We start from the raw sequence: 60,948 nt of genomic DNA on the forward strand, positions 1-60,948 counted from the left end.
TAGTTTTGTTTTCCGTTTTCATGATGTTGGAAAGAAAAAGTGATGCATGTGCAATGAATGAATGTAGGACATTGCCCAAACTCATGCATCAATTCATTTCGGAGACAAAGGGAAAAGGGGTCGGTGCCCCTTTGAAGTCCATTTTCATCTTTCAAGAAACTTTGAATAGGGAAACTTTTGATGAAAATTTCTTAATGATTTCCTAAATTAATGCTTTAAAGAAAAACCCTCTTTTTCTCACTAAATACCATTTATGTTGTTACTATACTCTACTTATACACAATAATATTTTTTTATAAAACTCATTTTTGGACAACACATGAAACTCAAGAAAAAAATAAATAAATAAACTCTCAGAATATTTCTGAAATTTAATAAAAAAAAATATTCTCTTTCAAAAGGAACAAAGAAAAACATTGAGGGTGTGTTTGTTTCCAAGTGGGAGGAGGGAGGGAGTGTTTTTTTGTGTTTGTTTCCATGGTTTTGAGAGTGGGGGAGAGGATGGAGGCAGAGGGTGGAGGATTTTTTTCTTTCTTCACAAAATGAAGAGATTTGTGGGGATTTAGTAGGATTATTACATTTTACCAAAATACCCTTGTGCATGCATTTTATTTTAATATATAAAATTAAATATTCCATAAATTTATTTATTATTTATAATTTAAAAAATATTTAATTATACTATTAATAACAACATATAATTATAAATAATAAAATAAAATTATAATATCAACAATATATATAGTTATATAAATTAACAAATGAATATTATTTTCATAAATTTTAATGTATTTAATAAATTTATTTCAATTTAACACCAAAATATTTTATATTATATTTTTTAATTTTTTATTAAAAATTGTTCCCGCCGGTTGATCTGGGTCGTCTTTATGCGTGGCTTGTCCTCACGAGCTAGGGCACCTCCGTTCTGCTCCGTTTGTGAGTACCTGAAAAGAAGTGAACAAAGGGGCGCCCTCGCGGCCATTTGCACTCCGACGATCAAGTCAGCTAGCGAGAAACATCAAAGGTGACGCACCTCCGTATCGAACACCGTGACTGAATGCTCTGAAGGTGGTCGAAAATACTGAGTAACTAATGTTGTGTTGCCCTAATTGTCTGTGCGCACAGTGGGTGCGCCGTGAAACAACTAGGGTTTTGTGTGACTCTGTGTAACTGTCAGAATTAGGTTAAAACTTTGATTCCTTTTCAAACGTTCCAAGACTCCTTTTTATACACCTCTCGCATTTAAAGCGCGTTAAAGCGCATTGAAAGCGTATAAAAATATCCCTTGAAACGTTCGAATCTTAACTGAATTAACGCGTACCTTAGCGAACTTTTAGGAAAGCCTTGATGTTTTCAGTGCTTATTGCCACGTGTTCTTCTGACTTGATCGTTACGTTTCGTGGAGGGCCTTACAACGTCGTAACCCAACTTAGGGATAATCCATCGTGTAAGTCCCCCCTTCTTGTAGTGCATTTGCGCAGGGGGGTGATTTTCTGGGTGCCAACTCATGCACCCCAGCCTCTAATCAGTTGTCCTGGGAGCGTATATACCTTTCTCTCGTACCATGCACGTGGTTCTCCCCTAGGCGTGACCCTCTCATGGGTCGTATCTGTCCCAGGGTCTCCCAGCGGTGGCGTGGGTGCTTCGTGAGTCAGGTTACCCCCTACTAGTACTAGAACTATGGCCTTGAGGCCACCTTTCTCTTCTCTTTATTACTGTCCAGAGGTACTGAGGTTTCTCGCGGTGTCGCCCCCTCCACGGTCTTTCCTACCCATGGGTATCGGGGGGTGATACCGTCGATGCCTTAACTTGGCGACGCCTCGTCTTGGCGACGCCTACACTTGGCGATGCCTTTATCTGGCGATGCCTACACCTTGGCAACGCCCTACCTTGGCGACGCCTCAAGTGGTCAATTCGTTGACTTTCTTCCTTGGGTCACTTGAGGGGGTCCACCATATGTTGACTTTTGACTTTGACTTTGGTCAACGTCCGAGGACTGGACGGTACAAAAATATAAATAATTATGGATATTATATATTAAAAATATTTAATTAATTCAAACCTACAAAAAAAAATCATAATTCATTATTTAAATATTTTTTAATAAGAAAGATAATTTTGTTAACTTACAATAAACCATCTTCACAAATTCACTCCATCATCCCTCAATCCAAACAACCTCACATATCCTCACACATCTTCTTCAATCCTCACTAATCCACTCCCTCCCCTCCTCACAAATCCCTTCCTCAATCCAAACAAAGCCTGAATGCTAATAATCCAACCTTATTGACCCAGCGTAACAAAAAATTAGAGATAATCACGCACCATTAATTTTTTAACTACTTTGAAGGTTTTTTCATTTATCTTTACTCAAACTTTAAGAAGTCGTCTGATCTCCTGAAAATTTAGACATGTTATTTTTCTTCACTTGAAGATTCTTTACAAGAAAATCATCAAATAGAAACTAATATTTAGATACCAAAATAATTAGTTGTAATAGTAACTAAATTAGAGACCATTTTAGAAACTAAAAGAAATATTGGTTTCTAAATTAGTTTCTATTATTGTAAAATAGTTTATAAATTGGTATCTAATTAGCTACCAATGTTTTAACTACCAATTATTTGGATTCTAAATTAGATACCAATTTAGAAATCATTTAACAATAATAAAAATTAATTTAGAAATCAAAATTTATTTAGTCCCTAAAATTGTCTCTAATTTAGTCACTATAACAACTAATTATTTTTAGTCTTTAAAATTGATTTCTATTTCATGATTTTCTTGTAGTGATTTATCTTTATCCATTTTTTTAACCCAAAACTTAACATCAAATTGATTTCTTTTAAGAAAATATAATCGGTTGTAAAGATGATTCGGATATGACTTTTTAAGGTTCATTAAAAACTAAAAAAAAAATATTTTAAATAGTTATTTATTATAATTTTTCAATTATTATTTTTTATTTAATATTAAAATAATTTTAATGTATAATAAAAAATAAAAATATAAAGGAAATATATCGAAGACTAGTTGACGAAAACAAAAAAACTAAAAGACTACTGTGTTGTCAAATTCATTGTAAATGCATGCACTATTGGAGGAAAAACAATCTGTAGACTTATTCTTTGAGTGGGATCCACCAATTTTAGGATCAGTGTTCCAATGTATTTATTTGAGATGAGGTAAGCTATTTAGGATAGCCTTTTACATAAAAAATTATATATGTGAAATGTTAAATAGTCAATGATAATACAAGTCTTTAATATATTATTATTCAATTATAAATTAATATATGCATTAATTTTGTTAATTTTTATAAAAACATTTATGTTTTATTTGTAGTAGTTAGTGTAATAGTCAGATGACTAAGTTAATGTTAAACCTTTAGTCACAACATTATTGTGCTATTAGTTATTAATTAGTTATGAAGGAGACTTGTACATTCAACTTTGACTCACTCCAAATAATATAAATAAGTAAAATATAAAGATATACATTATTAATTTATTAAGCAACACATGGATCAATGAAATAAAATGGATGTATATTAATAGATAAAGACTTATCCATATCACTAAAAAAAGTTAACAGTATAATTTTTTGAGCTATAATATTTTCACAATCAACCTATTATATACCATTAGTTTAAAATTTAAATAATATTTAGTGTTGATTGCTATACTTGTTAACTTATGATATTTTATTATTAAAGTGAAATTCTCATAATATTGTTTATAAAAACTTGGTAGTTAAAAGATAATTTTTCTTTTTTTTATATTGATAGACAATTGAGTTTAATATACAATTAAGTTTGTTTTTTTTATGAGTTTTCATTATTATATATTACATACAATTTATCTAAATTAAGGATCATCAAAATAGACTTAACTAAGAAATTGATCAGAGTAATGTATAAACAAAATTTATTACATCTTTAAAAAAGACAACCTAAATAATATAAATAATTTTTTAGCTGATCTATTTAACTTGATAACCCGTTCAAACTTAAATATATATTATAAATATTTCAATTATATCAAAAATAGAAACTCTCGTTTCTAATTTCATTTTTCTCTTTTCTTCTTAAGTTGCACATGCACAAAGAGTTTCTTCTTCTCCATACCACTTCTCTTTTTTCTTAATTATCTTTTTTTACTAAGATATTAATGAAATCTCATTATCATCCCTACTACATTACCTCCTCCATCCAAATCCTTATCATGAATCGCAATCTCACTTGGTGTGTGGTCAAGTAATTTATCTTAGCAACCTTGTCATTATGTCCTCTTTGATGTCTTCAAGTCAAACACCCTTTAATATGACTCTCCTTGTACTCATATTTTAAATACATGTTATGAGTTTATATATAAGTGTTTATTTTGTTGTGTGTTGATTTTCTTAGTTGTTTGACTTTGATATATACTATTGAAATCAAACATGTTTATAATCTTAAAGCACAAGCTACATAAGCCATTAGAATTCTATTATGTATTACTAACACAAAAGTTACCCACCACACATTTGTTAATTGTGTAGTTTTGTTATGCCTAGTAATAGTAATCTGGATGAAAAAAAATGTTGAGGTTAAGAAAACCAAGACCATTACTTCTCAAATGTGGAATTATGCATTTTGAAAATATCTGTCTAACTAAGGGGTGGAGATGTGTAAATGTAATGATTATGAAAATTTGTGTACATGTATATGAACTTTAGGGTCAATCATTTAAGACAACATATTTCTAAATGTAGTGTATTTTATAATATTAAGGTATAAATTATTTGATACATGGATAGACCATCAATCATGAATCGTCTAGTCTCCATCAATCAATATGGTTTTGTCAAAAGAATACCAATGATGATGGTAATATAATACTTGATTTTTATCTTAAGGGATATAAAGAGCATAGCTAGGAATGATTTTGTATACTTAGTGTAAGCTAGGAATGATAATAATTTTAATCGAGATTTAATTAGTTGTACCTTTTACAAGTTGTGAAGGAGAATCAAACACAAATCAATGTTAGGGTCAACCAATATAAAATTCTAGGTGTTGCATTGTCTCGTCTATTTCTCTTATACTTGTCATCGACTATCTTTTTCAAACTTTTTGCAAAAATCCTTTTGAAACATTTCTAACCATTAAATGATAATTCCAATTTCATATGATCATCATCGTATTGTGAAGAGTTTTTAAAGCATTTTAAAAAGCTCTACTCAAGATCTCTTTTCTAGAGTTTAGTATTTCAACTAAGTACCATGATGTGGGAGTTATGTTGGATAATAAATATAACTTGAGGAAGCAATGGAAAGTTAACTCCTAAGTTTACAAGATGCACATACTAGATGTATTATTAAGCATGACATTTTATTTAGCTATATAGAGTATGGGAGATTCCAAAGATAATTGAAGTTTTAATCATAATTTTAAACCAACTACTAGAATCATTTTAACTATTTACGTCGTGTATCTAAGTGAAAAAATAAAGCTAAAAGGATGTGTATCTAACTTGTGAAAAAATATGTTTAACTTGTAATATATATATATATATATATATATATATATATATATATATATATATAAAATTGTAACTACTTGCTAGTGAATGCTCATTTTGTTTATCATAATTGGAAATTAAATAGTAAGTTACTTTCAACATATGTCACTTGTATAATTTACCCATTGGGTTAAAACTATTAGAAAAGTTGTCATAAATACTTAAGAATTAAGAATAGAAAAGAATAATATTTTCTCTTACATTGGATTATGTCTCTTCTAATGATAACATGGATTATGTCTCTTCTAATGATAACATGGTGAAAATTTTCAAAGAAATTTTTAGTTTGTATAATGTTTTGTTATGTAGAAGTTAATATTTTCATGAGGTTTTATGCACATATCTTGAATCTTATAGTTCAAGAAGGGTAAGGGTTGGAGGTATTGAGTGATGATATTTGTCGTAAAATTAGAGAAAGTGTTAAGTATGTGAAGATATTGAAAAGGGAGAGGTTAAGAGAAAGAATTACATAAATGCTTCTTTTTGAGTTCCAATGCCGGAGAGCACCCTTGTCTGCAACCAAAATAATTCAGCTCTTGTAAAGACTCCATAACCCATATGGCATCGTATCCTATATCATTCTTCTTCTCCCATTTTCCTACAAACTTCGGGGAGTATGAGATGTGGAAAAATTTTCGTAGATGGGGCAAAGTGCAGGAGGTCTTTATACCTCGAAGAACAAATAAATATGGGCACAGATTTGGGTTTGTAAGATTTATTGGAATCTCTGATTCAGATAAGCTTGAATATCAACTGGATAACATATGGATCGGAAACATGAAACTACATGTGAGCAAACCAAAATATAGAAGAAGCTATAAAGGGGGTAGAGTGGAAATTGATAGAGGCCAGCAAAAACGCAGGGATGAAAATGGATCAAAGAAGGTGGAACCGAGAGTGAGGAAAGTATGGAGGAGAAAAGGAGAAATATCATACGCTCAGGCCGTAAAAAATGGTATACACACAAGAATCTCCTCTGAAAAGTGGATGGGGCAAATTATGCAAGTAAAGGTTGAAGACAAAGAATGGATGAAGAGAAGCTGTGTTGGATATCTAAATGAAACAGCAGATATTGAAGATATTAAAAACAGTTTTTTCATGAATGGTGCAAACTTTATTCGCCTAAGATATCTGGGTGATAACGCTATGCTACTCACACCGGAAGGAGATACTAGTGTGGAAGATTTGATTAAGGAAAACAAGGAATGGCTAGAGGAGATCTTTGATGAAATTACACCATGGGACAATTCAGTTCGGGTTGCACAGCGGAGGGTTTGGGTTAGAGTTTGGGGGTTACCGTTTCATCTTTGGGAATGGTCAGTTTTCGTAAACGTAGTAATCAATATTGGAAATCTCCTTGCAGTAGATAAAACCACTGAGAATTTTGATGAACTGCAGTACGCACGCGTCCTCGTATCCATCCCCTTCGTTGCCGAAGCTCGCACCTCAAAACGAATGATGATTAACGAAACGATTTATCAAATACACATTGAAGAAGATTTAACTTGTTGTGATAAATCTAATGAAAGGAAGGAGAATGAAGTATCTTGGTCTGAATCATTCGTTGGTGATGAGGAATGCGAATCAAATTATGATAATGCAAGTGAGAGTGAAAAGTTGATGCCTACGAATCAAAATATGAAGTCGGAGTTCAACCACATCGGAATCTCGTCGGAGATAATGTCGGAGGATAGGTACGATTCACCCGTTCTTCGAGACGTTCTGAAAAGCTGCTTTTCTGACACTGTGGTCCCTGACTCTCTGTCTCATGGTAACGGCTACATAAGGCGCTCTCAATCGAACATGCTCCAAGTCAGCCCTAGTGCGGCCCAAGAATGTGGGCTAAGTGAGTCACGAGCCCAGTTTGGGGAACAGGTAGATGGGAAAAATTTGCAAAATGGGCTAGATGCTTGGCCCAGGTGCACCCTTCAGAATGATGCCCTCCACGTCATACCTAACGTGCACGGCTCATCCACGACTCAGGGTGATAGCAGACAAATGCGCAATGGGCCTCAAGGAGCGAATTCAGTCCAAATGTTGGAGGAAGGGGGCGAAGGTGACAACCCACTCGTTCAATCTGGCTGCCCAGAATGGCCTAAGTAGAAATGCGTTGCTCATCAGTGTGAAGGAGAAGCAAAAAATATTGACTTTAATCCTCATGTTATACAGCCCTTGTACGAGACCATCAACCCTAGCGGCGGAAGGCATGAGAGGGAAGACGAAGCACTCATGATTGGTGGGGCAGCGACGCGCACACAAACGGGGGAGGCAAAGGAAGATAATGTGCTAAAAGGAAAGGACGCTAAAGAATTTCAGGGAAGCATGGATGTGATATCCACCCCCAATTCCGGCTTCATGCGGAATCATATGTCCCTCATCAAGCAAACCAACATCAACCCCAACTCTATGCTTCAACGGTCAAATATACTCATTGGGGAATCCAGTAAAATACAGAAACAATCGTCTCAAGCATCGCGGATAGGGGTGAGGAGAAAATCCAAGAGGTTAGTAAATAAACACGCATCTAATCGTATCTCTGATTCTGGAATTAGAAATTGCAATAGGATGTTTTGGTTGAAAAATAGTCCTATGGATGCGGTAAATTTATGGGATCTTGCAAAGAAAATGGGGTTTTCTTATTCTGGGGATGAGGAGGATGTTATAAACAGTTAAATTATATGGAAAATAGAGATCAACAGAGTAATCTGAACAAAAAAGATGGGAATGAAAATGGTGTCTAATGAGAATGCTATGTTTTAATTGTAGAGGATTAGGCTCACAACAAAAGCGTACATATATAAAAAATATTATAGCAAAGGAATCTATACAATTTGCATGCTTGCAAGAAACTAAAATGGAAAATATAAAATCTGAGGTATGCCAAAATATGTGGGGGAGATTAGATGTAAGCTGGATACATAAAAATGCAGAAAATAGTGCAGGGGGAATTCTTACAATTTGGGATGATAGTGCTTTTAAATTAGAACACCACTTTTTAGGAAATGGCTTTGTTTATGTTCAAGGAATAATGCTTGATAAAAATCAATTAGTCGTTGTGGTAAATGTGTATTCTGCGTGTAGTCAAAGTGAAAAAAGAATTATGTGGGAGGATCTCTTAAGAATTAAAGAACAGAGTAATATTACAATGTGGTGTATGCTTGGTGACTTTAATGCTGTGAGAAAACAAGACGAAAGAATAGGATGTCAACCTTTAGGATCATATAAAAAAGATATGAAGGAGTTTAATGAGTTCATTGAAAATATGGAATTATTTGATATACCTATGATAGGTAGGAGATACACTTGGTATAGAACAAAAGGGGAGGCTAAATCAAGATTGGATAGAACATTAATGTCTCTGGAATGAATGGATGTCTGGCAACAGTGTAAACAATATGCTTTAAATAGAACGGTCTCTGATCATTGTGCTTTAATTGTAAAACAATCTCAACATGATTGGGGACCAAAACCTTTTAGATATTTAAATGTGTGGCAAACAGATAGGAGTTTTAAAGATTGTGTTAAGAATGGCTGGGAAAATCAAGCTTTAGAAGGAAATGAAATATGGAAAATGAAGGAAAAACTGAAATCTTTAAAAAAGAATATTAACATCTGGAATAAGGAGGTGTTTGGTTCACTGCATACAAAATCAATTGATATTGAACAATCAATCAGTAGACTAGATATAAAAGATGAACAAGATGGTCTAAATGAGGATGAAAGGAAAAGAAGGAAATCTCAAATTGCTGATCTGAAAAATCTTTCCTTAAAAATTGAAATGCTTAATAGGCAGAAATCAAGAATTAAATGGCTGCAAGAAGGGGATTTGAATACACAATTTTTTCATAAGATTGTAAAGTGGAGATCAAATAAAAACAGATTGAATTGGGTGCTTATAGGGAATGAGTGGTGCGAGGAACCATCAAGGGTAAAGGTGGAAGTTCTAAGATTTTACAAGGAAAGATTTACGGGTTCAAGAGATGTCCATGTGTTGTTAGATAATGTTTCCTTTCCGATCATAAGTAGTGAGGATAATGAGGCTTTGGTAAAGACAATTTCTATGGAAGAAATGAAACAAGCTGTATGGGATTGTGATAGTAACAAATGTCCTGGACCAGATGGTTTTAATTTCAGTTTCTTTAAAGAATTCTGGGAGACTATAAGTATGGAATTATATAAAGTTGTATGTTGTTTTCATAAATGGGGGAGATGGCCAAAAGGATGTAATGCCTCTTTCATCACAATTATTCCTAAAATTGCCAACCCTGTTAGATTAGAGGATTACAGACCAATCTCCCTAGCCGGCAGCCTTTACAAAATCATAGCAAAAATTCTAGCTAGAAGGCTGCAGAAAATCATGCATATCATTATTGATCATAAACAATCGGCCTTCATACAAGGAAGGGGCATCCTTGATGGTATAATTGTAGCGAATGAAGTTATTGAGGAGGTAAGAAAGAAGAAGAGTAAGTGTATCGTGGTTAAAGCTGATTTTGAGAAAGCTTACGACTCTGTGGAATGGAGTTTTCTTTTTTATATGCTACAAAGGATGGGTTTTGGTAATACATGGATTAAATGGATCAGGGGCTGCTTAGAGTCATCATCTATATCCATACTTGTTAATGGCAGCCCTACTGAGCAATTCCATCCTACAAAGGGTCTACGACAGGGTGATCCTTTAGCACCATTATTATTTCTTATTGTGGCTGAAGGATTGGCAGGAGTTATGAGAGAGGCCCAACAAAAAAGACTCTATGATGGGATTAAAGTGGGAAAGGATCAGATTGAGGTTAGTATGTTACAGTTTGCGGATGATACTATATTTTTCTGTGAGGATAATGTGAAGAACATCACAACAATTAAATGTGCTCTGAGATGCTTTGAACTTGTATCTGGGTTGAAGGTGAATTTTAGAAAGAGTAAAATTGCAGGTATAGGTGTACAAAACACTGAAATTCTAAGATATTCTGCAATTTTAAATTGTAATCAAATGGATGTGCCCTTTAAATATCTCGGGGTTCCTGTGGGTGATAATCATAGGAAGAAAGTGTTTTGGAAAGACATGATTTTAAAAATAAAAAGCAAGCTTACATCTTGGAAAGGAAAACATTTATCTTTTGCTGGAAGAGTTGTTCTGCTAAAATCTGTAATTTCTGCTGTTCCCCTATATTACTTGTCTCTCTTCAGAATACCCAAAGTAGTTGCGAAGGAAATCACAAAGATACAAAGAGATTTTTTATGGGGATGGGGAAGTGACAAAAGGAAAATAGCTTGGGCCAAATGGGATCTCCTATGCCAATCCAAATCAGATGGAGGACTAGGAATTAAGGATATAAATTTATTTAATTTGGCTCTTCTTGGAAAATGGAAGTGGAGACTTGGGTGTGAAAAATCAGGACTTTGGAAACAGGTACTGGAATCTAAATATGGATCTTGGAGAGGGTTGGATGTCAGTGCTGTGAAAAAAACTGAATCTTGGTGGTGGAGAGATATCAAGAAGTTCTGTGGAGGTAATTCAGACTCCTGGTTTGATAATCATAGAAAGTGGAAGGTAGGTGCAGGGAGTAATATTTTGTTTTGGACAGATTGTTGGGTAGGGAATGATACCCTTAAAAACAGATATCCCAGACTGTATTCAAACTCTGTACTTAAAGATAGATCTGTTGATAAATTTGGGATATGGCATGTGAACCAGTGGGTATGGCAAATAGAATGGAGAAGAGAGTGGTTCTCCTGGGAATATGAAATTATAAATACCTTTATGGATGAATTGAAAACTGTTAAAATAGATGCCTATAGAAATGATGAGTGGTTGTGGCTAGGTGATAACTCAAATTCATTCACTGTTAACTCTGCTTATAATGTTCTTTTGTGCCAAAATACCTTGTTGCCTCAACTCTCTCCTTCCTTTAATTTTGATTTCTTTTGGAGGTTAAAAGCTCTCCCATCAGCACACTATTTTGCTTGGCGTGTTCTAACTGGGAAAATTGCAACCTATGATAATTTATTACATAGAGGAATTCAGACTGGTGGGGGAATGTGTGTCATGTGTGGAATTGAGCTAGAAACAGTAAATCATCTTTTCTTTACATGCAAAGTAGCTTCTAAAGTGTGGTGTATGACTGATGTGTGGGTTGGTAGAGCTTTTGTACATTGTGATAATGCTACTCAACATTTTGAACAGTTTGGCTTTATGGACCTAAGTTATGTGGGTAATTGTGTTTGGAAATGTATGTGGATATCCATTATTTGGGGAATCTGGAATCATAGAAATAGGATTATTTTTAATAGTGCTGTGGTAGATCCTATTGAAATTTTTGCTATGGCACAAGTAAAGGGGTGGGCATGGGTAACTTATAAATTCCCAAAATCAAACTTCTCTTATTCTGATTGGTGTTTTGATGTATATGAATGTTTGAAATCAATGCATTGACGGTTAACAATCTCCCTTCTCTTTTATGGTGGATTCTATTTTGGATTAGAGCACATGTTGCTGAGTGTGATTCAACCTCAGATGTTGGTGGGGAGGAGCAAGGAACCAACATACCTTTGTGGAGATGTCGTGCCTTATATAATTGACATGGGTTATGTTGTTGCTTTATTTTTTGTATTGTTGTTTATGTACAAACTTTGGCTAAGAACTAGGCTTTTTGTACATGGGTTGGAATACCCCAAGTATTCCCATTTATATTATTCTTTATTGCTGATTAAAAAAAAAAAAAAAAAAAAAAAAAAAAAAAAGAATTACATAAATGTATTGAAGAAATGGGCCTAAGTGACATTAATGGGGGTTTCTTAAGGCTAGTTGTGACAACTAAATGGAATGCTACTGATTCAAAATGCTACTAATTATTGTTATGCAATTACTATGTTTTTTTGGGATCTAATGATAGAAGTAACATGATTTGTCTTACTTATAAAGAGTGAGAGAAAATGAGAAAGGAATGTGAAGATTTTTTTATGATATAACTAAGTAACTTGATGTTTATATTGTAATTTGGAATAATTTCTTGCTACATAATTTAAAAGAATATATTGTTAAAAAAGTTAACTTTAATATATATATAGGGAAAAGTTGTTATTTATATTTATTTTGTTATTATTTAGTTCATTTTAATAGCATAAAATAATATCTATTTTTTATTTAATGATAATGCAAAACAAAAATTACACGTAAATGTGAAATTGTAATTTGACTGTCCTCTATTTTTTTTTCATCAAGGATCTGTTTATTAGTTTTTTTCTCTCATGACTTTAGTGTTTAAATAGTATAAATTTTATAATTTTGATCTAATTTTCAAATTTGCATACATTGTTTTACAACATAATATATTTATTTAAGGTGTCACCAATAAATAATTTACTAATTAAAATATAAAAATTAAATTTATGAATTTTTAACATATGAAAAGTAATCATAAAAAATGAAAGTAAGAAATAGTGAATCAAATATTAAAACAAAATTATAATTTAGCCAAAACAAAAATTATTATAAATTATCTTATTAGAATAATCTATCTCACTTGCGGAAAACTTAACAAAAGAAAAAATCTTAAGATGGAAAATAATTAAAATTTTCTATCATCATTTAAATTGAAAATTTTATAATTGTTAATGTAAATAAATAAGAAGAGCTCGCAACCTTATTTTTTTATTGAATTAAATTTATAAAACTAATTCTTTTTTTAATTTTAATAAGTTAATTAAAATATTTTATACATATAATGTAAAAATAAAATATAGATCAGTTTGTTCTCTCTTATAACTTGATTAAACATATGTAAATAAAATAGGATAAAAAAATTAGAAACTAAATAGGTTATTACTTTACCAATATATAATATGTTAAAAATTCCATTTAAACATGCAATGGAATCATAATTCCATTTTACTCATCAATTATATTTTTATTATTACAATATAATTATTAAGTGGTGGTTTTTGTTATGAAACTATTTTTTTTCAACCTTTTACCCCACAAAATAATTACATGCAAGAGATGGAGAAGAGAATTGACACGAAATGATTGAATCTGTATGAACGCTTCGAATGAATCACGTAATACACGCAATTTTGCTTCATTTTACATTTGAAATATATCCCACCATCAATGCAATCAAGTCAAATAATTTTGATGCCAAAGGCAAAAATATCTTTAAAATATAAACACCAAGCTGCAGCAGAAAAGAAAAGGAGCATAGTTTCATACTAAGTGCCATTCTTTTGTTTGAAAAAAAAAACTTAAATTCAATTTATAGTTATTCAAATTTAAATTTATTTTAATAAAATATATCTAAAATTTATATCTATATTTCTGAAATTTAAGTTTGATTTATTTAATGTTGAATTGTACAATATATTTTAAATTTTAAAAATTCAAAATCAAAATAAATTCGATTCTATTCAAATTATAAAATATTAAGTTGATGCATCCAAGTAAAATAGGACGAAGTTGAATTGAGTCATTTCATAATAGTTAGAGTCGTCTTATACTCGTGTTATGAAATGTTGGGTTGGATTGGACCCAAAACAATCAAATCAAATCACACCAAAGTCAAATTATCTTAGGTTAAACTCAGGTTAATTTGGATCAAGCCAAACCCAAGTTAGGTTAGACTAGACTGAGACAAATTTTAATTCAAGTCAAGTTGAATTAAGTTAGAACTATATCAATTTTAACTAGGTAGAGCTCAAATAAAATTAGATCTCTCAGAGATCATGTGAAGCTCATTTGGTTGAACTCATGTCAAGTTACATTGTTTTACAACAACGTATTAAAAAATAAAAATAAAAACACAATTAATTATTAGTTGGATTATATTTCAAAACATGATGATTATCTTACTTCATGAATGAAACTTTATCATCACCTTATAGCATCGAGATATTTTGATCTTTCTCTTTATTTCCTTTCGAGCCATTTCTTTAAATTCGTGTTTCACAAATACATGTATCAAAGAGAGTGTCTCTCTCAAATCCATTTGAGTGAATAATACTTAGGCAATTGCTTCCTGCACCATATAACTGCACCCGATTCCAGTGAAAAAGACGAAACTATCCTAAAAAAATTCCAAAATATGTGTTCTGGATTTTTTTTTTTCGGAACAAAATTTTGTATTACGGATTTTTTTATCCAGAATGGGTTTTTCATTTTTGTTTCTGGATTTTCATTTCAGAAACACAATAATTTCTTTTCCAGATTTTTTTTTCCAGAATGTATTATTTTTCAATTCCAGATTTTTTTGTCCGAAATAGAATTTTAAGTTTTTTTTCCAGAATTTTATTTCCGAAACTCAATAATCACTTTCGGATTTATTTTTCTGGAATATATTATTTTCAATTCCAGATTTTTATTTTCGGAATTAAGGGTATTTTTAGAAATTAAAAAAATATGTTGGGTGGAGGTTAAAAATGATTGGGTGTAGGAAGCATTTGCCTAATACTTATCTTAAAACAAACATACCATAAAGCATTTCCACCCAAATGGTAATTTTGGAAGAGGCCAAAAATTCGACGATGAAATGAAAATAACATGCAAATAACAATGTTTTTATTTGATTCAAGAAAAAAATTTAAAAAGACAGAGCACAATATGAATTATATATATATATATATATATATATAATATCTTTTTATATTCTTCATTCTATCTTCAATTTAAATGTAATTTTTTTTTCTTTTAACCATCATTTGTACTAATGTATAATCAAGATACAGAATTTTGGTATATTTTTTTCACAATATCCAAAGTCTCGCATTTTTACAACTTCTTTTATAAAAAAAGTTGTCTCAACACTTATTTCTATTCTAGTAACTACGACAAAAAAATATAAACTCACACAAACACGAGAATAAATTTCCGCTACATGAATATAAAAAAATTATGTCAAAAAAAACTTTACAGCCATCACATTTTGGCTATACTTTTGAAGTTTTTTTTTATTTGGATATAAGTCAGAATTATTAAAACCCGTAAAATTACATTTAATTTTTGAAGATGTAAATGATTAATTGTTTTAGTTTTAATATGAAATTGGATTTAACCTTAAAAGAATTGAATTTAATCAATCTGCATGTAATAGACTAAAAAAGACTGATGAACTAACAATGAGTTTAAAGATATAGTTTGATAGATAGTTGTTTTTTTTTTAACTGAGAGACAATCAATTCTATACAACTATTATACGATGCATCTAAATTTCAAATAACATTTTTTTATTTGCTGGCTGACTTACTTTAATATTTTATTATTAAAGTAAAGTTGATGGTTTGTGTAAACTTGTTTATCAAAGAAAAACTTTCTTTTTTAATCATGTGCATCGCAGGTTCAAGTTTGTAATGTTATTATGAAAAATATTGTTAAGAGGTAAGATCTATCTGGGTATTCTTAACCAGTGAATATAAAGTTTATTACATATTATGGAAATATAATATTTTCTAAAAAGGAAAAAGAAAGTAAAATGGATGACGATAATAATGAAAATATGTCTTCAACAAATCAGCCAAGCTCATTAATATATATATATATATGATTAATTATTTAAATATTAAAAATTAAACAAAAAGTTAAATATTACTAATTAATAAAGAAGTAATATCATAATATATTTACTTTGAAGTAAATAGTTACTTACAAAATTAAAATTACTTATGTAAATTAATCAGTAAATAAAAAAAACATGAAACTTAATAATAAAAACGTAACATTGAAAAGTTTATGATAATCATTCGTAAATTGCCGAACAATCAAAAGACAAATCCCAAAATATATTAGTATATAATAGAAAAGAAGTATGTTTTAATCTCCAAAATTAATATCACTTTTATAAATATACATTAAATCGAATTAATTAATTAATTAACATAAAAAATTAAACAATGAGTAATTGAAAAGTGAAAGCATAATATTAAAAAGTCAATGATGAATACTTAATCACCACTAGACAACGAATAAAAAAGAAAGTCTAAAGTAAATAATGTAAATATATAATAAATAAATATATTTGTATTTTATAATTTAAACATTGAATGCTTAATTAGTTATATATCTTAATTTTACGACTTTTTTTATAAATATAGAATAGATAATTTAAATAGAAAACAGTATATAATCTGTAGATGACGATAGAATTCTCAAAATTGTAGTTATGATGAAAATATTTTATTGGATGGAATTATTTTTCAATAAAATAACTGAATATATTTTAGAAAATAAACTAGATATTCATAAATATTAGATATCATATGATAGATTTAGGGCTTAGATAAACTTAGTAAACAATTAGAAAAGAAAATAAGATAAAATACAGAGTGGCCAGACTGTGACCACATTTGAGATTTCTACTGAAGATTATGGTACTAGAAGTATAACCCTTCACCACTCCTGGTTGGGGAAAAAAGAGACCGAATGAAAGATAATGGAAGACAAGAAAATTGAGGAATTACAATAATGATCGTGGCGATGCACATTGAAGAGTACCAATTGCTGCTAAAAACAAGAAAGCCAACTTTATGAAAGCTACTAGCTTTTAGCATACATTGCAAAAACCTCTCCATGAGTCTCTGCAAATTTGTCTTTTAGTTTATAAAAGTGAGTTGGGTAATAGCAGTCCTTTATAACAAAAAGCTACACTTTTAGAATACAACTGGAGAAGGAAACTCTGTCTTTCACAGAGCAATTCTTTCACAACAGAGAGATTGAAGGATCATAGTCCAAGAATACTCTAAAGACTAATACAGCACTATTTCACAGAGGGGGGAAAATGACCAACATAGCACTAAGAATATGTACAAGCTGCATCCAAAGAATAAAGAAGAACGTATTTGGAAGCATTTATCCCCTCTCTCTCAACTAAAATATATAAAAATAATTAAATACCCTTCATTTTATACCGTCACGCAATAACCCTCCAGCTCCAGCCAATCTCGCTAAAACCAAACACCAAAACCAACAAGTAAAAACACTCTTCACCCCACCTTTCTCATTTGGTTGAAAAGACAAGATGCGTGTCAGAGGTGACTCGAGGAAGTTTAAGCCTAAACAAGAATAAAACCATACGAATTGTAATTAAATCGATCCACATGTTTACTCCTGCTATATCACGAAGTTATTTTCAATACTGCTATGTCAATAAGTTCATTAAAGCAATAACACGACACTTTAAATAACCAAGTTGGTAGTTTACGCTGACCAAACCGCTAAAGAAATCATACGCAAATGGAACGCGGGCTAGAATCAGATACCTGTGAATATTAATTTCTATCGATTTCAGAAGATGGTTGTTGCGGTGAGCTGCGCCCACCATGTCTATGCACTTCAGCAATACTCTGAGAAGCTAGGTATTCCAGTGCAACAACAATATCACCAATAAGTGGACGGAATTTTGGTTGCTCCTGGAGACACATAGCAGTTATTGCAATTGCCTGATGCAAACAGCGCAAGGGGAAGTTGCCTTGTAAAAGAGGGTCTACCATATGTACAAACTTTCTCCGATCACTAAAATATGGGCGAGACTGGAGAAAAAAAAACCAAGTATAAGAAGCAATCCTATATGTGAAGTCATCCACAAAAATAAAAAGAAATTTGACATGTCAGTTAATTCCAATGATTTATCATAGTTAATGGAGAAACATCTAATGATCACACGTTGTAGGTTTCACAATGAGACATGATCTACTTTCTAGTTTTTCCACACTTTTCCATATAATGTGAGGATTCTCAATAGTAGTGAAAATATGAAAATCTTAAAGGAACCACTTACATGCAAAGCCAAGACAAACTAACACGCTTAACTTAAAGGGGAGTCTCTTTTAAAAGAAACTGTACAAATTAAACACTAACCCATGAAACCAAGTTTTGCTCTCCTGGTTTTCTACTGGCATCTATTGCTCTACGTCCAGTGATCAACTCCAACAAAACCACACCAAAGCTGTATATATCAGATTTAAGAGTTAATTTGCCACTCATGGCATACTCGGGCGCACAGTAGCCATATGTTCCCATTACTCTGGTTGAAACATGGGTATTGTCTCCAACAGGTCCAAGTTTAGCAAGCCCAAAATCTGACAGTTTTGGGTTGAATTCATTATCTAACAAGATGTTAGCAGATTTCAAGTCTCTGTAGATAACAGGTGGATCTGCTTTACAATGGAGATACTCGAGGCCACGAGCAGCTCCAACAGCAATCTTCATTCGAGAACTCCAACTTAGGGGTTCTTTGTCTTGGGTAGGATCTGAAAGGAGAGATAAAGTGGTAACCTGATTAGTAATGGTATATTTAATCATTAAAGGTAGGAGGTAAAAATCACACAAAGGAGAAACTGATTTACGGATATATTCCAAGAGGATTTCATAACAATTCAACCTAATAAAAACTACACTAATCTTGTCATAACTTCACATTTAGGCCAACATATCTATTATCTTAAATTTACCACATATTGACCTACACAAAAATAACCGTGATCTATTTTTAGTAAATACAGAATAATTCAAGCACAAAACTACCCTTGCTTAAAACCAGGTGTGTGACTGCAGATTGCAGAAAACCAATAATATGCTATAGAGCAAATACCAGTTGAAATATAAAAATGTAAGTTGTGTGCAAATAAAAATAAAATGCATACCATTATCATGATATTAACTAAAAAGTTCAAAATTTTACGTAGTCAACCCTGGATAGCAGCACACAACGGCCAACTCCAAGATTTCTAAAGCAGGACCCCAGGAAGTAAGATGACCACTATTGCAAAGTCTAGAAAAAAATAACATAATTTATATCATACACATATATACTAAAAGTAAGCAAAATTGAAGACATGGTCATAATTAATAAACAAAATCCGTTGTCATTGTCACTAGCATTCAAATCCAATACTAATCAGAGACTCGCTTTTGACTATTTGTTCAAATGGGAGAAGGGTCAACCTAATAAAGCTAAAAGGAGTGCCGAAAAGACAGAAAAATATAAAACCCAAAAAAAGGGGTAAAGTTTGGTTTTCAACGCTGCTTCAAAATCACAGACTCTAAAGCACACGACCTCTGTCATTTGCAGTGAAATAGCAGCTGCATTCCACTTCTTCAAACCTGCAACACTATATCTATATATATATATATACCTTTTTGCATCAAATAGAAGTCAAATTCGCTACTGCTCTTTCCTATTTGCTGCAGTAACAGTGTGTTTGCCAACATAGGATCAATTGGTTGGTGACTCGCCAGAGATGACAAGAGGATGTAGGACACTTGCCACAACCACGACAACCATTGTGGACGGAGCTGTTATCAAAAGCATGAAGAATTTCACACCACCATATATAGCAGCTATTTTGGAGTTATCAAAGGCATGAAGAATTTCATACCACCATATATATTTAACGACACTCTCCAGAAGCTGCTTGTGACCCCTACTCTAAAATAGTTAAATCCCAGAACAAGAAAACAACTAACACCCTTATTTAGAGGGAGCAAAAACCTTTTCTTCATAAGGCCTATGCTCATTCATATATTTGCATAAATACTAGTGAATCGGGGACACCGTTGTGATGTTGTCAATGACAAAACTTAGAACGCAAAGAATGCAATTTTCCCTCCATAGTGGACTAATTTGATTGGTATAACTCTCCTTAAACCAGATCCAGTCAGTTTCATAGTCAATTTACATTCAGTAATTGAGAATCTTTTCATGAAGAAGGAAGTGGACAAAACTAGAAATACTAGAAAAACTAAAAAAATCAACAGAAAACAAATGAAATATACCTAAGGTTAAAATAATCTAGTACTGCTAACACAAATGAACAACCCTTATCTCATAAGAACAGGATGTGCAATGTGCATAGTTGCATAGACTCTTGATTAACAAATACTGGGAAGACAACTTATCCAGAAAATTTAACAGCGTGTTTGGTGTTGCGTTTTGAATACGTACGTATGAGTTGACATGTTAGCATCAAATTATTAAAAGGCCAAAGAAACAGCTTTGTTATGCTTCAGAAAGACATGCGTGCAAAGGTGGAAAACACGAATCCAGACACATTAAGTTTGTATTACTTCCCGCAGTCAAACTTGTAATGTAGGTTACATACAATACAAAATAATGAACTAGAAAACATGATATAAGAAATCAACTTCTAAATGCTGAAAGTACACCACTCGTGGTTACTAAAAATAAGTTTACCAAAAAGATGATCCTCCAGTGAACCCATGGGCATGTACTCATAAACCAAAAGCCTTTGATCTCCATCAGTGCAGTAGCCAATTAACTTCACAAGATTAGAATGGTGCAGCAGGCTCAACATAAGAACCTCCGTAACAAATTCCTGAAAACCTTGCCGACCATCATGACTCAATTGTTTCACGGCAACAAGCTGCGCAAAAAAAATTTAATTAAAAAAAATAATCACAACCACGAGACAACAACCGAAATATTCAAATGCCCGAAATCCAACAGTCAGAAACTAACATTCCAAAAAAATAAAAAATAAAAACAGTCAAAATAAAACTTGCCTCGCCCGTTGAAAGTCGACCCTTGTAAACCCTTCCAAAACCACCTTCCCCGATTAAATTCACTTCCTTGAAACCCCTCGTTGCCGCAGCAAGTTCGCGAAAACCAAAACTAGCCGCTGCAGTACTTCCTTTACTACTGCTAACACTCTTCCCCTTTGCCTCTGAGGATTCTCTCTTCCTTTCACCCTCTGCAGTTAAAATTAAACACAGCATTAACAAATTAAACTAAAAACAAAACAAAAAATTAGTCTCGTAACGAACCTGAGGAGGCAGCAGTAGCAGCAGATCGAGCGCCATTGTCAATTTCAACCCTCCTGACATCTTTCCGGCGAGAAACAAAGCAGGAAAAACAACTCATAGCTACAGAGAACTGAATTTGGTTTAAAGTAAATAAATAATAATAGAAATTAAGAAGAAATAAGATCCGAATGAGTGAATCGGAGAGAGAATGTTTTGCATTTCTGATACCCCTCTCTAGGGATCACTGAGGGCAGTCCCCAAAATGATGATAATAATAATAATGGAAAGTGTAATAATATTAAATAATAAGAATAATAATAATAATAATAATGAAGATGTGCAGAATTGAAAGAGAAGGGAAATGGCGTTTGTGGAAGATAAAATTTAAGACGCGTTGGAAACAATATGAATCTGGTTTTATTTTGTCTGTTAGTTGAGGGTTGTTTCTGGAACTAGATGGAACACTGTATCTAAATTACTGGATAACTTTTTTTCATTTTTATTATTATTATTATTATTATTATTAATTTTGAAATTGTCTAAGTATGAAGGTGTTTTGGCCTTTTGTTTGGGTTTTGAATTATTCGAGTTCCACTTTGGTTGCATTTATTTCGCTGCGTGATTGCTGGCGGTCGCTCTCAAGCCTTCTCTTTCAATCTAGTGCGCATTTATAAACGTTACGGTCCCAGTCATCATCGTTTCCTTTCTGTTTTGACATTTCCACCCTCACTCTTCCACTCCTTTCCCCAATCACCATCCAACCGTTGCCAACACTTCTTCCATCTTAAAAGTGTGGTGTTGGATACGAGAATCAGACACCGACACTCATATAATACTTATAAGATAAGTATCTATAAAATGTCTAATTTAAAAAATATTTATTAAATTTTTGACCATTTTAGTATAGTTCTAACATAATTTTAAAAGAGAAAAATACATTAATCTTTTAAAAAAATCAAATTTTATTGTATAAATTGTTATTATGATTATAAAAATAATAAACAAACCCTTGTGAACCAGTCATTGAAAATATTTTTTTGCTGCAAAAAAAAATTTGAAACATACTTCTGCACATGAATCTTTATTGTCAATTTATATAATTCATAATTATATAATATATAAATTTGTGTCCCATGTCCTACATTTTAGAAATTTTATGTATCTTTGTGTCCGTATCGTATCCGTATCTGTGTGAGTATTTGTGCTACATAACTCATATATGCATAAACGAGAGAGTAAATTTAGAGTTTTCATCAGCTACTCAAAATGTAGAGAAAAATTGTTAATGTCATTTAAATTTTAATTGATTAAAAAGTAATATTATAATTTTTTTCTTTAATTATTTTAAAATAATTAAAATTAAAGCATTGTTCTCATTAATGTGTAAAAACTGACATTGGAAAAACATAAATTATGTGAAATTGTGAGAAAATTTATTTGTTTTAATTAAAAATACAAATTTTAATTGTGCGATTCTAAAATATGTTTAAGGAAATTTGGAAATGCGGTAGTATTATGTAAGAGCTTACTTTGAAAAAATATTTAAAAATTATGAGAAATTATCAAAAACATAAAAGAATTTAAAAAATTGATTTGTTTTAATTAAAAAATACAATTTTAATGTGTGATCATTAAAAATATTTGTGAAATAAAAAAAATAGCAATCAATTCAATAATTGTTTCAATTAAAAATACAATTTTAATTGTGTGATTGTAAGAGATGTTCACGGAAATTTGGAAATACAGTAGTATTGTGTAAGAGCTTACTTTGAAAAAAATAGGAATCATGCAAAATTATCAAAACATAAAAATTTGTTTAAAAATTGTTTTATTTCAATTAAAAAATACAATTTTAATGTGTGATCAAAAAAGATGTCTGTAAAAAAAAATAAAAAAATAAACTCAATAATTGATTGTCTATACACACAACATAGACAATCTTCTAAATAATCAAACATAATTATTCTGAATAACGTATAATTGATTACTTATAAAAATTACATAATCAATTATATAAAGATAATTAATTATTCATACAAAAATAAATTCTATATATTTGACAATGTGACATTACACATAATCGATTATCTGGTTGAATTAGATTTATTGATTCTTTTATATTTTTAATCATTAAACTTGACCTTCATATATGAAAACGAAAATTCCACCATCAACAAATCACAACTTAAACACACAAAAACCAACCACCATAGTACGCACAAAATCAAAAGTAATTGAACTCCACCATCTAGTCAACAAACTTGTGAACCAAACACAAAACTCAACCATTACCAAATCTCAAACTCAAGACACGAGAACAAATAACAAAGATGAGACTTTGTGTGCATTAACTCAGTTTTTAACTCACAGAAACGTTCAACTCCTATTCAAAATTCAAAATGGTCAACAGATTTTTTTGGCACATTCAAGAATCTCCAGTGCATGCATGCATGATGTAGTATCTTAGCTGAAAAGAACACAATTACACTGAACATGCATGGAGAAGCTAATAAAATCAAAATCCAAACAACTTAGTTTCTCACCTTTTCATTAAGGAAATGAGCATATTTCCTGTGTTAAAGAAAATTTAAAAAAATAGATACTAAAAGACAAATTATGAGAGAATTGTAAAGAAATTACTTTATATATATATATATATATATATTATAATTATTTAAGTTTCTCTTTATTATAAATTTAAATTATTATTATTTTTATTTAAAATAGAATTATAATTCAAACATATAAAATATAATTAAAATTATAAAAAAAATTATAAAATAATATAATTAATCATATTATCTAGAGTAAATTATAAATATAAATAACAATAAATATATTTTTTTAATAATAAAAAATAAATTTATATAATAATTATAAAAAATAAAGATAAATATAATAATATTATTTAATTTATAAATAAATCAATTCAATTAATTTTTAATAATTTTTAAATTTAAAAAAAAAATTATATTTTTATATCTTTATATTTTTATCAATTAGAAAAATATAATTTCAATCACATTTATCACATCCTTCACAAATTTTCATAAACTTTCTCACACTTTCTACTTTATTTATCTTAATCCAAACAATTTTACTTTCTTCGCTCAAATCATTTCAAATACATCATTTTGAGCCTAAGGTAAATAATACTCGTTCGAATCGAAACGGAACTGTAACTTCACATCCACTACTACTACACGGTTACTCCATAAAAACCATTTCAAATAACTCCTTTCACTTTCCACCTTTTTTAAATTCATATAAAGATTTCAAATTAGGTATATTTTAGTTCAGTTTTTTAAGGTCAGAATTTTTACAATCGTTATAAAGTATAACTTACCTTTTTCTATTTGTTTTACGCCGTAATAATCTAATTCTGTAAATGCATATATTTTTCAGTTTAGAAATTTAATTAAAGAAACAAAGGTCTATTTAAAAATTCACAACACAGATTACAGACCTATTTTTTTATTAAAATTATTTGATATTTTACGATAATGAATATAATAATAATTCACATAATAATTGTTATGTTGGGAACCCACAGCTGGGTGGTTGAACTGTTACCTTAAAAAGTCTTCCAAAAAGTCTTACATTTCAAGTACTGTGTCCAGAAAAAAATATTGAAAGTAGATAATTTTATTATATTATAAAAATTTCAACTTAAATAATATTGGTAAGAGATATTTAAATCGATAATGTAATTAAATTGAATGAAACTTTAATGGAACTCTAAAATGGCCCAATAACTAAATTGTATATTAGTTCAAATAAATTGAATCACGTTATATTTTAATTTGAGTTAATGAAACAAAATTAAATTATTTTGAAACACTTTTGAACGGTTTAAATTATCATTAATGGACATATTATTTAAAAACATATATTTTTTTAATTTTTAAAATTATAATTTGAGTAGTTTTATTATAAATAATTGATTTTTTAAAATTAAACTAAAATAATTATTTAGTTTAACTTTTCTCAAATAATTGACTTTATGAAATTAACTTCGATTCATTATATTTTGTTTCATTTAAACAGTCTAACATCCATTCTAACAAGATGAAATAAAATAAATAAATTTTTGAAATTTTTTATTCAATAAAATTATCTTAAAAAAATGTATATTTAAAAAATAAAATTAAACTTGAAAATACGATCATGCCATTGAATATATTGATAATAATATATATATATATATATATATATATATATATATTATCTCATGTACTCATTGTACCTGAGTTCAATTCCTTCTTCAAAAAAAAATAAATAAATAAATAAATAAAAAATATATATATATACTTGAAAAGTTCAAATACAAAAAGATGAAGATATATAGAAAAAAATATAACAAGGTTTTTTACTTATTTCCAATATATTCAATAAAAGATGTAAGGGCATTTCCCTAACAAAAGATATTCTGAGGTTTTAATTCATTGTGCCACATCACTTTTAATTCAATTTTACAATTTATTCCAATACAAAAGTCGTAATCTTGTTAATGTTTTATTTGATTGTTTATATAAATATATATTTTCAAAATAATTTTTTTTTTATTCTTATGATTCAGTGTCTTATAGATTTACTAATTTTATATTTAATTATTTATGCAATTCTATATTTTACCTTGTTAGTATATGTGTTACACGAGTATAGATATAAACGCTAAGAAAATGAAAATAACAAAGTGAGAAATTTATAAATTAATATTATTTTATTAAGTGTTAAATATGTTTTTTTTTTAAATACAATCCTAAATTTATTTTTCTCTTTAATCTAAATTTTAAACTTTTAAATACTGATAATAAAAAAGTTATTGAAAAGAATTTTTAACAATATTTTTTTTTACTTATAACAAACGATTTTTTGGGTGGATTGGATTATAATATTATAATATTTAAGATAAGTTAACCTAAAATATTCTAACATCTTAACTTATATTAAATATCTGATATTTTACATTAAAGATCTGTCAGGTAAAAAAATAAATTAAAAATAACTAATTATAATCATTTTATTAATATAAATAGTTAAAAAATTTAAAATTTATATTATAAATGAAAATCAATTTAACATTGAAAATAGATAACTAAAAACATATTTAACCCTTTTATTAACTAATTTTAACATATAAATAAATTGTTCATATTCTTTTAAAAATGTTTAGGAAAAAAAGATTCAACTATATTTATGATTTGTTCAGCTCTAGTTTCGCGTGATTAACATATTTATTTTTATGAAACATTGTAGATATTTATACAGAACATAAATTTATTAAAGTTGAATAAAAAATCATAATTATAAAATTTAATACTAATTATGGTCAATATCTTTCAATATTTGAAGAGGGTCAAAATAGAAAAGAGTATTGTCGCGAATTCCATGTGCAAGAAGTCCGCAACGTGAAGAAACAAAAAACTTGAGTTTACTATTACCCTTGTGGTTGGCCATTTTGACCTCCACGTGTCATGGCTAGAACGGCATTGTGCCCTAGACCAAGACCAAGACCAAGACACAACCACAACATTTGTGTCCCTTTCCTTTCTTTACTTGACCTCTTTCTTCCTCTTTCTGTTTCTTCCACAACTCAACACAACACAACACAGCATGCACACCTTCTTCTATCACTTCTTCACCATCTTATAACGCTCCTTCTTTCCTTCATCCCTTCAGTTAGCTCTGCATAGTTTCTCTCTCTCTCTATATATATATATATATATGAAAGGTGCTGTGTATAATCAAACTTATGCACCTCAACTATTTATAACAAACACGGTTCCCTCAACGCTTGTCACCTTATAGAATAACATGATTCTTAATAAAGACAATGGAAAACCTTTTCCATCTTCACTACCATTCACCCACCTCAAACTATTCTTACTTTTTCCACCACAGAATTTCCGTCCCTTCCATTTCGATCCCAATATTAACAAACCAACAATACCCAACAACTTGTCCTCGTTGTTATCTTTCCTCAGGGAAACCATGCGACGGAGACCACGCGCCACCTTCATTGTCTCCGTGCTCTGCATTATCACCTTCGCTTCGTTTTCTCTTTACCTCTCTCGCAATGCCATTTCCACTTGGCAACCTTACTCTGACCTCCCAAACGCCCACCATCACTTCCTTCTTCACACCACCAACAGCAACAACAAGAATGTCATCGACGATAACAGCGAACTCGGCCTTCAAAGACGGCGTGTATCCTCCCTCAAGGACTCCTTATCCACCGTTTCCGTTCTCATCCCCGATTGGGAGATTCTTGTCATCGTTGTCACAAACACACCTTTCTCCTCCTCCGACCAATATCATTGCCTCTTCCCCAACAATGCCAATTCTCTGGCCAGATTCTCCGGTGTCTTACCTTTCACCAACCGCCTCGCCTTCAAGTGTGACTTGCCGGAATCTGTCCGGCGACATCGCATGTTCTCCCAGCCCACGCTTGTGAGAGGAGGAGCATCGGTGACGGAGCTCCTGAAACCAATGCCTCAACTCATGAAGTGGAACTTTCTCGTGTACGAGTCCTTCTCCACGGACAACGATGTTGTTGTGTTCGCCAAAGGGGTCAACCATCGTAGTGGATACGACAGGTCTCCGAAGGAACTCCGCTGCGTGTTTGATTTCGGAAACGGAGTTCGTACCGCCGTCACGAGCTCCGTTCAAGAAGTGTTTCGTTGCCCCCACCCAGACTTCGAGCCAGGTTTAGATTCTTATTATGGGTTGCCCCAGAGGATCGGAATCTCCCTTGAGGTTGTTGCAGAAAACATGATTGTCCCCTCAGTGGCGTACTACATTCCCAGGCCTAAGCCCAAGCTCGACGTGGAATCACAACCCAAACATGTCTTATGTGCGTGCACTATGGTCTACAACGTGGCGAAATTCTTACGGGAATGGGTTATGTATCATTCGAAAGTTGGAGTGGATAATTTCATCTTGTACGACAATGCAAGCGACGATGATTTGCACAGTGTGGTCGGGGAGCTCCGAAAAGCAGGGTACAACATTAGCACACTGTTTTGGATTTGGCCAAAGACTCAAGAAGCCGGGTTTTCTCACAGTGTGGTGTACTCCAAATCAAAGGGACTGTGTAGTTGGATTCTGTACGTGGATATTGACGAGTTCGCGTTCTCTCCCTCTTGGGGAAACGAAAGCGATCCTTCGTTGAAATCGTTGCTGCCACGCGAACAGCCATTAGAAGGAGGAATGAAGAGTAGGGTGGGGCAAGTGTCGATGAAATGTTTGGAATTTGGGCCTTCGAATCAACGAAGACACCCGGAGGAAGGTGTGACGCAGGGGTACACGTGTCGGATGAGGGCGGAGCAGCGGCACAAGTCGATGGTGCTGGTGGATGCGGTGGAGCCCAGTTTGTGGAACGTGATACATCATTTTCAGATGAATGAAAAGGAAGGGTTCGTGTCGAAGCAAGTTGGCGTGGAGGAGGGGTTGGTGAATCACTACAAGTACCAAGCATGGGATGAGTTCAAGAACAAGTTTCGAAGGAGGGTTTCTGCGTATGTTGTGGATTGGAAACAAGAGTTGAACCCAACCTCTAAGGATAGAACTCCTGGGTTGGGATTCCAACCCGTAGAACCCAATGATTGGAAACACAGATTTTGTGAAGTCAGCGACAAGAGGTTGAAATTCTTAACCCTCCAATGGTTTCGGTTGCTCACTCCCAACGGCTACACAATGGCATGGCAAAACCATTGATTCCTCTTTGTTTCCAGCCAAATTACATCATGTACAAAAACTAGAAGGTTTGAGGTATTTCGTCTGACACTTTCATTCCACCTTGTTTTTCTATGCCTCATTTTTATCACAGATGAGAAAATGGAATTTTTAGAGGACCTGTCATTTCTTTCACTTTCTTCTATTTTCACATGCATGCTTTCTCTCCCTCTCATTTGGTCTGTGGGTTCATTTTGTTTCCTTTTCTTCATTGCAAATTAACAAATGGTTGTCATTTTATGATGTGAAACACAGATCAAACATATAAATCAGAAACTGACAATCCACAAACCAAAACATCAGTATATAGCATAGTCCAGTTTACCTTAGCTGTTGCGTGTTTTAAACCACATTTATCAAACATATATATGTACCTAGTTCTTTCTATTTGTCTGTTGATTGTTTTGGATAACACATGGTTTCAATTTAAATTGAAGAACACTCTCACTAAAATAAGAATTCTGATAAAAAGAAATAATTGTGACAGGAAAATTCGAATGAGTTATCCACATAGCTTGATTTTACGTTTAGTTACATTGAATGACAACATGAAAACAAAGTTTACCTTCAATGTGTCTCAAAAAGTTTACATAAAATCTCTTTTCTTTTATTTCTTTTATTGATTGTTGGACTTTTTTTTTCTCTTATCATAAAAATCTATCATCTTCTTGTCGATGTACTTAATAATATATTTTTTCAATTAAATTAATAGACAGATATTTATCTTCAACTACACTTACTTAAACGAATAATTCCAGTAAATAAATGTTGTGTGATGAATCATATCGCACTGGCAGGCATGAACGTATCTTTGAAATTGACACTAACAAGAAATATTTTCCTCACTGATCAAACTTAGTACATGGAAATCCACTTAGCCCAAATTAACCAAAGGTGTGTAGGATTAATTAGTGCATATAGCAATCACCAGAATACTGCAAACTTTACCAAAAGTTGACATATCAGTGAATCCAAATTGGCAGCAAACTCATGGCAATAGTAATGTTACAAATTATCAGTTTTTGCATTTACGTTTTTGGAAACTCATCCTCAAAAGTTAGCCATTAAAAGAAGAAAAAACCATAACCTTAAATATACACTTATAAACTATTGTATGAGAGTTTTAGATACCTCGTAATACCAAGTTCCTATCAGTTTCACACAAGACATTTTTAATCTCTCAATAGATAATATATATATATATATATGCCAAGCCTGCATTAACAAAAATTCAAAAGCATTATGCTATAGTTACATTCCAGGTGTCCCATTATGTTCATCAAATAAATATGTATGTTTCTTTAGAATGAAGCCATGTCACTCGACTTCAATTCAGAAGCAAATCGCAAATTCTATATGGATACAAAGCTACAAAAGCTTTCGAGATCATCTTGTTAGGAATTCAAATGAGATGAAATTCTCATATTTAATAGAGATCTAAGATGATCAATGAGAAAGACTGACAAACTTATTGTTTTAAAATTTTAAATTAAATGTGATGTTTTAATCTTTTATATATTATTGATGCAAATACATTGTTCTTATAACATTTTACTAGGACTTAAACAAGGGAGTATTCGAGACTAAATTAAAGTAGTTAATATGTTGTAATGCTATACAAATCTATAATTTAATTAGTAAAATATCTTCGTCTATAAATTAGTTAATCAAATATTTTCATCTCAACATTCCCACTCAAGTTGGTAATTAAATTAAATGTCATACATTTTCAACTTGTCAATTAATCTCCCAAAAATCTAACTTGTTATAGCTTTGGTAAGAATATTTGTTAATTAATCTTTAAATCAAATGTTTGGAAATTTCATAATAATTTTTCATGATGAATAAATTATCAACTTTCACATGCTTCATACACAAATCTTCACATAGTCCAAGAACTATTGCTTGATTTGGAATTGCTTGATTTGGGGATGTAATAACGATATCTTTTTTTTGAACATAGTCGAGTAACACACATATTTCAACTCTATAAGACAACTTAACAATTTTCAATGTGCATCTCCATTAATTATAACCATATGTCAATAAAATTATTTAAAAAGATGTCTATGTTAAAGACATCTTCACATTGAACCACCATTAGAATTGGTTTCTTTATCATCTCTTCATATCTCCAAAACAAATTCTAAGCTCCTATACTAAATAAAAAAAATAGAATTCATTCTATCATCATATATTTTTGTTATACAAATACAATGTTCTTATAACATTTAACTCAAGCTAAACAAGGGAAACATACAATTTAATTAATCAAGTATCTTCACTTTAACTATTTTCTCAATTAAAATCATTTAAGGTTTTTGTTTTATTTTGATTACAATTACTTTTGTCTCAATTATATATATTTTTCCCTTTACCGATGAATATTTTTCAAATAGACAAACATTTATATATAAAAGCTGAATATCATTGTATTAATTAATTGCTTAACATATATTTTTTTTCTTTTTCCATTCTTTGTTAAATTATCACTACTATTTATTTCCTTTTCGTATTGTGTTTGTGTTTATCTTACTACTATTTATGAGAGTTTATTGTATTTTAAGTTTCAAGTGCAAGAATTGAAATATGTATATATAAACCTTCAAAAAAGGTAAATTACATATCTTATTATAAAGAAGTTTTTTTTTGCAATAAAAAATTACCTTTAGAGTATTAGTGTTTGAAGTAACAATATCATGTTAGTCTTTGTAACTAAAATGCTTTTAAAGGGATAAACTAAAATTAAATCTTACATTACATTCGAGCGTGGATTGCGACGATTCAAATTGGAACATTGAAATAATTGATTTGAACGATTTAAACTATAATGTATGTAAAAGCAATCTATAGTATGATTTTTATAATCTTTTTAAAATAATTATCAATTTTCGTATTTAATATTTTTTTTTCTTAATTTAAAGTAATTACATAATTTATTTACTCAAAATAGTTACATAATTTCTTCACTTAAATGTGTATATATATATATATATTATTGCTGATAAACATAGATATTATTAAAACCATTTTTGTAAAATTATTTATTCTTAAAATTACATTATTCTAATATCATAAAGATAACACAACCAAAATACGTATTCCTGTCCGTTTTAAAATAGAAAAAAAAATGAGTTTATTTAAATTTAAATTGTTGAATGTTTGATCAAATAATATTTTTATTTTTTTTTAAACTTTAAAAACCTGTACAAAAAAATATATTATTATTATCATAATCAAATCATAAATAAGAATTTTTATATTTTTATAATTTAACATATCATAATACTGTTTGGAGCATTATAACTATTTAATTTTCATTATCAAACTTTTTTTAGAATTTTTTACTGAAAATAGCATATACACTAATTATGTCAAATCACAACAATAGTTATTTCTATGAGCTTTTAACAGTATACTTTTTTTTTACTTTAACGTTACAGAGAAATTATTACTTTTTACTTTATATAATCTTCTTTTTTACAATACTTAATATAATATTTTAACATACAATTTATTAAATTCTTTTGAAACATCTTCAAGAAAATGTTACGAATAATACATCTGAACTAAAACTTTATATCAATAAATAAATTGAATTTCAGTTTTAAATTTTGTATGTTTAAGTAATAGAGCATTCAATTGAAACTATAACATTGAAGAATTATTAACACTTAAAAAAATTTATTATTTTATTATAAATATTTTATTTCAAAAAACGAGTTGTTGTGTTGTTGTTTTTACTGTGTAAAAAAAAACTATAAAAACTTCATTCTATTTACATGCAGTATCTCTAACCGATCCAGGGTAAAATAAAATAAAGAAAAGAACAAAAATTCTTCCTATACACACATGGATATGGAATTTCTCAAAGACAATTTTAATGTAGAGAATTGCAGTGTTTGATCTACCATTAAAAGTTATAAAAATGTTATCTACCAAAAAAATTTATTATAATTTATATTTTAATAATTCAGATTTCATACCGACTGTAGAAAGCTGCAGAAAAAAGCGGCAGTTTCAGGAATTGGATGGGAGTGGCTTACATTAATTATAGTTATAATTAATGAATTATTAGTAGACACATAGAAAATGCAATAAGAGGATTGTTATCCAAAACAGCATAGTGAAAATGAGGAGAATAATTAAACATTTCATGTCTCAATCGCACGTATGTCATTAAGACTTGGCCGATACCAATTCAACTGTATACTTACTGGAGTGGCCAACCTCTATCATAAGGTCAAAAAAACAAAAAAAAAATGAGAAGACTGTTTTTAAATGTCTGTGATTTTAAAAGGAAAGGTCCATTAAATTGGGTCTTTTCTTTCCTATAACATGACAATATCATGTTAGTAAGCAATATGAGAGGATTCAATCCCAAAAAATATATATATATCATCAGAGCTGTAATGCCAAATTGGGCTGCAACTGAGAACCAGCCTCCACGTTGGAACTACTTGGTGAATTTGTAGTTCCAATCCTTCCATTCAAGTCATTAGAATGTGCAAAAGAATTCTGTTTAGTGGGAACTTCCAAACCCGGCCAAGATGATTTCCCAGCAATCCCTTGAGACCAACTTCGTGGCTCAAACCCAGATTCCCGGGCCAATAAATTACCGGATTCTAATTGACTTGATTTGCTCCCGTATTGTCCCATAAGAGAAGGATTCATATTTGTCTGCGCAATGCGGCTGCTTGTGGGATCCATGTCAAACATTTGAGGAGCAACCCCAGCACTCGGAGACCCAGTTAGGTCAGCAAGTCTTACCATCTTCATTTGTGGTGAAAAATTAGAACCTAACCAATCATGTGAACCAAAATCATCAGAGTGCGCCACGGATTCCTGCTGAATCCTCACAGGAGTTATGGACTCAGATCCGCCACCAATGTTGGTTGCCGGATTCAACTCTTTCTGGTAATTATTTATAACCATGTCTCCACTTTGGAAGCAGGGTCTATTTGCAAGGGGAAGTGATCCAGATGGAGAAGAAAATCTACTTCTACAATCCTCTACCACGGGAGGGTCTGAAGTTCTACCCTCGTCACAAACTGGGAAGTGTTGCTTCTGTGACCCGTCATCTTCACTTACCCATCCAGGACCAAATTCATGTCCTGTAGGCAAAACACTGCTTATTTTACTTGCAGCAATCTTCCAAACAACAGGACCAAGATCTGCAGCAAAATGGGCTAGACTTCTTGCATAACTGTGCTTCATGTGTATACCAACCTGATTTATACAAAAGAGGCGGACGTGAATTCTTTGGCCAACTAAAAACCCTTTTGAATTTGACTTTGCATGAGATGTTAACAAGATAGAGACAATCAAAGATTTTTAAGTATCATGATTCAAAAACGAGGAAAGAGTAAAAAAGGAAAGAAAAAAAAAACAGAAGTTCGTACAGCAAGAAGTTGCTTGACTTCATCTTCAACTGTAGTCAACAGCGGTCCTTCATTTCCTAAAGTCACTGGTATTTTGTAAGAATCGCGCCTGGTCTCATCAACTGTATACTGCTTCTTTCCATATCTTAACACAGCTTTTACAACAGAAGCTGCAAACAAAGACATAATTAATTGATGATTTCCAATAAAATGGGGCATTTGTTTGTCCCTAGTTTAATAGAGAAGTATGGGACGATGGGAAAGTGTAGATATAGACCTGGAAATTCATTCTCCCATTCGGACCAACCCGTATACCCTCCATTGTTAAAAGTGCTGTTGTAGGCCCTAGCAGATGAATCTGTAGGCTGAAATTTGCTTGGTACTTTCCTAAGATTATAACCGTTGGAGCCACTAGCAATATCCCCGCCAGAAGCAAGAGTTGCATCAGAAGAAGATTCAGGACCAACGCGCTCAGCAGAAGGCATACCCAGTGACTTTCTTGAGAGCTTGCCTGGTGGCCTTCCTCTCTGCACAACTTTGGGCTGTGGTTCACTATCATCACTATCTTGTCTCAGATTCTCAAAGTCCTTCCTTGCGATCTCTTGCATGGCTCGGGCCTAAGAAAAAGTAAAATATTTACCTTTAATAGACACTAAACAAATAATACAAAGGGATGGAAACAATATAGTTTGGTTAAAAACTTCACCAAACCTGTCGGTGGTAAATGGTATCTGATGAATTATATTGCATTGCATTAGAGCAAATCAAGAACACATCTTTCTGCAAGAATGAAGCAACAGTATTTCAAAATTGTATCAGAGTAACAAGAAATATTCTCCTAAACGATCAAAGTAGTACATGGAACCCAAACCATCCACTCAACAACCCACCCAAACTAACACAACAGTGTGTTGCATAATTGGGGAAGATCTGCTACAATGACCAGAAATTTAAAAGTTTACCCAAATCAGACATATCGGTGAATCTAAAACAGGCAGCATGTTAAGAAACAGCCATCGGTCATATGAATGCATGGGTTTAATAGATAACAAACAATGACAGACCAAGAATTACATGCTGCACTGCACATGACATATTAGGAATAACTGTCCTTAATAAAATTTGATGTTAGAAATCATCAGTTTGTCATATATGTTGGTTTCCCACAAGAAAGTTCTTTAAATCTTACATTCAGCACTAGTTTCAAAAACTCCTAATAACTACATTAACCTTCTGTAACTGTGAAGCATGCATTAACCATAATTCAGAAGCATTAGTCTATAGTTACATTTCAAGTGTCCTATCATGGTAATCAAATAAATAAATGACTAAAGATTTTTGGGAAGAACAATAAAAAAGGGGAGGTAGATACAGATGTTCAATTGGCTGATGAAAGATGGCAATTGTTCATAAACGCTCGAAACAGAAAATGTAGTAGCATTAATTACTTAGCAAGAACCAAGAAATCAGCACAGTAAGCAACATTATCTGAAAGTTATACTTCTTTTGTTTCAAGGACTTTTTGATTAATAGGCAAACATTACAAAAAAAACGAAAATTACATAATAGAATGCCATGGGAGTTCTGACCCAGAAGCAAATCACATAGAGTCTGCTCAGATAGAAAGTTAAAAGAGCTTTTGAGAGTTGCTACAAAAAATAGTAGCACCAACCTCAAAATGTTCCAAATCGGTATATAGTTCCCCATCCAATTTCTTTCTCACAGTTCCAAAATCCATCGGGTTTTTGATGATGTCATGATAATCAGGAAGCTGCAGCAACAAAGTAAGGTGTTGAGCATTCAAACAGTGAGAAATCAATTGCAAGTACTCTTTTATCATATAAAAAATTGAACCTCTTCTGGATCCACAGGCTCAGAGAACACCCCGTGCGTGTCCTTCCTGCAAGAAGGTTGAGCAGTAAAGAAACATCAAATACCCTACTTGAAAAAAACAAACAAGGGGGAAAAAAGAAAAAGAAAAGAAAGAAAGAAACAAATAAGACTACAAGAGACACACTTTTGAAGTCTGTCAAGGATAAACAGCAAGAGCTTTTTGTCTGGCAAAGGTGTAGTGGGACCGGACTCCCCCTGCGAACCTGTCAACACATAATATAAAAATCGCCATTAATATTCCCCCACTATACTATATACTATGTATGCCCCCCTGCCATTGCACCTCCATTGAGAAATCATTTCACAAAACTCTTCGTTTTATACATACCATGTTTACTGTCAGTCGCTTTCGGAACCTTCCCATCCTGCAAGCAAAATCACCCCATCATCAAATACCATAAAAAGACATGTGCGTGTGATTTTGTAACACACAACCATCCACTTTTTATCCATAGTCCTCCAAAAGAGAATCGAAAATCAACCCCCCAAAAAACAATTATTTTTTTTGAAAAAAAAAGGGCGCAACTCACGAGCAAGCTACTAAGCTATAGAGTCTTGCGCTGAAGGGCAAGGAATAAAGAGAAAATTAAAAAATGAATAGCCCCAACAATACTGGGAGAAAAGACAAATTGAAGCTTTTATGCATATCCGTGCATAAACGAAGGCTCGATCTGGCGTACAGCCAATAATGAAAGATTAAAACTAGGGCCAAAAAGAAAGAAGAAGCACCCACCAGTGCCAGTGCCCCACATAAATTTTCCCCCAAATAAATTAAATTAAATAACACCAAAATTGAAAACCTAAACGGTCAAACCAACAAACACATCCACCGGTTCCGAGTCCAGCGAGTTCACCGCGAATTAAAATAAAAACAAAAAGGAAACAATATTGCGCGCGAATTCCCAAAATATAATAAAACAAATAGCGAAAATCGGCGTTCTAACATGAAGAGCCCGCAAATCGGAAGAGCGGAACAGAGAGATTGTAATAATGGGTGAGATGAATGGTGAAACGCACCGTTTGGTGGTGTTGGAGAGGGTCAATCTTGCGCCTCTTGGGATCGGAATTGAATGGCTGGGAATTGGGGAATAATGTTGGGTTGTGGAGATGGGAATTGAGCCCGACGAGGAGCTTGTGCTTCTTCTCCTTGCGCTCGTCGTCGTCGTCGTCGTGGGTAGCAACGTTGGTGTTTTTGGGGTGTGAATTGGTGGAATTGGGGTTGTTCTGTCGCTGGTTGTGGTGTTGGCCCTGTTGCTGTTCCTTCTTGAGAGATCGCTTTTGAAGATCCAAAAGAGAGGGGCGTCCCTTCTTCTTCTTCTTCGTCATCGTTTCAGATACCTCGCCCATTGTTTCCTCCTCTTTTCTCGCTCTCCCCAAACAACACACACAAACAAACACGTCCAACACCTTCTCTCTATTCTCCCCTTTTTTAACAAAAACAAATTTATTAAATTCTTATAATTATAATATTATTTCAATTACAAATAAATTAATACGTGTATATATATAAAACAAAATATCTATATTCTGCTCCACCCGTGCACCTCACGTGACAATCGCCTTTTTCCTACTTCCACTTCTTCTTCACCTCACACTCACTTTCTTCTTCCTCTTCCTACAATAACCCTTTTTAACTTATTCTTACCACATCCTTAAAAATACAAACTCAACATATGCTTCTAAAAACTTTTTTTAAGGTTGCACTTCTAATAAAAAACAACTCATCAAAACTAAATCTACTTTTTCTATGCCATCAAATAAATATATACACTTCTTGTTAATAAATTCATATTTTTACTTTTATGGGAAGCTTTTTATTTATGTAAATAATTAAATATTTTCTTAAAAAAAATTGTATGCTTTTTATATTGATTTAAAATATTTCTCTCGTCTCTTTCTTTTACAGTTTTTTTCTATTTCCTGGGGTGTTACATGATCCAAACATTTATCTAATAATTCCTCGGGTGTAGTAAATGTTTATTTAATTCTTTTTTAGATCAATATTTTTTTTCTAGGATGAATAAGTGTTTGTGCTTCTATTTTAAATATCTTTAAAATTAATAAAATTTACAAATATTATTTATTTATAGTTTTATTATTAAAAAAATTTGTCTTATTATATATATAATTTATGTGGATGAAATGGGATATATAACACTGTGTACAAAATATAATTATTAGTGTTCCTACTAGGGAGATGAGATCTAGAAAACTATTGAATTTTTCTCATTTCTTCGGTCGGGCAGGTGACTGGGTGATGAGCTGAGATTCTTTTCGTCCTCCTGCTTCTCCTTCGGCACTCGGTCTCGGGAGGACACCGGATGGTGGGGTACTTACGAAGGCACTCCGACGCTCAAGTCAGTAAAGTGGGTGGTCAGCTCTCAGGTAGGTGAACAGTAATAAATAACGTACATTTACTCCTTGATGCGTGCTATTTATATTGTTCTAATGGGCCTACCTTGTTGGGCCTACCTTGTTGGGCCTGTTTGTCGAGGTGGATACCTCTTAGGGTTGCATTACCTAATTCTTAACGATGGATTAGTTTCGCTGACCTTGGTTTGAGCGTTAAAGATAATTAAGACTGGCCGTCGGCCTTAGGCATGAGCCGGCCATCAGCCAGATTTGCTCGCTCTTGGTCGTCTCGACCGAGTCTTCGAAGGTCTCGGCCACTAGATCGTCGACCAAGTCTCTCAGATTTTGGACAAGGTCTCTGGCAGGAATAAACTCTAAACCCTTACCGGTACAATTAGCATTTTACTACTTAATTATAATTATACATTATCTCAATATACAGGTCAAACTTTAACAAACAAACATAGTTTAATTTTTAATATATTATTATAGGATCAGACACTTATTACTGGTTAAAATTATAACTTTTAGTCAAAGTACAACTTTTTTATTTATTTAGAATAACCATTCAAAGTTATCATTCAATTAAAACTGAATCCACGTAACTTTGATCTATAATAACTTATATCACATGTAACAATTATATCAATTTAAATATATGTAAATGAAATGTTAAATAATTTTAAATATATAGAATTTATTGCATATATTGATTAAGTGATAGAAACTTTAAATAAAGTTATGTTTACGAATAATATAACGAGTGAGTTATAATATAAAATAATGGTTGATATAGAATAATAATACTACTATTTTAATGTCATTTTTTTTATAAATTTTGTATGTTAGCCATTATTACGAAACTTGAGTTAGACACCCAAAGTAACAAAAATTATTTTTCGACTCAATTATTCATATAGTATTATTTACACTTTTATTTCCTCATATAGCACCATTTTGTTTTTATTTTTCCAAACATAATTAATGACAAGAAGTTGACAACTCAGTAATGTTAGGACACGTTTTTTTTTTGTGTCATGGTGTTTGACAGTGTGAACATTTTTTTGTTCAATCATGTTGTTCTCTTATGTCCATATCAGTCCTAATTTGACTTGACTTAGGCCTCCCATTTGAGACTATTTTCCTGTTAAGACTTGGGTACAGTATTTGACCAGTGTATACAGGTCAATACTTTTCATTTATGAGTTCACCAAATAGTCTTTCGTAAACATGAAATACCTGTTGCAATGTGTACACAAGTGAGATGTACCTAGCAAAATCGTGGTGTGAGCATATTTGCATGCACCAAGCACATGGAACATGGTAGGTGTAGTTTTTGGAATTTTCCACAGTCACACCATAATTCATCCAAGCGAACTGCATATAAGCCTGGTGGTCGTACTTCTCTTGGATTTTGTCTTTCATCTACAAAATGTTGGGTGTGTAATACAAAAGGAAAGATGGAGAAATCAAAGATGTTAGGTTTGATATACTTATTTAATATCGCTTTATATCTCTTATTTTTATCTTGTTTAGATTTGTTTTTTTTTTATCTTTTATCTTCATCTTATTTTGTTTTGCCTTTATTTTACATATTTTATGTTTTAGGTTATTATTATTATTTTTTCTGCCATTCTTTTTTTTTTGTTTCTGTTTTTATTATTATGTCTACTACTAATTAATACTAATTGAATTTATTTTTTTATAATTATTGCCTGTATTTTTTACTTAAAATTAACATAATTACATCATCAATAATAATAAAATTAAATACTAATTTATGTTTATAAATTAAACTTTTATGTTGTTGTAGGGTTTATTTTTTTATTTTCTTCATTCTTACAAAAATAATTTTAAACTAAACATTTTTAATTTATTACTTTTTTTTATTTTGTAAAAACTCATTTCTTTATTTTAAACATTACAAAAAAAATTTAATGCATTCAAAATTAAAATTATCATTTTTTTTTTATTTTTTACTTTTGAAATTGTGCTAGATAGGGAAAATAAAACATAAAACAATGCCCTATATAGAAAAATAAAAACAAATGGGTGCTAGATGGGAAAATAAAAGTTTAAATAGTGTTATATGAGAAATTGAGTCATCATCTCTCATCACATGAAAACAAAATATTATTAAAAGAAAAAGGAAAGTATTTTAATGTCAATTTGTTTTAATTACAAAAAAATATATGTGGTGGTAAACTTGTAATTATGAGAAGGTTTTATAGATCGTTTCATTAACACACGACGTGAAGTCACAAGTAACATTTCACGTCAAAAGTTGGAGAATCAATGTAGAAAATTAGTTCATATCACATCCAACTCAAGTTATAATCATTTTTTGACAAACTCTCTTTTATATTAGTTCACAAGTCTAATTTGTTCATTTTATTCATCGTCATCTTACCTATATTTGTCTTCATACTTGTCGTCCATGAAACTCTCTCCTATTTCTCTCACATCATACTAATTTCATGATGTATAAAAAGATTTAGTGGTAAACTTGTAATTATGGACAAGTTTTCTAGGTCGGATCTTTAATACCTAACGTGAAGTGAAAAATGACATTTCACACTGAAAGTTAGGAAATTGATACAAAAAGTTAATTCATATGACATCCAATCCATTTTACAAGCATTTTTCATGAATCAATGAAATGGGGTAAAAAGAAAAATCCGGATAAACCGAAATGAATAAGAACATACTAATGAATAAGAACATACTATGGATATTAGTATTGGTTGACACTGATATATCATTCATGTTATACTGTTGAATAACAAGTCCTCAAATTTTCGCAGTATAGATAATTTTGTGCTTGGGATTCCATAGTGATTAAATGAACTAGAATTTTACCATGACTGCAATTTTAGAGAGACGTGAGATTGAAAGCCTACGGGGTCGCTTTTATAACTGGATAACCAGCATCGAAAATCTTCTTTACATATGATTGTTTGGTGTTTTGATGATTCCTATTGTGTTAACCACAACTTTTGTATTTATTATCGCTTTTATCGTTGCCCCTCCAGTGGATAATGATGGTATTCACGAGCCTGTTTTTGGATCCCTACTTTATGGAAACAATATCATTTCTGGTGCGACTATTCATACTTTTGCGGCTATAGATTTGCATTTTTATCCTATATGGGAAGTGACTTTTGTTGATGAATGCCTATACAACGACGGTCCTTATGAACTAATTGTTCTACATTTCTTACTTAGTGTAGCTTGCTACATGGGTCGTGAATGGGAACTTAACTTTCGTTTGGGTATGCATCATTGGATTGCTGTTGCATATTCAACTCCTGATGCAGCTGTTATTGTTGTTTTCTTGATCTATCCTATTGGTCAAGGAAGCTTTTCGGATGGAATGCCTTTAGGAATTTATGGTACTTTCAATTTTATGATTGTATTTCAGATTGAGCATAATATTCTTATGCATCAATTTCACGTGTTAAGTGTGACTGGTGTATTTGGCAACTCCCTATTCAGTGCTATAAATGATTCCTTAGTAACTTTCTACCTTAATGAATCTGCTAATGAAGGTTACAAATTTGGTCAAAAGGACAAAATCTATGATATTATAGCTGCTCATGATTATTTTGTCGGATTGATCTTTCAATATGCAAGTTTCAATAATTCTCGTTTTTTAATTTTTTCCTAGTTGTTTGGCTGTAATAGGTATTTGGTTTTTATTGTTTTATGTATCAACACTATGACTTTCAACTACCGACTTTCAACTACCGAGACAAACCTAATGGTTCCCCAAGTTCTCCTTTAACTTTTCTTTTTAAGATTTATTTCTACTCTACAGCTTATAGTTTTTCTATTCTCATGAATCTTAGGAATAAAATGAATTGTTTTTTTCAATTCTAAAACTTCTCTTGTAGAAATTGTATTGAAATTTGTTCCACCAAAGTACCATTACTTTCATAAAAAACTTGGAAAAGGAAAGACTATAAATGATAATGTTAAAGTACATATTTGCATGCGAGTAAAAACTGAATAATGTTCAAATGGAAGGACAATAAATTTCACGTATGACCAAAAGAATGGAACTTGTACGTGTCATCTTATATTAAATAAGAGAGAAATATTTTGTTTATTAAATCAAGATGTATTCTTTACACATAAAACAATAAAATAACTAATTATACATGATTTTAATACTCTAAACTTACTACTGAATATACCTTATGGGATGACCAAGGAATATACTATAATGTCTAATATTAATAAGACTTTGAAGCAGTCAAAGTTACTTACAGGCACCCCTCCCCAATTGAATAATCTGTTCCTCCAATGCTAGAATGAAATAAAGTAGTTTGTGAAGAAAAAACAATTAAGATGCATTAGTAAAAGCAATAAATTACTATATAGAAATATTTTTAAAGTGCAGTATTAGTAAAAAAATAAATAATATAATTTAAAAAATTAGATTATATTTAGTATAATGGAAAACTAAAAAATATTGTTTTAACGAGATAAAATGTTAAATCTAGATAAAAGGGTGTGATTTTAGTTATTTATAGTTTCGTAGACCAAAATAAGTGCTTAAAAACTTAAGTTTTAAAGGATTTACACGTGATAACTTATATATACATGTTGTTGTCTTCCTTTTTTTTTTTTTCTATAACATAATATTTGATCATATATAACTTTAATTTCATCCTGATCAAGATTGGGTTATGGAATATTGTTATAAAGTTAGTCAACTTTAATGATTAGTTGGTAAATATCTTTGTCAAATTTATTCATGGAATAAACACTGACTACATACTTAGTAAATTTGGTATATATAATTTATATAGTGAAAGTTTGGAAATGTATTAAAATCAAAATAATATATTTAAGTGTAATTAATTTATATAATAAAATCACAACCATATTCTATCTTTACTTCAACCTTTTCCCTCTTTTTATTTTAACAATTTTGTAATCATGACCACCGTAATAATGATTCACAATTGGTTTATATATGAAAATGGTTTCTTATAAAAAAAATGTAAAAAAAGGTGTAAAGAAAGAAACTATTTTTTAATTCAAAATTTAGTAATCAATTTTATAATTATATTCTCAATATGAATATTTTAATCGATATTATTATTTAAAATTAATTTAATTAATTTATTATTATGCTTTTAAAATTTTCTTATAATTAATATGTTTTTTAACACATAAGTAACAACAATCCTATAATTAATGTTGAGCAAACATCCATTCACAAAATTTCGCAATGAAATATTTTACTATCATATTCATTTGATTTAAGAAAATTAAGTAAATATAAATTATTTTTTAATGAAATAAAGAAAGTTAAATTTAACAAATTAAGTTAAAATGGAGACAGACTAAATAATTTAACCTAATTATTTTATACTAATGTTTCCTCTTTTACTCATTTTTTAGATGACTATTTTTTACGATGATAGAAATGTAACATACATATATAAATAATTTTAGATGAGTCAAAATTGAAAACACAAAAAATGGAATGCAAATAATGATTGAAAATGGAAGTTATTTTATTTTATAGGTAAGATTTGGTATGAAAATGTTTAAAGGTATGCTCTATTTGTTGCCTTAGAATAAGAAAGAGTGAGAAATCATATAACAATTATACATTAATATTAATTTTAAAAAATTAATTAATTTTTTAAATAATTCATGTGAAATGAGAAAAGGGTAGATAGTGGAACTGTTTTGATAAAATTAGTTTTTTTTTTAATATAATGTATGAGTTATGGAAAGTGGGTGTGTTTTTGTTTGGTGGATGAAGGAAGAAGGAATGGGCTTGAAAGAAGGCAATAAAACTAGAAATGGGTTTGATAGAGTGGCCCAAATCACAGTCGGAAAATAGAAGTAAAAGCAATGAAGAAGATCGGCGATTGCAGAAGAAAGCACAGAGAAAACACAAAAGGGTAACGGAGGCATAAGCTTAGGAATAACGCACCCAACACAAAATAAAGACACGGATCAATGACCTGGCAAATAAATTTAAATTCCCGCCTAAACCCCTGACCCCTTTGATTTCATTTCATTTGCAATTGAATTTCAATTTCTGAATGAGCTTAATATCTCCCCGCATTTGTGCCTAGCCTTATGTCATAGTATAACATATCGTTCCCTTATCTTTCTCTCTCTTCTTCTCTCCACCCAAACCCTAACTCCCAACCCTATTCCCCTCTCTCCGTATGTAATCCCTTCAATTTTTCTCTATTTTTCATCAATTTTTCATCGTTTTCATCGATCTTCTGTGATTTCCACCGAATAAAACTAATCTCCTCGTGTTACTGCAGCATCCGTCATGAAAGGAGGCAAGTCAAAAACCGAATCTAAGAGAGCCGATGCCAAGTAAGTTTCCTGTGCTTTTTTTTGTCCTTCCTTCATTTGTTTATTTCGCGCACGATTCAAGGTTTCCTGCAGTGAAATATACGAGAAAGTTGTATTTTCGACTTTCTGGATCTCAGATCTGAGATCTCTGTTATGTATCGTGTTTAATATATCAGATTTGGTCGTTCTATTATTTGATTTTGGATTCCATTGAATTTGCTTTGAATTTCAGACTTGCTGTGAACAAGAAGGGTGCAGCCACCAAGTCCAGGAAACCAGCAGGGAAGGGGAAGGCTGCGAAAGACCCTAACAAGCCAAAGAGGCCTCCCAGTGCTTTCTTTGTTTTCATGTAATTGTTATGTATTTTTGTTTTGTTCTTTATAATTCGTTTGATTTTCCATGCCGTAGGTTATCTCTTTGCTGCATATTGTTGGCGTTTAAACTTTTATAGTTGTCCAATGAAAATTTCCCTGTTTTCCTCCATTTGATGATTTTGCTTGTTTTCTCTATTTTTTTATTGTTAAATATAAATTTGGCCTAAATATGTAAATTATCTTAGATCCTGGTTACGCGGCTTGCTTGAATGCTTGATATATTTTTTTGTTGGAATGATGTTGTTGTATACATGGTTTGTGATTATTTTCTTATAATATCTTTATATTATTAAAGGGAGGAATTTAGGAAACAATTCAACAAGGAACATCCTGACAACAAAGCCGTTTCGGCCGTAAGTGATATGTGTTGTTATAATTTTGTAATTTTGTAGTATAAAACTCTCTTTCAGTTATCTTACTTTCATTGAACATTTCAGGTTGGAAAGGCTGCTGGAGCAAAATGGAAAACAATGTCTGATGCTGTATGTACTTGACTATTTATTGACCATGCATGATAAACTGATTTGTTCGAACATACTATTGAAATAATGGGTAATTGTTTAGGATAAAGCACCATTTGTGGTAAAGTCTGAGAAACGAAAGGTGGAGTATGAGAAAAGCATGAGAGCCTATAACAAGAAGCAGGTTGGTGCAAATTTGGTGATGTTTTATATTATAGCAAGACAGAAATGATGGTTTGGTTTATTTTATGTACTCTTAATTGTTCTCATATGGTTATGTTGTTGGTTGTTGTCAGGCGGAAGGTCCTACTGCTGGAGATGAAGAAGAATCTGAGAAGTCAGTATCTGAGGTGAATGATGAGGATGATGATGAGGAGGGCAGTGGCGAGGTTTCTTTTTATTCTTTTTTGCGTCATTGCCTTGTGGTTTGTGGTAATTATTTGCATGATATTTACTTGGTATTGTTTATTTCATGCAGGAGGAGGATGATGATTAGAGAGTGGACTGATAACAATTTATGTAGGTTTTGATGATTTGGATCATCTTTTGTAGGTGGTCTGGTCATTTCCTGATGATAAACAAACATGTTTCTTTCTTCCAGAAAAATATTTCTCTGCTCCCTCCGTAAAATTGTTTTGTCTGTCCAAAACGTGAATAGTTGAAAGATGGGAGATCTTTATTTGTACTTCTAAATCCAACTGCTTAGTTAAGGGGTGCTTATCTTTTGTAGAGCTTTTAGTTTGATTTAGTTCTCTTGTTGAAATCTGGTTAAGTTTGTATGAATATAATTGGCTTATCTTCCCATTTCTGCTGTATATATACATATGCTATGATGCGTCACACTTCATTCATGTTGCTGTGCTGTATGTTTTGTTTTTTTTTTTTGTGATTTTAATGTTTTGGGTGTTGTGTTCTGCACCTGATGTATGTGTTTTTTCAATTTAATGTTGCATTGTATCAACATTCATACGTGTTTTTCTATTTGAAGTTGAATTATCTCAACATTTATTTTGAACTAATGTTTGGCGATATTAAAACGTAGTTTTAAAACGATAAAAGTTGCTGCTTTAAAATGTAATTGATTAGTGTTGCTTTAAAACGATAAAAGTTGCTGCTTTAAAATGTAATTGATTAGTGTTGCTTTAAAACGTAATTTTAATAAAACTTTATCGAAATTTTATAATGGTGAGGTATATCCTTCATCGTGTAATCAGTTTACATGTGTATTTTTGTTGTTGTTGGATCATTTGACGAATTTTGACTGATGATGATGGTTGATTGTATAGTGTTTGTTGGTACTTTTCCAGTCATGTAATGCATAAAAGCATGATCTCACAGATTAACTGTTTCTATTTTATATACAAAAGTTGTTTGTAGTTTTTCTTTCTTGTAAAAGTATATTTTGAATATTTTTCCGTTGGAATTGTTCTATACTTGTACTATAATTATTTCATATACTTAAATTTGATCCATTTATAATCCCTATAGAAGACAATTTAATATACTTTTGATGTATATTAATATTTATAAAAAATATCTTAAGTAATTATTTTTTAAGAACATATTTTTATAAAAGAAATTAGATATTAGTCTTCTGTTTGTTATCTATATTATAATCTAGGTCGTATTATTTGGTTAGGGTTTTTTTGTAATTTTAGCAAATGTTTAAATGTATAGACATGAATATGTAATGGTAGTTGGGTATTAAATGTATTCGCATAAATATGTAATGGCAGTTGGATATTAAATATATAGTCATTAATTTGTAAATCTGACTATTGGATATTTAAGTATACAATCATACATACGCAATATTTAGTTATAAATTTTCAAATTGACCATGAAATTATTAAGAATGCAATTAAATTAATTTAATGAGTTGAACTATATGTGTTTGTATTTGAAGTAGTTTTTGAATATTTGAAGTAGTTTTTGATTTATTTTTGTGTATAGAATGAACATTTTAGTAATTTAGCATATTTTAATATTGTATTATATTAGTGCAAATTGTTCTGTTCCTTTTAAAACTCATACCATAAGATTTGTGTTTGGATTGGTTGTGAATTTTGTTAAATTATTTGTGTTATAATATTCTTTTTTATCTTGTTTAAATATATATATATATATATATATATAAATAAAAATATATATTTTAAAAATTGAAAATATATATTGTGTGTTGTTTTAGTGTGATTAAAATGATTTTTTTGAATAAATTTCTGATATTTCAATTTTCTTTTGTATATGATATTTTGATTTAGTTATATCATTTGTTGGTTTTTCATATATTTGTCAATATAAGGTTATAATGTAATTATATTATAACATTTTTTATAATTATTATTTTTATATATAAAGGGATTTCCTTTTAACTGTTTTTTTTTTTATAAATTTTATCCTCATATTAATATTTATTTTATTATTTTATCATTCTTCTGAGTAGTTACTAAATATATTATGATTTTTATAAAATTATATTTTGAAAACTATTCTTTTTTCTTTTTAAAACTAATATTTTAAAAAAATTAATATCTGTTGAGTTTTCTTTTTTTTTTTTACATGTTTTTTATTATTTTATTTAATTATTATTTTGTAACTACTTGAATTTGAAATGGTAAAATTAAAAAATATTACTTAAATTGAAAATTGAGAAAAAAAAACTAATTGAAACATCAGAAATATATAAAAAATTCTTTCTTTAAATGTTTTTAAGTATATACAATTTTATTCCTATAGGTAAATATCAATAAATTTGTTTAGAAGATCGAAAAAGAGATATTTAAAAGAATAAAGAGTAGGAGGAAGAAAGGATGATGGTTTGTTTTGATGAGAATAGAAGAGGTAAATGAGGGTGTAAAACACAGGAAAATTTCCTGTTTATAAACACAGAAAAAAAAAAAAACGAAAATCAGTGTCGTATTTCGCTCTTTGCTTTCGTACACCTCGTCTTCCACGGCACACTCATTTTGTTCCACAAATTCTTCACCCAATGCAGCATCGACGCAACTCTTTGCTTCTAAACGTGAGTCTCTCACCTCTAATTTTGTTACTTCTTTCTTTTGCTTAGGCACAAGTTGCTTTAGGTTGTTAAGGTTCTTCGCAATACACCTTCTTTTGTTGTCAATTTTTAATTTTAATTATTATTCGTTGCATGAAATTAAACTGATCAATCGCAATTCGGCTGTTGCTTGGATTTGAGAATTAGCTCTTGGCTTTCTGAATTAATTTCCTTAGCAATGCAATTGGGTTCAGTTTGCGTTTAAGTATTGGTGGATGTTGAGAAAGAAAGGACATAGGGAAGAAAAGGGATTAACATGCTCTTAAGGATAAGAAAAAATAATCATATTTTATTATATTTATTTTTTATGTAATATTTTTCATAATTAATAATAATTGGGATGAATTTTTTATTATTATTTAATGATATCATGTTTATTATTTAAAAATAAAAATGTAGAGGTTATAAGGTTTTTACATGCATCTGCTGTTGTAATTATTATACTGAAAACTATTTTTATTTCTTTTATTCAGATGCTTAAAATTGACTGGTTATATAATTGAAAAACGATCAAAAATTGAAAACTGACCCATTCTAACTTGTTACTTTAGATTTTGATTTGAGTAAGTAATGATTTATTATTATGTTTTCATTTAATAATATTTGTGTAGAGTTAATCCACAAGTAATAAGAACCTAAAAGTATTGTTTAATTGTTTGATGATAAAAGAATGAAGATATGAGAACGTGTATTTTGTTACTGTGAATGAAAAATATAACCAAGATTATGAAACAAAATATTAATGATAGTCAGATATGAGAGTGAAACTTGTTTACTATGGTTATCAATTTGTTTTTATTAAAATTAGATACTAAAGGAGCATTATAATTTTTAATAATAAAATTATATAATTGATTTATAAATGAGTGAAAATTATAAATAATTAATTATATTAAAATAGTTTAAGACAGTTTTTTTATTTCAATAATATTTTATTATAACATGTTTAACATTTTTTTCTCATAAATCACTTTGATTTCTTTTGTAAAAATATTTAGTCTGTGTAATTTAAAGTTTATATTAAATTTAAAAATATAATCTTTTGTAAATAATAGTCTTTTTTGTTGTTGAGCCAATTTATTAAAGTAAAAATATAATCAAATTTTTAATTTTATTTGGTATTGAATTCTTCTATATCTTGGATGCAAAATCAGTACTATTATCTTTTAATTTTAACAATTATATAGTTTTATACTTATTAAAACTATTGGTGAAGTTTATTTGATGTTTTAATTTATATGTTTTTTAAAACTTTATTTTATTTTTTACTAGCATATATTTAATAGTAAAATATTGAATACACACAAAATTAATTTCAAAGTGTGTGAGTTTATATTCAGTGTTATGATATTGGACTTTTGCCCATATGATGCATTTTCAACTTTTACTAGATTAGCTTGAAAAACTTTTTACTCAGTGCATATCATTTCACCAAGTATATCTTTATTTTTTAAAACTCACTAAACATTTTGAAATTGGGTTTCCAAATTTTGTAATCACATACACAATGTTATTTTCTTATTTAGTTTATTTTCTCATATTTGACATTTGTTTATATTTTTTTTTATTTTGGATTTTTTATTATGTCATTTCTCTGTTTTTTATTATCTCAAAATTGCATTATTTATTATTTTTATCATCATTGAATAGTTTTACATAAATTAAATTAATTTCATTAATCTTTTTTTGAAAATGTAATTTTTTATTGTACAAGATACTGTTTTGAAACAATCAAATTCAAGAAAGTTTATTTTAACAGTGTTTTTCTACTTTTAATTTTTTTTATTTCTTCCCTATATTTTTTAATATAAACAAACTCAGGGAGATGTTCTTATGTATAAAGTTTTTCATCATTTCACAGGTGAACAACAAAAAATCACTAGTGAAGACAACTGAAAAAGAAACAAGTTCTTTAACTTCTGTCATATACAAAGAAATGTCTTTCTTATATACCTCTACCTTATTGTAGAGGAGAATAATGACTGTATATAATCATATCTCACTGCTGCTTAAACATTCATACTACTTAATCATATTTGCTTTACTTATAATATGTTCTATGAAAGAAACATTTCATAACTAGTTGAATGAAATTGGTGTATGCATTTGCTAAGAACATAGTTCTTTATTGCAATGTAGGCACATATAGTTGAAATTTCATAGGTTCTTTCAGTCATTATTTTCAAGAAATGGATAATCTGTGTATCCAACAACAGGATCACTGGTGTAAAAAGTTCTTCTATCAGGCTTGTTCAATTCAGCATCCATTTCAAATCTCCTTGGTAGATCTGGATTAGCCAAAAACAAGCGTCCATAAGCCACCAAATCTGCACCATCATCGGCAACCACTTTGTTTCCACCACTCTTATTGTACCCCCCTGCAACAATAAAGGTTCCACCAAAAGCCTTTCTGATAGGCAACAAGGACATATTGGTCTCACACTTTTCAAACATTGTAATCATCCTGGGTTCAATGACATGACAATAAAGAATGTCCAATTTGCTTAAGGATTGTGCCATATAAATGCCCAATGCTTGAGGGTCAGAGTCTTTGCAATCACAATAGTTAGCAAAAGGAGACAGTCTAACACCAACTTTCTCTGATCCAATCTCATCAACTATTGCCTTCACAACCATGAGTGGAAATCGACAACGATTCTCTAAGCTACCTCCATATTCATCATCTCTGTCGTTCACATGGTCTTTAAGGAACTGCTCAATTAAGTATCCATTGGCTCCATGTATCTCCACACCATCAATGCCTGAATAAATTACCAGTTGAATCACACATATATTGACTTTGTCACATTATCTTCTTCATTAACATGAAGTTTTTAGTAACACAATTTTTTATTAAATATGATTGAGTATAAATATATCACTTAAGCACTTTAGCATATCACATGCATGCAAGTATGTAGGTAACATTTTGTAGAGTCAAATCACATTTTGAATGAGGAACTAGAAGAAGAAGAGGAATCTGTTGAGCAAAAGTTACTACCAGCTTCTATAGCATTTTTTGCTGCCATTCTGAAGTCATTGACAATCATAGGTATTTCATCTGTTCTGAGAGGACGTGGAGGGGGGTATTTAGTGCTGCTACCTTCAATTGCCTTGTTTGTACTTGAAATTGGAGGTTCTCCATTTGGCTGATACACTGTTCAATATATATTATCAATGTTTACCGCATCATTCGTGCAAAACTTCAAAATAATTAATGAAGGTTGAAATTTAAATGAAAGTTCAGAGACACCATCATATGCACTATAGTACTGTCATATAGAGTTTCTAGTGAAGGGGAATAAATACAAATATGAATACCATAGTTGGAGACTCTTCCAGCATGCCAAAGTTGGCAAAAGAATATACCCCCTTTCTGGTGAACAGCTCTCACAATTGGTTTCCATGCTTCCACTTGTTCTCTTGTCCAAATGCCTGGTGTATTTGGGTATCTTTAACAAGGAAAAAAGATGCAACAAATGAATTAATCAAATTTCTGGGTACCAAAGCTTTTTGTGGTTGACCAGTTTTGAAAAACATGTTAGTTTATGTTTCTTCCTTTTTGCCAATGTGTCTAGTTTCTGAAATTCCTAGGAATCATACATTGAGGTTATTCACTTGAGAAAAATACAGAAAAAAATGAAAAGAATGGAAGATAAGACTACCCTTGTGCAGTTTCTGACACCCCTGAGGCTTCTCCAATCAAAAGTCCACCCTTTGTTGTTCGTTGAGAATAATAGAGAGCAGCATGAGGCTGAGCCACGAAGTTGTAAGATCTTGTTCTTGTTAATGGTGCCAGAACAATCCTACAGCATGGAACACATATTAACCATTTCTCTATACACTGAGTTAGAATTTGGTTTGAGGAACCAATATGTGGTGATCAAGGTAATAGCCATGTCAATTTACCTGTGAGATAGATTGAATTTTCCCATCTTGAAAGGGGTGAGAAGGGGTATCACTTCCCTTCCATTAACCACCTTCTCCTTCTCTTCCATTGTCTCCTTGTTCATCATCCTTTTCCCACCTTGCTAATTCAGAATCTGTGATGGAATATGTGGACTCTTGCTCTTCATTCTTATAGTAAATCAAAATAGTTGTCTTTTTAACTTTTTTTTTATCTTTTTTCTGAAAGTCATAATAAATCCAAACGAATTTATGTGGACTGTTAACTACTATATATTTTGCCTTGAGTTAATCAATTTGCATTTATTATTATATCTTTTTTTTATTAGAAATATATTTGTTTTTAATACTATTAATTGTTTTTCACAGGATTTAAGAGAATGAATTCTTTATTACTATTTACACTTTTATTTTTCCAACTAACATTTTATTTTTATTTTTCTATCTAGTGTCATTTAGAAAGTAAAAATAAATAAATTAATAAATTAAATAAAAAATATAGTTTTTTTTTAATTTTTTATTTACTTTTAAAATCGTGCTAGACAGAGAAATAAAAACAAAAAGATGTTAGATATGAAAGTAAAAAACAAATGGTGATAGATGAGAAAATAAAAGTATAAATAGTGCTAGACGAGGAATTGAATCATTTAAGGTATTTTATTTCTTTTTCAATAAATTTATTATGTGTAATAATGTATTGACAACCCATATTTTTTATACAACTACATTACAATTCTTAATATTATTATTTTAATATTTTTTTATATCATTTAATTTTAAATTTACCCTTTATCATATATATTTATTTCTAAATTCATTACATCAAGACTTGTATACAACTCAATGGGTAGTCAAAGTATCATTTTTCTTTTGTTATTTCATATAAAAATTGAAATTTTAGATATTATTAAATACTATTTAATATTATTAATGTTAATAAAAATTATTAATGTTATTAAATATTATTAATGTTATTAAATATTCTTAATATTATTAAATATTATCCATATTATTAATATTAATAATATAATACTAATTATATTAATTTTATAATATTAATAATATGTATACTTATTAGTTATGATTAAATATTATTTATGAATATTAATTATGATTTTGTAATTATTGATATTATAATAATATTTTTAATATTAAGTATATAATTATTATGATAATAGTTGGTAGGTAGTAGAGATCCGTAGGTAAAAATTGGTAGGTAATAAGATTCGTTAGTAATAGTTAGTAGGTAATGTTGAATTTACCTACAAATTCATAATCTGTAAGTAATATCCACATTCCGTAGGTAGTGCTGAATTTACCTATGAATTCAGATCCATGGATAAAAATTCATAGATAATACTATTTTTTTTGTAGTGAGAAAGAAAAATAATTTTTTACACAAGTTATTTGAAGTTTTTATTTTCTTATCATTTTAGAGTTATTGTCCTGATATTTGTTGAAAAAAATTAAAATTATGTTGATGAGTATCTTATCACGAATAATTGAAAGTGAGTTTAGTATATAATATAATCATTGTTTTTAGTTATTCTTCACTGTTATGCCAATTGATGTCCACTGCTATGAAACATAATCTCCTTCCCTTTTTAAATGATGGCCATTTTTGAATTTAGCTTTCTAATTCATTTTTCCCTTCACATACTTTGAATGATTTTGTTGTGCATTGTATTTGTAGAGAAAAGAAACCGTTGACACTTTTCTCTCTCTCTTTTTTATCATTTGAGTTTTATTTGTGCATTGTATTTATCTCCTTAAAGAAAATATTATGAGTGGGGATAACTCTAAATCATATTACAATTAAAAAAATAAATAATTTTAAAATTGCATTGTGCTACATTATATATGTAAACTAGTGTAATGTGTGTCATTATATTTGTAAACTAGCGTTTTTAGTGTGTAATGATCAAAATAACATTTTAAATATATTATAGGTTGAAGATTTCACATTATTTAAAAATTAAAACATTTAATAGTATATAAATAGATACCAACTTCACTTTAAAAACCGATTTTATGAAATTTAGTTATACAAATTAAAAAGATTAATTCTTTATATTTTTTTATATTTAAACTCAAAATTATGTTTATGTTAGCCAAATAAGATATTTCAATGTGATTAGAAGTTTGTTGACATTAATAAAAAAAAAATCAATAATTTATAAAAGGAATGGCTTGGTGGGTATGAGAGAATTATAAAAGTTGGAGGAAGAGTGGAGAAGGTCTTCTTTTTAACATATCTTTTTTTATCACATTGGTAAGTGGTGATAGGCCATAAGATTTGGGTGGAGAGTGAAAGCTTTCATGATAGACTACATTTATTTAGCATATCTTAATTAAGGATTTCAATGTTCTCTTTTTCTTAAAGTGTAATCTTCTTCTAACACTTCTTAATTGTTGTAAAAATGGAGAGAAGTATAATATATTCTCAATACTAAGATATGCCAAATTTTCAGTATTTTTTTTTCACTAAAGATATAATAAAGATATAAGAGACTTTCAACTTGATATAATGAGATTTGACAAAGTTCAAGGTAAAATATTACGTGAACAAAAAGTTTGACAAAACATGATAAAATTACACTCAATTTAGATACGTCCAAAGTCTTTACCGTGAAAAATCAATAATTTGAGTAATTCAATAACTTCAACATATAAAGACTTTTGAACTTCAAGAAAAATAAAAAAACTACAATCTTACTTCCACGAAAAATACTAATATGGATTAAAAAATCTTAAAGAAAAATAAAGAAATTACAACCTTACTTCCACGAAAAATAACAATATGGACTAAAAAATCGAGACATCCTCTAGCAATACCATTTGTATTGATCTTTTGTCCAATTAATATAAAAAAAACTTTGAAAGAACTAAAATAGACAAAAAAAAAAAAAACTCTTTCCACCTTGTGACAACATAAAGAAATTTTAAACATGGAAAATAAAAAATGTCATCATGTATTTTGTGGAAGCATTACCTATTATGCTTATATAGCCTTCGATAATATAGAAAAACACATTGTTTCTATGTATACGAGTTTAACAAATGTTAAATCTAATTATGATGGAGATTGTATTTAAGGTATGATAATTGTATTTTATCTAATGAAAGCTTTTTGTAAACCATTCGTTTAAGCAATGTATTGTGAAAAAAAGGAATGCCCCTCATAATTAATTGTCAAATAGAAAGAGTTATATATATTAAGGAATGTGAAAATTATATTAGTAAGCATAACTATTACCAATTATTATTACTGACTTAGTAAGTTATTTTCAGGTTTTTTGATCATGATGGGTTATTTTTTTTTGTTTTCACCAAAATGGAGTCTGTTTAAAAAAATTACAAATTTAGACAAGTCGTGCCAATTCGGCACGACTTCATATGCAGAAGTCGTCCCAATTAGGCACGACTTCTGCCCTGTCATACTAGTCGTGTCAACTTAGCACGACTTCTGTCACGTCATAATTTTATTTTATTTTTATTTAATTGTTTATATATTGGGTAGTAAGTTATGTAATGTTAAAAATTAATTTGATACATAATTTTCTAAGAGTGTTAGTTTTAAGGAACAAAAAATTGGATAATTGTGTATGGATCATGTTTGAATTGAATGAATAAATAAATAATTTACTTCTAGCTCAACTTTATAGTTTTATTTTATATCTTGTAATGAATCTTACTAATTTGTTTAGTTCTAATTAATAATCTCTTCTCATCATTACGTGTTCTGTAAAATCATTACTTCTCAAGCTATTTATTTTGCAAATTCACAACAATAATTCTCTATTTATTTTCCAAATACAATAAATTTTCATTTATGTATTTATTTCCAAATTCAATAACAATTTTCTTCATTTTTTAATTAATCAAATAATCAAGTTATTGTATTACATTACCGTCAAACATGATCCATACACAATTATCCAATTTTTTGTTCCTTAAAACTAACACTCTTAGAAAATTATGTATCAAATTAATTTTTAACATTACATAACTTACTAAAAAAATAAAAAAGATTATGACGTGGCAGAAGTCGTGCCAAGTTGACACGACTTTAGTATGACAGGACAGAAGTCGTGCCTAATTGGAACGACTTTTGCATATGAAGTCGTGCCGAATTGGCACGACTTGTCTAAATTTGTAATTTTTTTTAAACGGACCCCATTTTAGTAAAAACAAAAAAAAAAAAACCCCATCATGGTCAAAAAACCTTATTTTCATTTAAGTTAAAAGAATTTGCAATGTAGTTAAAAATGATAATAACATAATCTATACCTATATATAAAGGGGATTCCTCTCTTTAACTGTTCTCAATTATTTTCCTATTTTATCCTTATATTAATATTTAATTTTATTACTTTATTATTGACATTGCGTCATTTTCTATTTTTTTAAAAATATATTAAAACAGTTATCACCACTACAAGAAAATTATTAAATAAAAATTAATTTTAGTGACTAAATTAGAGATCATTTTATAGACTAAAAAAATATTGGTTTCTATTATTGATAAATAATTTCTAAATTGATATCTAATTAGATACCAAGATTTTTGCTACCAAATTTAGAATCTAAATAATTGGTAGTTAAAATCTTGGTAGCTAATTAGATATCATTTTAAAAATTATTTATCAATAATAGAAATTAATTTAGAAACTAATAATTTTTTTGTCTCTAAAATATTTCTAATTTAATTACTATAACAAATTTTTTATCTTTAAAATTAGTTTTTATTTAATTTTTTTCTTGTATGGCACATGCAATTTTGAATGTAGAACAATTTTTTTTTAAAAAAAATTAATTTTCTAAAATATATCTTTATTTCTTCAATTTTTACGGACAATTGTTGTTTTCTAATTTTGAATTTTTGGTATTTTATCACCGTATTTTCTCTTTTCGCTTTTTCTCACTTTATCTCTCTTCTTCCTCAAAGATACATATAATAATAGTAAAAAAAAAAAAAAAAATTTGGATATATTCGCTCTCTGCACCTGTGTTCCCTAGTATATAAAAAAAATGATTAGTGTAATTATTGTGCTCATATTTTTTTTAAGCCACGTCCATTTTTAATTTTTTTAAGTAATTTTTAAAGTCAATTATTAGTATTTAATTATATAATCAAGAGTTTTTCCCTGGATTTGTAAAGTCGAAATAAATATATTAAAACACGAGTGCAATTAATAATGAAGAAAAGGAAAAATTGGTACGTCATGATAATATTATTTTTTATTTCACTAGACACCCATCTCCCTCCCACAAACAAAATATATATATATATATATATATATATATATATGAATACCATAAATAGGGACATTTTAAGTAACTTAATAGTGTTTTGGATGGTAGTCTTATCCACCAAAAGTTTTCAGACACATTTGTTCCCCATCATACTCATAATTTCAATTACAATAATATTACAACTTATTATTATATGACATTAAAATTGTATTACTATATTACTTTTAACAAGGATGTCTTTAGAATTTTTTAACATTAAAAATATAAACCATTAAAAAATACCTTGCATTATAATATTTGCATTTTATTATAAATTCAAAATATAACTTACTTATTTAAAATATTTATTTATTATTAATGTAATTACAAAATAACTAGTTTTGTCAAACAAACCTTAATTATTTGAAGGTAGCAACTAAGAGTGAGAATGAAATGTTTATAGTGTTAATGAATTTAGTTCTTTCCTTGGATTCAAACATCAAATTCTTTGTGAAATATCAATTATATTAAATCCATTGGGCATTAGCAAGTTTTAGTGTTATTTTCTTGTTGTTCAATCATATAAATAACCTTTCTAAAAACATTGAATTATATATTGGTTGAGATGGAGAAGGGTTGGTAAAGAGAAAAAAGTATTCATGCATTTAGCACAGTTTGCAAATATATATTCAATTATTATGAATGGCAATGATAACATTATCTTATCTTATTACTAAAGACAATCCACTGATTCCATTCTTTGTATGCCCAATAGTTAGAGGCATGTCTGCCCTTCTTTCAGGGACTACTTCATTATTATGCACTTGAATACAGATATCTAACTACATTCAATTTCCATTATAAACTTTTTTTAAACTTAATTATCTTTTTTCATTTCATTTAATCCATTTACTAATAAAAATTTAAATAAAGTTCCTCAATATTGAAAATGTTATTTTAAATTTTAATTGAATATCTCAATTATTAAAAATAAATCTTTCCCATATTCAAATTAATGTAACTGGACTAAGCCATGAATAACTAATTTTAATTCAACATATGAGAATCTCTTATTAACTCATGCTCATGCTTGTGCATAATATTATACATTTATGAATGATTATGCATTATATTATATATTTATCATATTATATATTTATGGATCATCTTATAACGGATCCTATAATAAAATTGAATAAAATTTAAATAATTTTATTAAAACAAACTTTAAATGAGTATAATATTACTAGCGAAAACACGTATATTGTTCTCTTTTACCAACTTTCAAAATGATAGAAATTTAACATAAATAATTTTAGATGAGTCATAAATAAAAAAGTAAAAAATAACATATGGAAAAGAAAAATGATGAATTTCTCTGGTAGAGTCTCTCTTATTCCATTAGTAGTTTTGGGATCGAAGAGTGTGATGATGTTCACGTTGCTTGAAATGGAGTGAAGAGAGTGATTGAAAATTAATGTTATTTTATTTGATATGTGAGATTTGGAGTAGAAACATGTGAGAATATACACTCTCTTTCTTCCGGTTGTTGTCTTAAAATAAAGAATTAAGAAAAGAGTGAAAGAATCAGTTTACCTATAAAAAGTGTACATTAATATTAAATTAAAAAATAGTTTTATTTTTTAAGTAATTCATATGAAATGACCAAATACTTTATTGTACTAATAAAATGAGATATATTAAATAAGGATAAAATAAAAAAAAATTGTGTAAAAAAAAAAAAATAGTAAAATATCCCTTTTATATAATAATATATTATTATAAAATAAATTTTAAATATAACTTAACCAGTAATTTTATATGTGTAGTACTGAAATCTCCAAGAGCTTATTATTAAATTGATTTTTGTAGTCATATATTCTAATGAGTCATATAATCTACTATTTTTATCATTTCCTTTTCACAATTGCTACTCTTTCTTGCTCATTCTATTTTTTTTTTTTAGAACTATGCTTAGCCAACTCAAGCTTGACTATCTACCATCCAAAACCTTCATCCAACATTAGAGAAACCCTTTTTCTTATCCTATACACATTAAACCAATCTTTATGATCCAAGAAGTCAAAACCAACAACACCATAAAGTCACTATAGGGACCTTGTAGCTTTTAACCCATCAAATCAACTCCATAATTCAAATCAACCATACTATTAAATTTCCCTAATCATACACATCAAAACTCCACCAACCTCACAAAAACCAACAAGTATACACTAAAAACACTTACTTCACCTAAACATAGCTTCCGCAAACCTCCACCTTTGAGTTCTTCCAAAAACTCATCAAGAACATTAGAAGAGATACTTGACTAAAACTCACAACCATTCCCTACCTCTCAAACTGAACCGCACAAAGGCACCTATAACTCAACCAAACTAATCTAGGAGCAAGGTTATTTACCTTAAAACCTTTCTTTTTGCTCTTAAAGTGAGTAAGAAGTGTGGTCAGTATTTTCTATTCTGACCCAAATATAGTTCTTGTATTTTTTTTGGGTTTTTTTTTGTTTTAGAGCAATGTCTTCAAAAGGGTTCTCCTCCTAAACCAAGAACAGCCAATTTAATAACTCAAATAAATTATATGCAATAAGTAGAAAATTACTATTGGAAATTCCAATCTGACATTGCAAGTTAAGTTAAAAAGAAAAGGGAAACAAATATTTTAGGTATATTAACTTTGAGAACTAAATATGGTTAAAATTACTATATTAAAAATTGAAAGTTATGGTAGAATGATATTCTAATTAATGTAGCTAAGGGAAAAAGATTATAGATAGTCACACTATTTTCCTATTAGAAAAAATAATATTAATCTTTCAACTTCAAAGGTTAAAACAAGAAAATGAAAGTATAGAAGAATATTATAAAAGAAAAGGAAGTGAAATC

At 29.9% G+C, this 60,948-nt stretch overlaps 6 protein-coding genes across 8 annotated transcripts; 3 read left to right on the plus strand and 3 right to left on the minus strand.

The window, feature by feature from the left end:
* The first annotated feature begins 6,044 nt into the window (after nucleotides 1-6,044).
* LOC137821797 (uncharacterized) lies at nucleotides 6,045-12,449 on the plus strand. Its single transcript, XM_068626551.1, has 2 exons — nucleotides 6,045-8,071; nucleotides 12,050-12,449. The coding sequence occupies exon 1, from the start codon at nucleotides 6,126-6,128 to the stop codon at nucleotides 7,668-7,670; it is 1,545 nt and encodes a 514-aa protein (XP_068482652.1). The 5' UTR covers nucleotides 6,045-6,125; the 3' UTR covers nucleotides 7,671-8,071; nucleotides 12,050-12,449.
* Nucleotides 12,450-17,162: 4,713 nt separating this feature from the next.
* LOC137821799 (probable serine/threonine-protein kinase PBL21) lies at nucleotides 17,163-21,784 on the minus strand. 2 transcript variants are annotated; one of them, XM_068626555.1, is made up of 6 exons: nucleotides 21,334-21,784; nucleotides 21,073-21,260; nucleotides 20,744-20,933; nucleotides 18,409-18,800; nucleotides 17,811-18,080; nucleotides 17,163-17,603 (listed from the first exon to the last, which is right to left on the minus strand). In XM_068626555.1, the coding sequence occupies exons 1-5, from the start codon at nucleotides 21,428-21,430 to the stop codon at nucleotides 17,820-17,822; spliced, it is 1,128 nt and encodes a 375-aa protein (XP_068482656.1). In that variant the 5' UTR covers nucleotides 21,431-21,784; the 3' UTR covers nucleotides 17,163-17,603; nucleotides 17,811-17,819. The 2 variants fall into 2 exon arrangements, with proteins under 2 accessions (XP_068482656.1, XP_068482655.1); XM_068626554.1 differs by having other exon boundaries at nucleotides 20,729-20,933; nucleotides 21,334-21,747.
* Nucleotides 21,785-27,279: 5,495 nt separating this feature from the next.
* On the plus strand, nucleotides 27,280-29,336 carry LOC137821488 (glycosyltransferase family 92 protein Os08g0121900). Its single transcript, XM_068626099.1, has one exon. It carries the CDS (start codon nucleotides 27,307-27,309, stop codon nucleotides 29,029-29,031), a length of 1,725 nt encoding a protein of 574 aa, XP_068482200.1. The 5' UTR covers nucleotides 27,280-27,306; the 3' UTR covers nucleotides 29,032-29,336.
* Nucleotides 29,337-33,142: 3,806 nt separating this feature from the next.
* On the minus strand, nucleotides 33,143-37,799 carry LOC137820980 (uncharacterized). The gene is made up of 9 exons (XM_068625343.1): nucleotides 37,341-37,799; nucleotides 36,652-36,688; nucleotides 36,448-36,526; nucleotides 36,285-36,330; nucleotides 36,103-36,201; nucleotides 35,142-35,210; nucleotides 34,708-35,047; nucleotides 34,452-34,600; nucleotides 33,143-34,278 (listed from the first exon to the last, which is right to left on the minus strand). Exons 1-9 carry the CDS (start codon nucleotides 37,668-37,670, stop codon nucleotides 33,451-33,453), a joined length of 1,977 nt encoding a protein of 658 aa, XP_068481444.1. The 5' UTR covers nucleotides 37,671-37,799; the 3' UTR covers nucleotides 33,143-33,450.
* A 6,762-nt stretch (nucleotides 37,800-44,561) lies between these two features.
* LOC137821800 (HMG1/2-like protein) lies at nucleotides 44,562-46,650 on the plus strand. 2 transcript variants are annotated; one of them, XM_068626556.1, is made up of 8 exons: nucleotides 44,562-44,870; nucleotides 44,978-45,032; nucleotides 45,244-45,360; nucleotides 45,681-45,738; nucleotides 45,823-45,867; nucleotides 45,950-46,030; nucleotides 46,143-46,235; nucleotides 46,325-46,650. In XM_068626556.1, the coding sequence occupies exons 2-8, from the start codon at nucleotides 44,986-44,988 to the stop codon at nucleotides 46,340-46,342; spliced, it is 459 nt and encodes a 152-aa protein (XP_068482657.1). In that variant the 5' UTR covers nucleotides 44,562-44,870; nucleotides 44,978-44,985; the 3' UTR covers nucleotides 46,343-46,650. The 2 variants fall into 2 exon arrangements, with proteins under 2 accessions (XP_068482657.1, XP_068482658.1); XM_068626557.1 differs by having other exon boundaries at nucleotides 44,668-44,788.
* Nucleotides 46,651-50,831: 4,181 nt separating this feature from the next.
* LOC137821801 (putative 12-oxophytodienoate reductase 11) lies at nucleotides 50,832-52,967 on the minus strand. Its single transcript, XM_068626558.1, has 5 exons — nucleotides 52,814-52,967; nucleotides 52,570-52,710; nucleotides 52,226-52,356; nucleotides 51,906-52,061; nucleotides 50,832-51,666 (listed from the first exon to the last, which is right to left on the minus strand). Exons 1-5 carry the CDS (start codon nucleotides 52,918-52,920, stop codon nucleotides 51,074-51,076), a joined length of 1,128 nt encoding a protein of 375 aa, XP_068482659.1. The 5' UTR covers nucleotides 52,921-52,967; the 3' UTR covers nucleotides 50,832-51,073.
* Nucleotides 52,968-60,948: the final 7,981 nt, after the last annotated feature.

This window comes from Phaseolus vulgaris, chromosome 9 (assembly GCF_000499845.2).
Source record: "Phaseolus vulgaris cultivar G19833 chromosome 9, P. vulgaris v2.0, whole genome shotgun sequence".
NCBI classification, from domain to species: domain Eukaryota; kingdom Viridiplantae; phylum Streptophyta; class Magnoliopsida; order Fabales; family Fabaceae; genus Phaseolus; species Phaseolus vulgaris.

Bases quoted from the DNA above. Each gene is read 5' to 3' on its own strand.
- LOC137821488 (XM_068626099.1), top strand. From the start codon at position 27,307: ATGCGACGGAGACCACGCGCCACCTTCATTGTCTCCGTGCTCTGCATT.
- LOC137821800 (XM_068626556.1), top strand. From the start codon at position 44,986: ATGAAAGGAGGCAAGTCAAAAACCGAATCTAAGAGAGCCGATGCCAA. The intron at 45,361-45,680 runs GTAATTGTTATG...ATATTATTAAAG, and splicing joins AGTGCTTTCTTTGTTTTCAT to GGAGGAATTTAGGAAACAAT. The intron at 45,868-45,949 runs GTATGTACTTGA...GTAATTGTTTAG, and splicing joins GGAAAACAATGTCTGATGCT to GATAAAGCACCATTTGTGGT.
- LOC137821801 (XM_068626558.1), bottom strand. From the start codon at position 52,920: ATGATGAACAAGGAGACAATGGAAGAGAAGGAGAAGGTGGTTAATGGA. The intron at 52,711-52,813 runs GTAAATTGACAT...TCCATGCTGTAG, and splicing joins AAATTCAATCTATCTCACAG to GATTGTTCTGGCACCATTAA. The intron at 52,357-52,569 runs GTAGTCTTATCT...TCCTTGTTAAAG, and splicing joins GTGTCAGAAACTGCACAAGG to ATACCCAAATACACCAGGCA.
- LOC137820980 (XM_068625343.1), bottom strand. From the start codon at position 37,670: ATGGGCGAGGTATCTGAAACGATGACGAAGAAGAAGAAGAAGGGACGC. The intron at 34,601-34,707 runs GTCTATATCTAC...CTTTGTTTGCAG, and splicing joins ATGGGAGAATGAATTTCCAG to CTTCTGTTGTAAAAGCTGTG. The intron at 34,279-34,451 runs GTACGAACTTCT...TGTATAAATCAG, and splicing joins AAGTCAAGCAACTTCTTGCT to GTTGGTATACACATGAAGCA.
- LOC137821799 (XM_068626554.1), bottom strand. From the start codon at position 21,430: ATGAGTTGTTTTTCCTGCTTTGTTTCTCGCCGGAAAGATGTCAGGAGG. The intron at 20,934-21,072 runs GCAAGTTTTATT...TTTTTTGCGCAG, and splicing joins GTCGACTTTCAACGGGCGAG to CTTGTTGCCGTGAAACAATT. The intron at 18,081-18,408 runs GTTAGTGTTTAA...TTTTTTCTCCAG, and splicing joins AGCAAAACTTGGTTTCATGG to TCTCGCCCATATTTTAGTGA.
- LOC137821797 (XM_068626551.1), top strand. From the start codon at position 6,126: ATGGCATCGTATCCTATATCATTCTTCTTCTCCCATTTTCCTACAAAC.